The sequence below is a fragment of the Miscanthus floridulus genome, chromosome 18 (assembly GCF_019320115.1).
Source record: "Miscanthus floridulus cultivar M001 chromosome 18, ASM1932011v1, whole genome shotgun sequence".
NCBI lineage: Eukaryota > Viridiplantae > Streptophyta > Magnoliopsida > Poales > Poaceae > Miscanthus > Miscanthus floridulus.
This window is the reverse complement of record NC_089597.1, coordinates 129767580-129839400: the sequence shown is the minus strand read 5'-3', so window position 1 is coordinate 129839400 and position 71821 is coordinate 129767580. Positions and strand designations below refer to the sequence as shown.

The following is a 71821-nucleotide window of genomic DNA, read 5'->3' as shown; positions in this document are numbered from 1 at the left end:
CTTTTCACTTGACTAACAGTGAAGGTGTCACGACAACCCACACCTGGAATATTGATAGCCTCCGCAGATTCTACATCTAGGCAATGTACCAAAGGGCAACCTCCGCAAATAATAAGCGGAGCCCCCCCCCCCCATTCATTTACTTTTCAGTTCCTTTTTTTCTTTAACCCAAAAAAAATGTAAAAGAGCCTGTACTCTTTTCCTCACAGGGGAACTCCAAGCGGAGGTGAGGTTTTTAATGAGGTAGGCTCAATGTAAAAATCCTCTAGAAGTAGAAAGAGGTAATTCCCCAAAAGAATGCTTAAAAAGTCCAAAACCGAAAGTGGCCAGCTTTGGCGCCGCAATATTCGATGAACAAAAATAAGCACAGGTCCTTTCAAAGCGCCGGCCACATGCCTTGGCAATTTGAAACGACCTCTATGGCCAAATAGGCCTCCGACCTTGACAAAGACCTAACCAGATTCAGGCATCAAGGCAAAAACAACCTTGGCTAAACAGGCCTTCGACCTTGACAAAGACCTGTCCAAATTCAGGCATCAAGGCAGAAACCACCTTGGCCAAACAGGCCTCCGACCCATGACAAAGACCTGACCAGATTCAGGCAGCAAGGCAGAAACCACCTTGGCCAAATAGGCCTCCAACCTTGACGAAGACCTGAACAAATTCAGGCATCAAGGCAAAAACAACATCGGTCAAACAGGCCTCCGACCTTAACAAAAAACCACCCCAAGCATGAGGGGCAACACCATTATGGCGCTAGAACGAGGAAAAAGGTCTTCGCCATCGAAAACAGCAAAATGAGGAAAAGGTCTGACAAAACCCTGCCACTTAGGCACTAGGCCTATTTACTTCAAAAGATCTCAAAAGGGACGAATAATTCAAGCAAAATATAAGCCATTAAAGCCAAGATACGTTCCAACAAACAACGTACCAAAAATTTAACACCCAAAAGCCACCACCCCACTATAAAATGGGCTCCCCCACGCCCTTAAAACCTCAGTCAGCATAAGGCGCAAGGGGGGAAGAAGGCAGAGCACAAGCACAAGCCACAGCAATGGCCATGGAGGCAGGGGTCTCCTTAGATATCTAAGTCGGCCGTAGATATTGTACGAAAACTCGTAAAATCAGAGGCACCAGTAGATGGTCGGAGACAGTGGCAAAAGAGACAGGACCTATGGCACGATGATGAACAGCATAGGCCTACGGAAGAAGAGGGATATCACACGAAATCTCATAACATCCCCCTGATGCCGGAGACCTAACCTGCCATCTCCACAAATGAAACATGTCCCATGGGTGTGCAGCGTCGGAGGCCCATACCACCAGACAGCTAAAACACCCAGCTAAAGAAATACCTAAAGTCTTCGCCGTCTGCACATGCCACACCAAACCTCCTATCGGATCACACACCGATTCAGTAAGCCTCGCCAGGCGGACTTCAAGTACGCCTCCGCCGGCCAAAAAACTGCCAACACTTCTATCCTGGCCATCAAGCAAGCACAGAGAAGGGAAGAAGATGGGGCGGAGGTCCTAGCCACCACCTCTGTATCGCGCATGTTCGCCCAAGCAAAGGCCCATGGTGTGCAAGCTCGGGACTAGACGAGATATGCAAACTAGCACAACAGACATAAGCCCCCGCACAAACAATCAAAAAAGTGAACATGTTTTGTATTCCATAAAACGTCAAGTAGCATTCTTACAGGACACAAACTTACAATAAAATCCAAACTATTGTGGTGGAGGTCCGCGCCAAGCAAGCGCATGAGTAAACCCAGCGCGCTCGTCGTCTATGTCAAACTTAACTGACTCAAACATGTCGCGCACAACGCTACGGGGAAAGGCCGAACGCCAATACTCCCAAAGCTCTCCGCTCACATAAATACCGTCATTGTAGAGAGTCAAAGGCGCAACATTTTGCGCAGGCTCTCGATTCGGAACCTGCGCAAGGTTAAAATTTTTAACAAAATCATTCAGAACAAAAGAAACTTTATTTACAAGAGTCCAACTAGACCACAATATACAAGTCAAAACAGCTAAGTCCTAGAAAGAGCCTAGACCTCCAGCGTCTCGGCCACAGTAGAAGTCCCTAGAATGGAGCCCGCATCAACTATGGGCGGAGACGGCGCCTACGGCCTACGACCATCACCACCGCCGATTGTAGCGCCCACCGGAGCACTAGCGGTGGCGGAGGCGTCGCCCGCGGTCGCCGAGCGTGGAACTAGCGGAGGCCTGCCCGCAAGACTCTTCTGCGCATCCTGTAGCATAGGCTAAAATATCAGTGGCACAGGCAATGAAAGCCTTCACAGCTTCGCAAAAAGCAAGGAGAGAAAAATAGCGGCTACAAAGACTATAAATACCTTTGCCCTCTTTTCCTCCGCCAGTTTCTGGGCAGCAGGTCTCCCAAATGGAGCCCAAAAGTACCCAATGAAATTCTCAACGTTTTTCGCAAACCAAGAGAAGTCTCACCAAGCTCCTTCGGACCCGGCAGCGCTCCCTCCGAAATACTTTCGGTATGCGTACACCCGCCGCGCACCAAAAGCTTGGCGTAATTCGCTACTCCCGCCAGCGCCTCGTAGTCTGTGCAGCCATTGATCAGACTGGGGAGCTTCGCAAGGTGACACTTTAGCCAGGAGGCGAGGGCGTAGACGCTGTCTTCCTCCAGAGGAGCGGAGGTTTCGCCTCCGAACTCGGCGACGATGGCCCGGTAATGGCCAACGGTTGCAGCAAGGACCCCCTTGATCGAGTCCAAATGCCTCATCGTCAAAGATAGCTACTCCCCCACCGCAGCTGCGGATTCCTTCTCAGAGGCCAGCTCTCGCCGGAGACCCTTAGCCAACTCGTTCGCCCTGTGGGCCTACTCGATGGACAAAGCTTCTGCATCTCGGGCCTTGGCGAGATCGGCCCTCAAAGCCTCCTTCTCTTGTTCCTTCTCTGCCAGAGAAAGGCGGAGAGCTGCAAGGGAGTTGGCCAAACCCCCTTTTTCACCTTCCAGCCACTCGTTCTCCGCCTTGAGCACTTTAATCGCAGTATCTCGGTCGGAGACCTCACGAGTGCAGCGCTCTTCCATAACAACGGCCATGTGATACCCCTACGATCAGAAAGAAGAAGACCAAGGCGATCAATAATAGAAACAAAAACAAGTCTAAAGGCGAACATACACCAAAAAAGGCAAATCGCCAAAGACGCACCAAGCTCTGGTGTTCTAGATGAACACGAAGAAGTTGGAAGAAATCCATGTCCCTCAGACACTGTTTGAAGCGATCTGTTCAAAGAAGAACAAACAAACACAAAACCATAAGGTGAGAAAAGCAAATCTCACAATAAATACACCAACTGCCAGAGACCACCTCCTACATCTCCAAGAACCCCAAGATAGCACTCTTCCCAACCTGAGATAGAAGTATCGAAGGAGCCTGCGTAGCAAAAAAAAACTCAGGTCAGAGGGCCGATCAGAAATAGGCAATAACAATAGGCCAAAAGACGAGTAAGATAAAGACACTCTATACTCACTCAGACTCGGCGCCATCGGCCCCGGTTGCCCCGGACCAAACCTGACGCTGGCAGCGACCGCTCGCTCCTCCAGGGTGAGGAGTCCAGCCAAGACATCACCTGCAAAGCAACAAGTACACAGTATTAGCACTTGGTAGAATACAGAAACAAATAAACCTGGCAAAGACAGCGGACACACAAATGTGCGCCAAACAAACTTACTCATAAAAAGCCCAGGATGGGCCGTCTAACGAGCCCCCTGGGCTGAAGTCTCTGCCCTATCATGCGGCGAAGGCCCGAAAGGCCAGCTCTCCCCAGCCCATAGCCTGGCAGGCGGAGAGCTCGAAGAAGCCTGGGCCACCGAGGCCTGCTCAGCAAGCACGGCCTCCGGCTGCCCGACATCGGCCTCCGGCGTGGGGAGAGACACAGCAACAGCGGGAGGCGAAGGAGCGCGCAGCAAGATGACCTCCGCGCCCTCTTCAGAACTTGAATACAGCCCGCCAAAAATGTTACGCATAGGATTGGTGGCGCTGGCCTCCGGCTGTTCGGCGCTACTCGCAGCAACGTGCAAGGAGCACGCCGAAGCAGCGCTGGCCTCTAGCCGCTCAGCACCGCTCACAGCGCCGCATACAGAGCGCACCGGAGCTCCAAGAGAGCCGCTATCTCTGCTGCTCACGACCTGCACGTCCCTTGACAGGACGGAAGAGCTCTGAACGTCTTCACTGCCGGTGGAGGCAACGCTCGCACTACCGGCCGAAGACGCGGCCGGCGCGATCACCAAAGCACCGATCTTCTTCTTCTTTTTCTCAGGCACCTGAGCAACAGCAGTGCCCTTCCTCTTCTTGGACTTGGCCTCTGCCGTAACATTCTTTGCAGAGGCCTTCTTCTTGTTCTTGTCAATCAAAGCCAGGACCTCAGCGGGAACCTCGCGCTCTCGGTAGACGATCCCGAGCTTCTCAAAAACTCGATTGAGCCACGGCATGGTGCCTGCCATGGCTCTCCAAGACATGTACTCACGCTCAGAAATTTTGACAACTAACCCGATGATGGCCTCCTCAACGTTGGCAATGAAGCTGTCCTTCGTCACCCCCTCTCCCAAAGATCGGCCAAAGCGGGGGAAAGGAATCCTGGCCTCCGGCCCAAAAACGGGAACCTTCACCTTTTCCAGTCGAAAGGCTAGGTTGTCTCTGCCCAGTGGCCAGTAGTTGGAGGCCATAATCTCCTCCACCAGGTCGCGGCCCCTAGAGTAGCGGCACGCTACCGCAAAAGCCCGGTCGCAAGCCTTCCTCGCCGGAGACATCTCCTCTGGTGGATCCATGCACGTATGCGATGCCATCACCTCCATTCTTGAAGTCAATGGATACTCCATGACCTCCGCACCATCCTCGGTAGTGCCACGGACCCCGTAGGTCTTCACGTAGAACCACTGCTCAAGCCAGCCGCGGTCCCACTTGCCCTTCTAGCAAAAAGAAATCTCCAGGCGGTCTATGCCTTGGTTCCTCTTTGACATAAAGGTGCAACTACCATACTAGTAGGTCACCTCCACCTCCTTGCCCTCACACACCTCCTTCTTCTTCGGCTACTTCTGCAGCTCATAGTACGCGCAGAAGGTGTCCACATCCGGCTCGGCGCCATAAGAAACACACACCCAGCAAAATTTGCTGAGCATAAGGAAGGCCGTAGGGGTCAGATGGTGAACCTAGATGTTGAACGTCTCCAACACCCAGCGGAGGAAGGGGACGTAAGGAAGGCGGAGGCCACAGGTGAAAAAGTCCTGAAACACTACCGCATATCCCTCCTCCGGCTCTAGAACGGTCTGGCCGGGCGGAGGGATCTTTACCCTCGAAGAAGGAAAATACGATTCCTTCAACATCTCCACGACCGCCTCTTCAGTAATGGAGGAGGGGCCAAAATCCCATGACTTTATCGCCATGTCTCCAGAATCCGCAGCGACTAGGTCATCGACAGACGCAGAGACACTCCCCAAATCCTCCTCCACCAGCTTCTCAAATTCCAGCGTAGAGGCGGAGGCAATCATGCACTCCTCAAAATGTGCACTCCAGCCACCTGCCCTAACACCAAGAAGGTGGCGATAGGGTCCGAAGAAGGTGGGCTAGCGAGTATGGGCGAAGGCCAAAAAGAAAGCCACCACGGCGGCAACCTGGGAGGAAGGCGCAAGCGAAAAGAAGGAACACGCGAAGGCAGTTCAAGCGAAAGCAAAGAAAGCAGAGAGCGATTTCAGGCGTTGCAACGAAAACGAATGACTCGTGCGGGGGGGACCCCGCCACCAACACCGCCCATATATAGGCCATGGGCGGGTGGTTCAGCTCTCGACGTACAACGATCACCCCCGGATAGTGCGCCTGGCGCCCAACGGTAACCCCTGGATAAGTTGCAAGGTGCACAACGGCTAGATTTGTAGCCCAACGGCAACCTTAACAAGACCGGCGGCTGCGCCAGAGCGGGCCAGGGGGGAACCGGCGGGGATCGGTCGGAGACATGACCACGCGCAGTCTCCGCCCCCGCGGACATCCTTGCTTAAGTTGCTTTGAGCTCACGACATGCTCAGGCGGACCGTGGTCTCAAAAGGGGGGAACTGTTGTAACACGGCCTCTGAGAGTAGCGGAGACCTACGCGGTCAGCAGTTCGCAAAGATGTCTCCGACCGATCACCTAAGCGAAGGCCCAGCCACCACGTCTCCAGACCGTTAGGCGCGCAGGCACCTCCGGACGAAGAGGGCGGAGGCCGCCCCATTGATAGGCTAATCAAATGCCAACATCTAATATGTGTGTGCAGGTAAGCAGAGGAAGGCGCTCATGGACGGCACTGGCACTCCGGTTCGGCCTCCGCTCATATGGGCGGAGGCCCGAGCAGGAGCACGACTGAACCGGGCGTCGGAGGTCGGTGGCTTTCGGCGTCCCTGAGGCGGAGACCGACGATGGAGGGCCAAAGGCCCATCGACGAATCCTGAGGCCTGCTGGGCCGGTTGGTCGCGCAGGCCCAGTATCTGATAGCGGCGTGGCAAGATTACCCCCGAGACGAAGAGCAAGTACAGGAATATTCCCAGAATGTACTGTAGTAGTTGATGGGCACTGTTGTAAACACCGCAAATGCGGTAGTTGAGTCCTATAAATAGGGAACACTTGTAACAGTACGAAAAGGTTGGTGAATGTATTAATGAAACCACAGCATTACGCGTCACTCCCTTACACGCCCACTTGCCGTGCCAACCCTTCCAAAGCTTCCGCCCGATTACTGCACTCATCGGGCGGAGGCCCCCACCACTTCCTCACCATCTGAGACCGCAAGTCTCAACACTAATGACCACCTATGAGGTCACATATGTGGTCAATCGTTACTCACAATTGTTTATAATATAGATATATTGCTTAAAACCCCAATTTATCTATATTTATTTATTCTATAAGGCCGTGTTAGTTTGGGCCTCTACTGTTTCTTTGCCCATGTTCTGATTCTAAATTTATAATGGAAGCAATCAAACAATTCCATTTTTTAGAAACCCATTCCAAAAGTCTTTGGTCGAAACAAAATCTGCCTTTTGAAACGAACTTGTCAAAACTATACGCTTTTGCTTTATCATAATTATTAGAAAAAAGAAAATACACAGATTGATAAGACTATATATGGTTAATGATACTGACTTATACTAGTACTTCAAGGCCGTCCAAAGCAATTTTATACATTCTATAGATATAACATCTATTTATTTTTTCGGGCATTTGAAAGGGATGTAATTAAATCAGCTAACACACGTCTGTCATTTGAAAGGGATCTAATATAAATGTTTCCCTTTTGTTTGGACCAATGAGAGCCCATTATCCACCCGTGAGCCGAAATAAAGAAAGTCGACTGTACGAGTGATGCGTGAGCAGGTCACGTATGGCAGGTAGAAACTCACATGCTGCTATTGCTCCTTCAATCAAAAGATGAAAACAAGAAATATCACGTGCAATTAATCTTCCGTCACCTCACCTTAGATATTTTTTCCCCTTTTTATGAAAGGGAAATCCATCTCGATTTCTTTTCTTTTTTAAAAAGAGAGTAAAGTCCAATATCCTCCCTATTGTCATTGTTTTTTTTTAACTCAAACTTCAATACTATACAACATATACATCTTCATTTTCAAAATCAGATAAAATACCCTCCTCTTAACCATTTTAAAGTGGTTTTTTTAGTGTTTTTGGTGATGTGGCGGTGAGCCCCGTATGTCAGCTGGTCTCTCTTTCTTTGATACAAAAAGGCATAAGTATTTCATATGAAGTCAAATTAATACACACATTATATTAAAATTTTACAGATTCATATGCAGCCTGTTCGGGAGGCCGTATCGTATCGTGGATTATTTACTGCTGGCTGGTTTGATGTGAGAGAAAAACACTGTTCCCGGCTGGAAATTTATGATCGTTTACGAGCAAGCGAACAGGCTGATGATCTACAACTTTATAGTTAACAACTTTTTATCTGATATCTTCTCGAGGCTCAAATATTTGTGTTATCAGAGTTTGAAGTTCAATTTTTTCCAATGTTTCAAACGACTGATTATGTTGACATGGTCTATACTACAGTTTTAGCTCTAAATGTGTTCTATAACTTTGTACTTGAAAAGATTTTACTTGAAATTATTTAGATGTCCCCAATTTCTCATATTTTAAAATTTCTTTTTTTATTGATTTTCGAATGACCTCGAATATTGACATGGTCTATATCAAAGCGGAAATTAGGGATGAAAGCAGTATGGATATTTTTTTGACCGTATTCGAGACCGAATCCGTTTAGAGGGGTTCAAATCTGTCCGTATCCAAGTCCGGATATTCAACATCCAATACCGTATCCGTATCCGAATACTCAAATCTCATATTTATGATGTCGATATCCAATCGTATCATATCCGGCATGGTTGATACTATCCGTATTCGAATTTGAATCGGAATAGAAATATGAAAACAAATATAATATCAGTGATATCAGTTCGTATCCGATCTGTTTTGATCCCTAGCGGAAATGTTCTTCTCAGGGCGTCCGACGCTCTGGACACGCTCTTCCTCAGCTATGGAGCTCGAAGCCAAATACGGAGCCTGCTCCCGGCTTCTCCATAAAAAAATTACATGTCGATTCCCCAATCCTCCTTACCCTTCACGGCCTTCTTTCACTGCACACGTGCGTCTTCTGCGGCCGACTCCACCACGCCGCCCGCCGGCTACTCATGTTCCTAGCATGGGGACACTCGCTGCGGGTAGCGCCGTCGCTCGACGCTGTCCCTCCACCGCGGGGGACCGCACCCGCCCGCCCTGTCATCTGGAGCCGACAGCAGCTCGTCGGTGGTCGCACAGCCGTTCGCTGGGGTCGAGCAACCGCCCGCCCACTGGCATCCCCCCGCGCCACTCCGTGGCATCGAGCTCCGCACATGTATCGAGCTATGCGTCGACGAGCCTCCATTCGTCCAAACAACAAGCAGATGCTACGCTGAAAACGCATGTTGTAAGAGTATGTTTTATTAGATGTTTCAAAGGTATGTTTCGATATTGCAAAAGTAGATCGGGATGTTGCACATGTTGCAATGACTATACACGTATGTTTTAAGTGTATTTTCTAAATATTTTATCTGTTCTAGACATATGTTGCAAGTGTTTTATCTGGATGTTGCATATATATATGCATGTTGAAAGTATATGTTTCAAGTGTTTCAGGCGTTTCATACCTATGTTGCAAGTGTTTCATCTGGATGCTGCATATGTTTTCAATGGTTTTTAAGTGTTTTTAGCTGTTTTTTCAAGTGTTTCATACGCTTGTTTCAAGTGTTTCATCTGCTTCTTTTTGTATGTTGCAACTGTTGCATCTGGATGTTTTAAAAGTAGATCAGGTGTTGCACATGGGATACGCGTGGGAAGCAGCCGGTGATGGGCGGCGTTCGGGGCAGCGCGGGCTTGCTGCTGGGGCGCTCGCTCGCAAGCCCGATGCGCTGGGACGTTCGCTCGCTCGTTGTGCGGGCACCGCGTCCGGGCGCTAGCAGGTCTGATACCAAAGTTATAAATCTCAAAGTAATTTATAACTTTTGAGTTGAAAATTTTATATTTGAGATCGTTTTGAGCCAAATATTCATTTTAATTTCTTTGGCTATAAAATTCAATTTTTGATTTTTTTTCCAAACAATCTTGCAGACACGCTCTGCACTTTGTTGTTCTTAAAAATATCTAAAACTTTCTAGTTAATTTTTTTTATTTGAGATTACTGAAGAATCTAAATATTCAATAAAATATGGTATGATTAAGAAATATATGTGGGACCTACATGCCACATCAGCTAAGACCACCGGTCAAAACCACTCTAACAAGAACCTCTTCACGATGCTACTGTAGCTACTACACTGTTTTCTATCATTATAGTCGCATCATTCGTGAAGCTAATTTTCTCTCCCTCAAAACAACAAGGGGGCAAAGGAGAGACGGATGACGCCGGAGGGCCCACCGCATTGATTCGGCCCTTTCAGAGATTGGGAGGAGGATGAATGAATGCCTCGCCATCATCACTATGCATTTCCTGGCTGGCGCCATGTAGTATAGTGTGTTTTTTTTTTTAAAAAAAAGAGATGGGTAGATGAATTTAAGGTCTCATTTAGTTTCTCCTCTAAAATTTATTCTCTATCACATCAGATATTTAGACACATACATAGAGTATGAAATATAGACTAAAAAATAACTAATTGCACAGATTGCGACTAATTTGTGAGACGGATTTTTTAAGCCTAATTAGTTCATGGTGCTACAGTAAACATGTGCTAATGATATATTAATTAGGCTTAATAAATTCGTCTCGTGGATTACTGAGCACTTCTGTAATTTGTTTTATTATTACTATCCGAACACTCCCATGTCACACCCCAATGTGACACCCGATATGACGTTCCTAAACTTTACTCCCTGAATTTAAACACCACCTAAGTCAATATATATATATGTTTATGATTAGAGGAAGTGAGTTCAATCAATATGAAATTTAGCAAATGTCCTCGTCATACATGAAAAGGCATGGGTTTTTTTTTTCAGGAAAAGGCAGCATTATATTTTATAAACTTTAGCCAAATTTAAATTTAAAATTATTTTTTTAGGAGGGTCTAAGCCCCCTTGCCCCCCTGTCTCGGCCACTGCCGACACAAGATATCACACGTGTTAATGTACACTGTGCTGCAGGAGATCTCTCGTGGAACCACACGTGCAGCAGCATGTGGCGAATGGTCAGGGAACAATATCAAAATGATTTTGGCCTGTATCCATGGACGATGTTTTTTCAAAAAGCATGACGAAAATAGCTGATCTTTACTGCACCGGATTCATGATTCATATGACTAAATTTAATAGTGTTACGTGAATTACAAAATCAAAATATATATTTACAAATTCTATAGAGGAGTTAACCGTATTTAGCAGAAGCTGTGGGCCCGGTGGCCTTACAGCTTAGGTTTAAACTCTAGATCCGTCAACTGTCGGCATTGGTGTAACAAAAGAAATAAAAAGGCTGTACTTAAGTTTTACTCCCAACTGTGGAGTGAGAGTGATTTTCGTCCTAAACCACAAAATTGTGTATTGTCCTTTTTTCAACTTTTTAGGGATCAACTTTTTAGGCTCTGGTCACCCTCTATCTATTTTTGTGGATTCCGGTTCATCTCATACCTTCTTGAACTCTGTTTTGGCTCAGTCGCTTACCGGCATCGAGGACCTACCGTCCCCAGTTCAGGTGGTTTTTTTAATTTTAACCTTTTTTTGAATATAATTTTAAATCTAACACTGATGAATTTTTTTAAACTAACACTTTTGGCCGTGCCTATTGCCCTGGCGCGGCCAAATGTCTGTGTCGCGTCATGCATGGTGGCGCGGCACAGGGCTGACGTGGCGTGGGGCGGCCGGGGGGCCGCTGACGTGGCCGGTCCTGCCGCGCCACCCATCATGGCGCAGCAGGGCCAAATAAATATAGCGCGCGAGCCCCCCGCCCGCACGCACCCCTGCCCGCCCGCGCACGCCGCCAGCCAGCCGCTGCGCCCCGCCGCCGCCCAGCGCACGCCTCCAGCGCCCGCACGCGGCCGTGCCCGCCCACGCCGCGCCTGCCCGCGCCCTCGCCGGCCACTCCCGCCAGCCGCAGCCGCCCACGCCTCGCAGTACCCTCGCCGACCGCGCCACGAACGTCGGCGCGTCAAGGCCGCCCGCTCCTAAGGTACCTCTCTCTTGATTTAAAGTTATTTTGATTATTATTGTATTAGGATAATTAGTTTGTGATTTACGTAGGTAGTTTTTAGATTTTAGGTATTTATTATTTAGTTTGTGATTATTATTGTTTTAGGATATTTAGTTTGTGATTGATTAGGTATTTATTATTTTGTTTGTAGTTAGTTATTTAGTTAGGGATTGTAGCGAGCCGGTCGATGGATCGTAATTCATTCGAACGTTTCGATCGTGGGTTAATCCTACCGTGGCCGTAACGCTGAGCGTAACTCGCTCCCTCGCTTCTTGGTTGGTGTTTATTTTACGATCTCTAGCCCCTATCCACGTTCATAGCATATGACTATCGGGCTTTACCTCTTTTGCTCGATTGTTTATCCTAGCCTTGTGCCGATATATACATGTGCTTTCATATTACATTACAAGTAGTTCAAATTTTGCAATGCTACATAATGTTAATTTAAATTTTATTAATTTGAATACTCTAACGCTTTGTTTATCAATTTATAACAGGATGGCTCCTCCCACGCAACACCCGTTGTACCCCATTCTGGAGGTGGAGTACGACGACTAGCACCGAGCACACATCTTGAGTGACAACGACGCAGAGGTGTCCTTGCCTCCTTTGAGGCCCCGCACTCACACCAGGGCACATCAGTGGGACGAGCGTTATACGCTGTACATACGGCGTGCTGGCTTCCTCGAGCTTGTCCATGTTGTCAACCACGGTCTTCCGCCCCTTAACCCAGCACTACTTACTGCAGCTGTAGACAAGTGCGAGTGCATTCTTTGTACGTAAACTTTCTTGTAACAAATTGGAGGCAACTAACAGTCATTCTATTCTTATAACAAGTGGAGGTCTGAGACCCACACATTCCACCTACCTTGTGGTGAGATGACCTTGACGTTGCAGGACGTGAAGGCTATTTTAGGCCTTCGGTTGGGGGGACTTCTAGTGACAGGGATAATTGACAACGATCACTAGAGGGAGCTGGTGGCTCAGTTTACTGGTTTTCTTCCACCGGACGACGAGGCTTCCAAGAAAAATAAGTGAGAAATTCAAGCCTATTTAATACTTGCATTGCTTTCCTGCAGCAATCGGGTCTCATTTTCTTTGATCAATTACAGGAAAAGTTCCGGTGTTTCGTCGTCCTAGATCACAGAGCGCTTTGAGTACTTGGACCCGCAAGCTGAGGAGGCACAGATCGATAGGTTCGCTCGAGTGTGGCTCTGGCACTTTCTTGGTGCTTTCCTCTTTCCAGACGCCTCGGGCAACACCATCAGCTGGATCTTCCTTGACATACTTCGCCAGCCGTGGGAGAACATAGCGGGGTACAGCTAGGGCAGCGTAGTCCTAGCATGGACGTATCGACAGCTATGCGTTGCCTACCATCGCACCACAGGACATGCAAACCTTGGGGGTTGCTCCTACCTACTCTAGGTTTGGTGTTGGGAACGATTGCCCATTGGAAGGCCCCTTAATAATGGTTTACCGGTAAGTACTTCGGTTTATTATATTCTTCTAGGCAGTTAGATATGATGAGATTATTTGTTGCTAATTCGTTATCGTATTCAATGCAGCAATGGAACGGGCATGATACACTCCCTACAGCTCTGTATATCTAGACCGAAGCACAATTAGTTAGAGAGAATGCATGGCGTAAGTACAGGGAGTATACGAACGGTCTCGACGTCCTAACACAACACCAGGTTACGCTCTCTATACTATCATAGCAGTGTCTTCTTTGATGTACACTATATCACAACCTAACACAATTATGAAATTTCAGGTGTTTTGGTGTCCTTGGGATTCTCCGGAGCTCCAGGACTATCTGAGTCCTATCACTAGGGATGAGTCACATGAGTATCACTGCGACGTCCCTCTTATTTTCTTCCATGTGGTCAAGATTCACTTGCCCATCCGGGTCTGTAGACAGTTTGGAAGAATGACATGATGCCCACCACCGCTGTACTTCACCAATCAAGAATTGCACGAGTGCATTATCGATTAATAACAATGCTACAATTTAGAGGTGTGTTTGGTACAACTAACATCGTTTTGTTGCAGGTTTGACCACAGGAAGAGGTACAAGACCAAGGATTGGCGCGTGACACACAGCTCGTACATTCATTTGTGGCAGACCAGGGTACCACATGCGGTCCTTGAGGGTTCTCCACACGACCAGCACACCTTTGATGAGTACCTGCGGTGGCTTCATAGGTCTACGAGGACACATATCAAGCCTCCATACACTGACGTGGCGATTGACGAGGACTCAGAGGAAGATGTCATCGAAGATGTGTATGATGTCATCACTAGGGAGGACACACAGCTATAGAGAGCCCCGCTTCAAAGATACGTGGTAAGATACTTGAAAGGTCCTAATGGCTAGAGGGAGGGTGAATAGCCTAATAAAAATTTCTACAACAACACTTAACAAAAGGTTAGACAATTATGAGATGAAGCAAGTGTTGCGCTAGCCTACTCACAATGCAAGCCACCTACCACAATTCTAGTTTAGATAGTGTCGATTCACACAAGAGCTATGACACTACCCTATGTTAGTGTGCTCTCAAAAGCTAACTAAAGAGCCACACTAACCAAGCATGCAAGCTCTCACAACTAGCTACACTAAAGAGCTTGTCAACTAGTTTGCAATAAAGTAAAGAGAATAATCAAGATAGTTATACCACCGTGTAGATGAAGAACCAATCAATCACAAGGATGAATAACAATGAAGACCAATCATCTCAGAATCAAAGGATGAACACAATGATTTTTACCAAGGTTCACTTGCTTGCCGGCAAGCTACTCCTTGTTGTGGCGATTCACTCACTTAGAGGTTCACGCGCTAATTGGCTTCACACGCCAAACCCTCAATAGGGTGCCGCACAACCAACACAAGATGAGGATCACACAAGCCACGAGCAATTCACTAGAGTATCTTTTGGCGCTCCACCAGGGAAAGGTCAAGAACCCCTCACAATCACCACGATCAGAGCCGGAGACAATCACCACCCTCCGCTCAATGATCCTCACTGCTCCAAGCCGTCTAGGTGGCGGCAACCACCAAGAGTAACAAGCAAAATCCGCAGCGAAACACGAACACCAAGTGTCTCTAGATGCAAACACTCAAGCAATGCACTTGGATCACTCCCAATCTTTGGCTAGGCTCACAAGGTTGCTATGTCAATGAAAATGGCCAAAGATATGAGCCATAGCCGGCCATGGGGCTTAAATAGAAGCCCCCACAAAATAGAGCTGTTGTACCCCTTCACTGGGCACACTGCACTCTGACTGGATGCTCCGGTCCAACTGACCGGACCCTGGACTTAGTGTCTGGTCCACTGATGGACGCCATGTGTCACTAGCTTCAAACGTTGTTCATCAGTTTTCAACGGCTATAAAGCTGACCGGACACTCCAGCAAAACTGACCGGATGCTAGAGCCTCAGCGTCCGGTCGAGTACAGTAAGGGTCAAAAACTAGTTTTCCTCGACCGGACGCATCCGGTCCACCTCGACCGGACATAGCCCAGTGTCCGGTGGTAAACCCTAGCCTCTGTACCGCTAGTCAACACGACCGGACGCAGGCAGTCAGCATCCGGTGCTTTTGGATCTAGCGTCCGGTCACCTGACCGACACTGGCATCACCTCTGTTTTCACTTCTAACTTCTTCACCCTTGCTCCAATGTGCCAACCACCAAGTGTATCACCTTATGCACATGTGTTAGCATATTTTCACAAATATTATCAAGGGTGTTAGCACTCCACTATATCCTAAATGCATATGCAATGAGTTAGAGCATCTAGTGGCACTTTGATAACCGTATTCCAAAATGAGTTTCACCCCTCTTAATAGTACGGCTATCAAACCTAAATGTGATCACACTCTCTAAGTGTCTTGATCACTAAAACAAAATAGCTTCTACATATTATACCTTTGCCTTGAGCTTTTTGTTTTTCTCTTTCTTCTTTTCAAGTTTAAGCCCTTGATCAACGCCATGCCATCACCATTGTCATGCTATGATCTTCATTAGCTTCTCTACTTGAAGTGTGATACCTATCTCATGATCACTTGATAAACTAGGTTAGCACTTAGGGTTTCATCAATTCACCAAAACTAAACTAGAGCTTTCAATCTCCCCCTTTTTGGTAATTGATAACAACCCTTATACAAAGATATGAATTGAAATTCAATTGAATCCATATTGCTTGTCCAAGCATATTTACCATGTGTAAAAGGATATGGACAAGTTTCATGAACCCTAAATGGTAGCAATTGCTCCCCCTACATATGTGCTAAGAATTTGGATTGTAGCTTGCACATATGCTTAAATAGGAGATGTAGGAGTCAATGTCTACCATATGATGCTAAGGTATAAAAAATGGACCTTTGAAGCGTGATACCAATCGGAGTGCACCAATATACCATCCTTAGCACCATAGTTAGTTCTATATCACTTGGAAACATACTTTGAAAAGATATCACTTGTAAAGACTTACTTAGAAATGAAGGTTATCTAGTGATTTCATTTCACCATTCAATCTTACAACTAACATTCATCACACAAGTATGGATGTGTAAATTTAATACTTATGCCATGCAAGCAAACATATGAAATGCACATTCGAATGCACTATACAAGTTCATGAGCTTACTCACCCTACTTGTGTGCTCAAAATTTTAGTTGATTCCTTTTATTTTTCATATCTCTCCCTTATCTTTGTTTCTCTCTCTCCCCCTTGTTTCTCTTTCCCCCTTATCTTTGTTTCTCTCTTCCCCTTGTTTCTCTTTACCCCTTATCTTTGTTTTTCTCCCCCTTTATCATCAATGACCACAAAGGTTCTAAATGTAGATAGAATTACTTATAGGGTCGAGATTATCAATGTCAATCAATAGGGTGAGGGTTATTTTCCCAAATTTTGGTTCAATTCTAGATTATTTCCCAAAGATATTTAACTCGGTTTGATCCAAGGACAAGCTTCTTCACACCTCCAAATAAGGGTTATCTTGTACCATGTTGAGTTAAATACTTATAGCTCATTTTCTAGATTAAACACTAGGTTTACAAGCCCATAAACATGTCATATGCTATCACTAGATTAAATCAAGCATAGAAGCAATAGTGATATCATATAAACATCAAAATCATTTGATTTTTATGATTGAGCCTAATAAAATAGAACCATTTGAAAGGTCCTAATAAGATTGAAAATATGACTAGATGCACTAAACATGTCCTTAGCAAGGATGTATGCCATGTCAATCAACTTTTACCTTGGATTGCTTGAAGGAGAGGCATGTCATGTAAATGGGGGGTGCATCAACACATATTTGATAAATCCAATATGTCCAACTCATTCCTTAGCTTGCAAAACCTTTTCTCATCCAATGGCTTGGTGAATATATCGGCAAGTTGATCTTCGGTGCCTACACTCTCAATGCAAATATCTCCTTTTTGTTGGTGATCTCTTATGAAATGGTGGCAGACATCAATGTGCTTTGTTCTTGCATGTTGCACCGGATTGTTGGTTAGCTTGATTGCACTCTCATTGTCACATAGCAATGGCACTTTCTTGAACTTGATTTCAAGGTCACTCAAAGTGGCCTTCATCCAAAGTATTTGTGCACAACTACCGGCGGATATGTATTTGGCTTCGGTGGTTGATAATGCAACACTATTTTGCTTCTTTAATGACCATGAAACAAGTGATCTTCTCAACAATTGACATGTGCCTGAGGTACTCTTCCTTTCTACCTTGCATCCCATATAATCCAAGTCGGAGTAACCAACTAGCTCAAACTTTGCTCCTTTAGGATACCACAAACCAATATTTGGTGTATGCTTCAAGTACCTCAAAATTCTCTTTATAGCCTTCAAATGACTTTCTCTTGATGAGGCTTGAAATCTTGCACACATGCATACACTAAACATGAGATCTAGCCTTGATGCGGTCACATAGAGTAGGCTTTCAATCATAGACCGATACAACTTTTGATCTACCATATTTTCACTTACATCACTATCCAAGTTGCCATTGGTTTCCATTGGTGTGCTAATGACTTTGCTATCAATCATGCCAAACTTCTTGATCATGTCCTTGATGTACTTGCCTTGACTCACAAATGTACCATTCTTCAATTGCTTGATTTGAAGACTAAGGAAGTAACTCAACTCTCTAATTATGCACATCTCAAACTCATTAGCCATCATCTTTCCAAACTCATCACAAAATTCTTAATTGGTTGATCCAAATATGATGTTATCAACATAGATTTGCAATACAAATAGATCTTTTCCAATCTTCTTGATGAAAAGAGTAGTATCAACCTTACCCATGGTGAACCCTTTAGAGAGTAGGAAATCTCTCAATCTCTCATACCATGCTCTAGGTGCTTGCTTTAAGCCATACAAAGCCTTCTTCAACTTGTACACATGGTTGAGCTTCTTATCATCTTCAAAACCGGGAGGTTGCTCAACATATACTTCTTCATTGATGTAGCCATTTAGAAATGCACTCTTAACATCCATTTGATAGAGCTTGATGTTGTGAGCACAAGCATATGCTAGCAAGATTCTTATTGCTTTCAATCTAGCAACCAGGGCATATATTTCTCCAAAGTCAAGACCTTCAACTTATGTATATCCTTGTGCTACCAATCTTACTTTGTTCCTTACTACTATCCCATCTTGATCTTGCTTGTTTCTAAAGACCCATTTGGTTCCAATCACATTGTGTCCCTTTGGTCTTTCTACTATTTCCCATACTTGATTTTTTGTGAAGTTGTTTAGCTCTTCATGCATAGCATTGATCCAATCAACATCCTTCAAAGCTTCATCTATCTTTTTTGGTTCAATGGATAACACAAAAGAGAAGTGTTCACAAAATGATACCAATCTTGATCTTGTTTGTACACCTCTTGAGATATCACCAATTATAGTGTCCAAAGGATGATCTCTTGCAATACTTGTTGGTTGGAGGATTGGAACTTGATTGCTTGCACTTGCTTGATCATTGGGTTGAGATGATGTACTAGCCACTTGATCTTGATCAATGTTATGAGAGTCACTTGCACTAACTTGATTTGTATCATCTTGCACATTTGAGTTAGAGAGCACTTGCACTTGATCATCTTTATCATCAATCACTTGCCTAGGCCTCAATTCTCCAATATCAATGTTCTTTATGTCATTTGAAAGTTGAATGCCTCTAACATCTTCTAAGTTCTCATTCTCTTCTTGTGAACCCTTGGTTTCATTAAATTCAACATCATGAACTTCCTCAAGAGTATCACTATCCAAATTCCAAATTCTATATGCTTTGCTTGAGGTGGAATAGCCAAGTAGGAATCCTTCATCACATTTCTTGTCAAACTTGTCCAATCTAGTGCCTTTCTTCAAGATATAGCATTTGCAACCAAAGACCCGAAAATATGCAATGTTGGGCTTTATACCATTCAAGAGCTCATATGGTGTCTTCTCTTTTAATCGGTGACAATAGAGGCGGTTGCTACAATAGCAGGCCGTGTTGATAGCTTCGGCCCAAAAAGATTGACTCACATTATACTCACTAAGCATAGACCTTGCCATATCAATGAGTGTTCTATTCTTTCTCTCAACAAGGCCATTTGATTGAGGTGTGTACTTGGCCGAGAATTGATGTCTAATTCCAAATTCATCACACAACTCATCAATTCTAGTGTTTTTGAACTTACTACCATTGTCACTTCTAACTCTCTTGATGGTTGTTTCAAACTCATTGTGAATGCCTTTGACAAATGATTTGAATGTTGCAAATACATCACTTTTGTCCACTAGAAAAAATACCCATGTGTATCTAGTGTAGTCATCTACTATCACAAATCCATATTTATTTCTACCGATACTAGTGTATTGTGTTGGCCCAAACAAATCCATATGCAATAACTCAAATGCTTTACTAGTGCTCATCATGTTTTTCTTAGGATGGGTGTTTCCAACTTGTTTGCTAGCTTGACAAGAGCTACAAAGCTTATTCTTTTCAAACACATCTTTCAAGCCTTTAACTAAGTCATGCTTAATCAATCTATTCAATTGTTTCATTCCAACATGACCAAGCCTTCTATGCCATAACCAACCCATGCTAGACTTAGTGAACAAGCATGTAGATAATTTAGCTTCACTAGCATTGAAATCAACCAAGTATAGATTCTTATATCTAAAACCTTTGAAGATCAAATTAGAGCCATCTACACTTATGATTTCTACATCAACTACCCCAAATATGCATTTAAATCCAAGATCATATAATTGTGCCACAGATAGCAAATTGAAGTTCAAGCTCTCTACTAGCAACACATTGGATATGCTCAAGTCATTGGATATTGCAATCTTACCAAGCCCTTTGACTTTGCCTTTGCTATTGTCACCAAATGTGATACTATTATAACCATCATTGCCATTGGTGTTGATTGAGTTGAACATTCTTGCATCACCGGTCATGTGTTGAGTGCACCCACTATCAAGAACCCAATGCATTTCTCCAGCTTTGTAATTGACCTACAAAAGAAGATCAATTCTTTTTAGGTACCCAAACTTGTTTGGGTCCTTAAAGGTTAGTAACCAAGCTCTTTGGCACCCAAATGGATTTCTTCTTTGAGCTTATCCATGGTTTGCCAATGAACTTAGCCTTCACACCATTTGTACCCTTAACAAGCATATAGGAAGAATTAAGCTTAATGGAGGATACATTAGCATTTTTGCTTTTGTTGGCGCATTCATGCTCTCTATGACCAACTTGCTTGCAATTAGTGCAAAACCGTCCATTATTCTTCACAAAACTAGTCTTGTGAGAAGCAAAAGCCACTTTGCCTTTCTTGGGAGTATAGCCTAATCCCTCTTTGTAGAGAGAAGCTCTTTGGCTACCCAAGGCCATAAACAAGCGGTCCTCACCACCATAAGCCTTAGCTAAGGTGTGAGTGAGCTTAGTGACCTCCTTTTTGAGGTTTTCATTCTCAACCACTAGTGAGGCATCACAAGTAAGACCATCACTACTAGATGAGGTAGAAGTGGAAGTGCTACAAGAAGGGTTAGTAGTAGCAACGATGATAGGCATAGATAGTGATGTATCAATTAAATCACAAGTTACACCTACATCACAAGTTTCAACATGCTTCTTTTTATCTTGTTCATTAAGCAAAGTGGAATGAGCTTTTTCAAGCCTTCTTGACTCTTCTTTGTTCTTGGATGAAGACTTCTTCCTTCTAGCATGGTAGCCCTTCTTCACCATAAACTTGCCAAATCTCTTGATAAATAGAGCCATCTTCTCATCATCATCATCATCCCAAGATTCATCTTCTTCACTTGATGTTTCTTGCTTTGCTTTGCCCTTGGATGATGTGGCCTTAAATGCCACGCTCTTCTTCTTCTCATCCTTCTTCTCATCTTTCTTCTCCTTCTTTTCTTCCTTCTCATCATCATCTCTATATGTATCATCGGTCATGATGTCTCCCAACACTTGGTTTGGTGTCATGGTGTCCAAACCACTCCTTACTAGAATAGTGACCAATGTACCAAATCTTGAAGGCAAGCATCTCAAGAACTTGTGGGAGAAGTCCTTGTCCTTCACCTCTTCTTCAAGTGCTTTGAGATCATTGATAAGCACTTGAAGCCTATGGAACATCTCCGGCACACTCTCATCATCCTTCATCTTGAAGCTTGCAAACTTTTCTTTGAGGATATATGCCTTTGCACCCTTCATGGCTTGAGTGCCCTCAAATGATTCTTTCAACTTCTTCCAAGCTTCATGTGCTATCTCAATATTCTTGATTTGCTTAAATATTCTTTCATCAATTGCATCATGAATGGCACTTAGAGCAATGTCATTGTTTTGGAGAAGCACTTCTTCGGCGGCGGTGGGATTCTCTGGATCACCAATCTCAATTTTGGTTTCTACCACCTTCCACACCTTTCTATTGATTGACTTGATATGTGTGGTCATCTTTGACTTCCAATAAGGATAATTTGTGCCATCAAATTGGGGTGACTTTTTAGTGTTGTTGATTTGAGCCATTTTAACACCGAAGGTTGTTAAGCCTCAAATAACGGTGACCTCGACTCCGATACCACTTGAAAGATCTTAATGGCTAGAGGGGGGGGTGAATAGCCTAATAAAAATTTCTACAACAACACTTAATAAAAGGTTAGACAATTATGAGGCGAAGCAAGTGTTGTGCTAGCCTACTCACAATGCAAGCCACCTACCACAATTCTAGTTTAGATAGTGTCAATTCACACAAGAGCTATGACACTACCCTATGTTAGTGTGCTCTCAAAGGCTAACTAAAGAGCCACACCAACCAAGCATGCAAGCTCTCACAACTAGCTACACTAAAGAGCTTGTCAACTAGTTTGCGATAAAGTAAAGAGAGTGATCAAGATAGTTATACCGCCGTGTAGATGAAGAACCAATCAATCACAAGGATGAATAACAATGAAGACCAATCACCTTAGAATCAAAGGATGAACACAATGATTTTTACCGAGGTTCACTTGCTTGCCGGCAAGCTACTCCTTGTTGTGGCGATTCACTCACTTGGAGGTTCACGCGCTAATTGGCTTCACACGCCAAACCCTTAATAGGGTGCTGCACAACCAACATAAGATGAGGATCACACAAGCCACGAGTAATTCACTAGAGTATCTTTTGGCGCTCCACCAGGGAAAGGTCAAGAACTCCTCATAATCACCACGATCGGAGCCGGAGACAATCACCACCCTCTGCTCAATGATCCTCGCTGCTCAAAGCCGTCTAAGTGGCAGCAACCACCAAGAGTAACAAGTGAAATCTGCAGCGAAACACGAACACCAAGCGCCTCTAGATGCAAACACTCAAGCAATGCACTTGGATCACTCCCAATCTCACTATGATGATGAATCAATGATGGAGATGAGTGGGAGGACTTTGGCTAGGCTCATAAGGTTGCTATGTTAATGAAAATGGCCAAAGATATGAGCCATAGCCGGCCATGGGGCTTAAATAGAAGCCCCCACAAAATAGAGCCGTTGTACCCCTTCACTGGGCACATTGCGCTCTGACCGGACGCTCCGGTCCAATTGACCGGACCCAGCATCCGATCCACTGATGGACGCCACGTGTCACTAGCTTCAAACGCTGTTCATCAGTTTTCAACGACTATAAAGCTGACCGAATGCTCTGGCAAAACTGACCGGACGCTGGAGCCTCAGCGTCTGGTCGAGTACAGTAAGGGTCAAAAACTGGTTTTCCTCGACCGGACGCGTTCGGTCCACCTCGACCGGACACAGCTCAGCGTCCGGTGGTAAACCCTAGCCTCTGTACCGCCAGTCAATGCGACCGGACGCAGGCAGTCAGCGTCTGGTGCTTTTGGATCCAGCGTCCGGTCACCTGACCGACACTGGCATCACCTCTATTTTCACTTCTAACTTCTTCACCCTTGCTCTAATGTGTCAACCACCAAGTGTATCACCTTGTGCACATGTGTTAGCATATTTTCACAAATATTATCAAGGGTGTTAGCACTCCACTAGATCCTAAATGCATATGCAATGAGTTAGAGCATCTAGTGGCACTTTAATAACCGTATTCCGAAACAAGTTTCACCCCTCTTAATAGTACGGCTATCAAACCTAAATGTGATCACACTCTCTAAGTATCTTGATCACCAAAACAAAATAGCTCCTACATATTATACCTTTGTCTTGAGCTTTTTATTTTTCTCTTTCTTCTTTTCAAGTTTAAGCCCTTGATCAATGCCATGCCATCACTATTGTCATGCTATGATCTTCATTAGCTTCTCTACTTGAAGTGTGCTACCTATCTCATGATCACTTGATAAACTAGGTTAGCACTTAGGGTTTTATCAATTCACCAAAACCAAACTAGAGCCTATAATACTTGAATGGTACAATTTGTTATCCTTTTGGTATTAAGTATGTGTACTAAAACTGTCCAACCACGTTTCTGTACCCAGGCGACATAATTGTCAAGGCTGTCCAACAAAGCAGCGTTCTGACTTCACGAGTCTAGAGGGCAGGGGCCAGGCGTTCTCGTGGCTTTTGTGGAGATAAACATAAACTTGTCTGTTTTGAAAATATTTCTTTATTATATATGCGTTTGGCTAATGAACTAACTTTAACGTCTATTTATGCAGAAGGTGAAGAAGAGCTGCAAGAAGCTAGCTCAGAAGTTGAGCTACATAGACACCCCTTATGAGGAACCGCCACTCCCCACACGGTCGGGTGGCACGTCTTTAGCCTCTTTGAGGACACCAGCTGGCTCTTCTCAGGCGATGATGCAGGGTGCCACTTCTACGGTGCATACACTACCACATCTTAGTGCTAGGAAGGACCCTGTAGCCGAGGACGAGGAGGACGATGATGACAACGATGATGAACCCCTGGGCTTTTGCGGACTGCACGGCCAGTGGGACGAATGGCTGCAGGACGAGATCGGCATGTCTCAGCTAGGTGGTGCCCCATTTGGCACCCAAGGAGCCTCACAAGTACTAACAAAGATAGTTTGTTTCAGTACGTAGGCTCTATGAACTAACGATCATAAAGAATTATAACTAATCGTGCGTATCATATACCTATATGGTATGAGCCGTACGGACCGTCGACAAGACCATACCAACGTTGGCTACACTCCCAATGTGTTGCCAACAAATTCGAAGAGACAGAGGCATTCGAGGGATCCTTACACTCCTGGGTCTTAGTTTGTTTTGGTCAAACAAATATTGACATCCGAAACTTGTGGGGTTATTTGGTTATTTTATGTCAAACTTATGTCAAAACAATGAATATGTTATGTGGCAGCTTATCAACTTGCTTCTTGTTCGTTTCGTTGAGTCGTGGCAGCACTGTCGGCGAGATTAAGTACCCTGCGTTCGGGAATCGGCAGTCCCGACGTATCTGGACACCGGTGGCAATTTTTCGTAATTGATTAGTTAAAATGATGCATAACAGTATTATGAAAGACGAAAAACTAATCATTGGCTTATCAAATTCTCTATTCGGCCATGAAAAAACTCAACAATATACTGGCGCGACGTGTTTCGATTCTACCATCCAGGTAGCCCGGGCCAGCGGTGGGCGCAGCGGCAGGTGTGGGTGCTCGTGCGGTATGTTTGGTCTAGCCACGCCACGCAACACGGCACGGCACTGCCGCGCTAGGGTCGATGGCGCGGCAGTGCCGCGCCATGATGGGTGGCGCGGCAGGACCAGCCATGTCAGTGGCCCCCCGGCCACCCCACGCCACGTCAGCCCTGTGCCGCGCCACCATGCATAGCGCGGCACAGGCATTTGGCCACGCCAGGGCAATAGGCGCGGCCAAAAATGTTTAATTTTTTAAAAAAATCGTCAGTGTTAGATTTAAAATTATATTTAAAAAGGGTTAAAATTAAAAAAAATCTTTAGGTGCAGGTGGCTAATGGGGCCATTCTACAATGCACATCCTTCTTGCCCAGTGCTCATTGGTCAGTGCAGGGCTGCTCCTTTGTCACTGACCTTAAGTTGTTGCCTCTTTCCTCTTATGATATGATTCTAGGTCTTGATTGGCTGGCCAGTTTTAGCCCGATGCAAGTTCACTAGGCTCAAAAATGGATCTCCATTCCTTATGAGGGAGCTACAGCTATCTTGCTTGGAGATTCTACCGACCTTCCGGTGGGTTCTATCATTCAACTTTGTTTGGTACAGCCTTAGGGGTCTTCCCAGTCAGTCTCCTCATTGCATCCGGCTGTGTCTGCATTGCTAGATGAATATGCTCATCTCTTTGAGCCAGTTTCAGGAATGCCTCCTAGCTGGCACTGTGACCACTCCATTCCCTTGATCTCCGGGGCTCCACCAGTCTTTGTGTGGCCTTACCGGTATGCCCCTATTTTGAAAATAGAAATTGAGCGGCAATTGAAGGATATGCTTCAGCAAGGTATCATTCAGAAGAGCACCAGTTCCTTTGCCTCTCCGGTTATCTTGGTCAAGAAAAAGGACCAGTCCTGGAGGTTTTGCGTTGATTACCGTCAACTCAATGCAATCACCGTCAAGGGCAAATATCCTATTCCTATCATCGAAGAATTGCTGGACGAGTTGTCAGAGGCAGCCTATTTCACCACCTTGGATCTACAGTCCGGTTTTCACCAAATCCGCATGAAATCGGGGGATGAATTCAAAACTACCTTCCAAACATACTTTGGTCAGTTTGAATTTTGGGTTATGTCCTTCAGCCTCACCGGAGCACCTAGGACCTTCCAAGACGCCATGAATACAACACTTGCTCCCTGTCTCCGACAGTTTGTCTTGGTCTTCTTTGACGACGTCCTGGTCTACAACAAAACATGGGAGGCGCACCTCGTGCATGTGTGCACTGTCTTTGACTTGTTGTCTAAGGATCAATGGAAGCTCAAAATGTCTAAATGCTCCTTCGCTCAGACCACGCTTTCTTATCTCAGTCATGTCATTAGTCAGGCCGATGTAGGTACCGATCCATCCAAGTTAGAGTCCATTTCCTCTTGGCCAACTCCCAGTTTTGTCAAAGAACTTCGTTCCTTTCTTGGACTTGCCGACTATTACCAGCGCTTTGTTCGCGACTTTGGCATAATTTCTAAACCTCTGACCAATCTGCTCAAGAAACATGCCTTGTTCATTTGGACTCCTAATCATGACTTGGCCTTTCAGACCTTGAAAATTGCCCTCTGTCAAGCTCCAGTGCTGTCTCTTCCTAATTTTGCTAAACCCTTCTCCATTGAAACTGATGCTTCAGACTTGGGTGTCGGTGCAGTTCTCATGCAGGACGGTCACCCCCTGGCATTCTTCAGTAAAGCATTGGGCTCCAAGTCACGTGGCCTATCCACATATGAAAAAGAATTCATGGCCATCTTGCTTGCTGTACAACTGTGGCGTCCTTACTTGTAGTTTTAGAAGTTTGTAATTCTTACTGATCAGAAAAGCTTGACCCAGCTCACCGATCAACGACTGCACACTCACTGGCAACAAAGGGTTTTCTCCAAGTTGCTGGGCCTCCAATACCACATTGTATACCGCTCAGGTTCAGATAATAGAGCAGCGGATGCATTGTCTCGTCACCCTTCCCCTCCAGCTGTGTGTGCAGCCGTCACCTCTTTGGTTCCATCCTAGATTTTGGCAGTGCTGGCTAGTTATCGACAGGACACTTTTGCTACTTCCTTGCTGACCAAGTTGTCGGTGGACTCCGTGGCCCTACCTCATTATTCACTGCAGTCTGGCTTACTCCGTTACAAGGGCCGCGTCTAGGTTGGTGATGACCCGGCCTTCCAACAACACCTTATCTCCCAATTTCACTCTAGTTCCTGGGGCGGCCATTCGGGCATACCAGTCACATATATGAGGATCAAGCAATGTTTTACATGGAGAGGTCTGAAAACTATAGTCAAGAATTTTGTGCAGTCTTGTGCCATCTGTCAATAGTCCAAGTATGATCGAACCAGATCCCTAGGCCTCTTGCAGCCATTGCCGGTTCCTGATTCGGCGTGGCAAGTGATATCGATGGATTTCATCGAGGGACTTCCACAATCTCAATCCTTCAACTGTGTGCTGGTCATAGTCGATCTTCTCACCAAGTATGGCCATTTCATTCCCCTCCGTCACCCTTTCACTGCTATCATGGTTGCTAAGTCCTTCTTCCAACATGTTTATCGCTTACATGGCCTTCCCACCTCTATCATTTCGGACCGTGACCGTATCTTTACAAGTCACTTTTGGTTAGAACTATTCAAGCTTGCGGATGTCTCCCTTTGCCGTAGCACCGCCTATCACCCCCAGTCCGATGGTCAGACAGAGTCGCTTAACTAGTGCTTGGAGACTTATTTGCGGTGTTTTGTCCATGCCTGCCCCAACAAATGGAGTCAGTGGTTGCCATCTACGAAATTTTGGTATAATTCCTGTTACCAGTCAGCCATCAGTCGCTCACCCTTTGAGGCGCTCTATGGTTATCTTCCACGTTTCCTGGCTCTGGATGTTTCTGCTGCCTCACATCTGGACGTTATTGGTTGGGCTTTAGACCGTCAGTGGATGGACCAGCTTCTTTAGCACCACCTCAACTAGGCCAAGCAATGAATGAAGAAGCAGGCTGATCAACACCGGTCAGAGCGCAGTTTTGCAGAAGGTGATCTTGTCTACCTCAAGTTGCAACCGTATGTCCAATCTTCCCTAGCACCTCGCTCTCATCAGAAGCTTACTTTCCGCTTCTTCGGACCATTCCGGATTCTGGCTCGGGTCGGATCAGTGGCTTATAAGCTTCACTTGCCTGCTCACTCAGCGATTCACCCGGTTTTCCATGTATCCCAACTGAAGGAGGCTGTGGGTGCCGATCATCAGGTAATCCCCACCCTACCATCTGACTTTGCCATCCACTTGGCTCCAGAACAGGTTCTGCAGACGCGTATGGTCGTTCGTGGGTCTTCTTCTATACCCCAGGTGCTTGTCAAATGGAACAACCTACCGTCGGCACTGGCTACCTAAGAAGATTTTGAAGCTGTTCGCCACGAGTATCCACGCGCCACTGCTTGGGGGCAAGCAGTGTTCCAAGAGGGAGGGAATGTCAGCCACCATAGCAACATGGCCCAAGATGGAGCACCTGGAAGCCGGCCCGGAGGAAGAAGGCCCAGGAAGCCCAACCCGTGAGTAGTTGGCGACCAGTGGATTTGATCTGTTCAGCGCTTGCATGCGCGATTGAGGCCGAGCCTCTGTAACGATATAGCAACGAGTATCCCAGTTGGGGGGAATCACCGGTCATTTTGTAAACTCTGAACCCGTTCCTAAAACCGAGAACTCTTCCGTCGCATCCTCAGGTTCCTCCTCCTTCTTCTTCCTCCGATTCTTCTTCCAGTTCTTCCCATCCCCCACCTCCATCGCTCACATAATGCCAACGAGTTTGAAGCATGTGGTTCTAGTGTTTTAGTTGCACTCACATTCGGACATACCAGCTAGTGGAAAAGCTTGCGTTGGTAGGCTTAGATTCTCTTTAGCATGGCTTAGGCTTCTCGAAAAACGGTGATAGCAAAAAAAACAAAGCTTGCGTTGGTAGGCTTAGATTCTCTTTAGCATGGCTTAGGCTTCTCGAAAAACGGTGATAGCAAAAAAACACGTTTTTATGGATTTGATTTTTGTTTTTTAAAAATGGTTAGATCAGCTGGTTGGGTTCTTTGTGGTGGAACTTGTCCACACATGTTACATCCTGGTATAAATTCAGAAAAATACGAGCATCCACACAGGTTACGTCCTAGTATAAATCTAGAAAAATACGAATACTCATATATAGGTAAGGACTTTGAGCCCAGACAGCCCGACAGGCAGATTCCACCGCAAGGCACCTGATCCAACTGAGCTAGACTCAATTCGCGTTTGGCAGAGGTTTTGATTAAGCCGAGAAGCCAAACAAAAGGCCTTGATGGGCCCAGACGCTGCAGAAATTAGTTGGAACCTTCGGCCCATTTTTGGACAACGTCAGCCCAACAATAGGCCTATCAACCCACACGCTATCCTCTCCCTCAGCGCTCACGTCTCCCACCCGTCCACCCCGCCGGCAGCCCAATGGCAGCTGCAACGGCGCCACCGCCGGCGGTGGTTGCCACCACCCTCTCGGCCCTCATATGCCGCCAGAAGATCCGTAGCGGCGGCCCTAGAGATTTCTACGCGAGATGCGTCGCCTCCAGCGCGAGCGCGGAGCCGGCGGAGCCGGCGGAGAGCCGGAAGGGAGGCCACGGCGGGACGCGCCTGGAGGAGGCCGTGCCCGTCGGCGAGGGGCGTTCGCGGATAGACGCCTGGATTTCGTCGCGTCTCGGCGGCGGGGGTGTCAGCCGCGCGCGCGTGCAGGCCAGCATCCGCGCGGGGCTTGTCGCCGTCAATGGCCGCCCGATCTCCAAGGTGACACTGTTATGCTAACCTCTACCTCTAAGCTCTGTTTACTTCCTGCAAAGTTTGATACTTGTGTTAGCAGAACCGTGAAATAGTAGTACTGCTTATACAATATCGTAGTTAATTTGTAGCTTAAACTGCAACTCTGATTTTGGAGAGAATGCCGAATAATTCAGAAGGCAAATGAGGTCATGCAGCGCCAATTATATTAAGTATTAACGTCTAGTACTATTTAGTAGCACTGGTGCATAATGGATAATTCATGTTGGTAGTTGTAGTTTCTTGGCTTGGTTATACTTGCTCTTGTGTCTAAATCGAGTCTTAGGCTGCTCTGCTCTGCTTCACTTTGTGCATTATAGGTTTCACGTACTGTGAAGGGAGGGGACCTGGTCAGCTGCACGGTGTCGGAGCTTCAGCCGCTGAGGGCAGAGGCGGAGGACATCCCGCTAGACATTGTTTATGAGGATGACCATGTTCTTGTTGTCAACAAGCCGGCGCATATGGTTGTTCACCCGGCACCAGGAAATGCCAATGGCACATTAGTCAATGCTATACTTCATCACTGCAAGATCTCCACATTTACTTGCTTAGCACGCAGTTCAACTAGTGATGAATGCCCGGATTCTTCAGATGACGACATTGATGTATTTAATGTGGATCAATTTGCTACTGAAGACGTAAGCTCAGAAGTCCAGAATGCTCTTGTGCGTCCTGGTATTGTGCACAGGCTGGATAAGGGGACAAGTGGACTTCTTGTTGTTGCTAAGGTATTTAATTATGAGTTGTGACAAAACTGGCACTTCCAAATGTTTTATGAAATTTGCACATGCTTGTAGCAGTACATAACTACAGACTTATGCTGAACTCTCCATCTTTTCTTTTTCTTCCTTTTTTGGGACAGGATGAGCATTCTCATGCTCAATTAGCAGAACAGTTCAAGCTGCATACAATTCGTAGAGTATACATCAGTCTTACTTGTGGCGTGCCGAATCCAAATTCAGGCAGGATTGAGGCATCTATTGCACGTGATCCTAACAATAGGATTCGTATGATTGCTACTGCTGGATCAGGCCACAGATATGCACGGCATGCTGCTAGTAGGTGATCCATGCTTGCCACTTGTGCCATTTCTTTTGGTTCGTTATATGACGTTGCCTCCTCAATGCTATTTCACTTGAATTAAAAATATATCCTAGGTATAGTATAACGATCTTAATTATGTAGTTTAAAGCTATTTACCTTGTTCAGATATGCTTAATTACTGCAACAATTCTGTTTCAACACTTTAATTGCTACCACCCATGTAAGCAGGTAAGAATGAGGACGTAGAAGGGCCCATGTAACAGTCAAAGGTTGTAATGATGTCCAATTAGTTAATCTAGTCATGAAAATTCTAGTGGGTTACCACGGCCATGCGAAAAGTAACAAAAAAATTCATGTACAAAAGGCTGGCTGGATTCTAAAAGGGAACTCTCATGAAACTAAGTATTTTCCAAACCTCAACCTGATTTAAAAGTTTCATGGTTTCATATGTACTTTGGCTCATTTAGGGAACTTATTTAAAAAATTCATACAGGTACAAAGTAAGAGAGGTCTTTGCTGGTGGTGGATCTGCACTAGTGGAGTGGAGATTAGAGACAGGACGCACTCATCAGGTAATCATCCCATGATAGTTTATTTTTTTAGAAGAGAACCATCGCCACCTAAAGTTCTCCTAAAAGAAGGAAAAAGCTTTTGTGATCCTAGGCTCTTTACTAACGTGTATGTTATTTGGATTACATCTCTTCTTTATTCAAGAGTAGCACTAAGAAGCATTGTGATAGTTAAATTTTGATCTCAACGCATTTCTGTTATGAAGCTCAGGAAACTCTCTTAAATATGACTACTTCTGTACTGATCTTGAACTTAGTGCTTATCAGATCCGGGCGCATGCAAAGTATATAGGGATCCCTCTTCTTGGTGATGAAACTTATGGAGGTACCAAAAGCATGGCATTATCACTTTTGAGACCAAGGACTCCTTCGAAATATCACAGCGATCTTTCAAATCTGATATCTAAAGTAGACAGGCCATGTCTTCATGCTGCATTGCTTGGGTAGGTATTACACAGCATGTATCTTGTGTTTTCCAAGTTCGGAATGTGATTATCATTTTCTCCCCCCAGATTCAAGCATCCACATTCAGGAAAGATCCTTGAATTCTCATGCCCCCCACCAGATGATTTTTTGGAGGTGCTTGATGAATTACGGAAAGTTACATCAAGTGATGCCCAAAATGGTGATGGTGTTGTCTGATAATAATGTGGTGCCAACACAAAGTGAGACATGCAGTGATTTTTTAGCACACAGCAACGTCTGGTTTGAGGTCTATTTTATCAGAGCTGAGTACAGTAAGGTTGTCATTGATGGATTTTTTGCGGTTAACTGAAGAAGCCGCCCATGGACTTTCAACATTTCCAGTGAGAGATGAAACCAAGACTGGGGATGTTGAACAAAACATGAGAACTCTTGGAGATTTCTTTCAAGACCTAGAAACCGGGTTTAGCTCTGTATGTGTTTCATTTATTTAGGTTTCTATTTATTTGGTCACGATGGTAGCAAAGGACCAGGGATGTAGTTTTTAAAGCACTTAGGTGTGATGTTGGGTAATCTCAATTATGAAGTTTTGCAGTGTTGTGACTTACTGTGATTAGTTTCCATGATGTAAAATGTACAGGGCAAATAGTTTGCAAGATCTACTGAGTGGGTTGATATCTCGTCCTCCCAACATGGTGCTTCTTGGATTACAGTCATTGTTGCCTTATTGATACCAGACTAATGTTTGTCAGCAGCTCCTTTGTGATGTGCGTAGCTTTTTATTGTCTCATTGCTTTGCTACCTCACTATTGTCACTAATCAGGTTTCAATGGTGCATGGAAATGCTCTCTGATGCAAACGTACTGCAGTTCTGAAGTAGACATGTACTTCGTCTGGATTCCATATCGCAAGTGCCTTCATTTTCTCGTGCTTAAACATAGGAAATGATATCCTTGCGGTTGCCATATATGTGATCAAATCAGGACGATGACTTCTGACAAGAGTTTAGCCTGCCATTCCAAGCATTGTTTTAGATTAGTAATACGGTGTTAAAACTAACAGCGAGCACTGAAAGATTCTAAGCACATCTTGCAAGTTGCAACAGACGGATTCTTGTGATTCAGTTGCCACACATCTCTTCGCAGGCATGCAGGCAGTGAACAAAGGAGACCGCTGCCATAACATATGAACAGACAACAAAGCGAAGCAGAAGTGCGTTCGCGAAACAAAGAGAAGTAGAACTGCTGGGCAATATTGCAAGAATGACAGCAAGTTCTTACGCCTCCTCTAGTGTTTGACTGACAACCATCCGGTCTTTTTACACAAGCAAGATGCCTCAAACATATAGATAATGTGGCCTTCCTGTGTGAAAACCAAAGCTATAGAGATACGCTAGCTATGCCTAGCAATGAATCTGACAAAATTCAGGACAGTCACTTGTGCTTCTGGGCCTGTTTGGTTCGTCCAGTAGCTACTGAATTTAGTAGCTTTTAGTCACTTTAGTAACGTTTTAACCAAACACTATGACTAAAAGTTACTAAAAGGGTTTTAGTCCTCTCTAGTAACTCTGGAGTTACTAAAAATAACTAAATCATTTAGTATCTATTAAAGTTTAGTAGCTCGAACCAAATACGCTTAGATTTCTTTGGTGGGCTGCTGACAAGAGCGTCAACCTCTCCATCAGATTCGTCCTCTACAGACTCATCGGGGACGTCGTTCGGAGCATTATGCTTGGCGATGATGTACTCCTTGAGTATCACCATGCTCTTCTCCTTCATCGCAGCCAGCTAGTCCGACAGGAGTCCAGACTCGGGACCCACGGCAAACGATTCTGCTCCAAGAACCAGAGTAGCTTTCACTCTCGGACCGAGACTTGCAGCTGCAGAACCTGCTTCGCCCAACATTGCTGGTGTGGTGGCCTGCAGGCAGAAAACTGAACGCGAGGACTATGATAAGTATGACAGGTCAAATCCAATGGATGATCAGTAACAGGAGCGGCCGTCTCAAGTATATGAACAAAGCATAAAACTGTGCAGTTGCAAATAAAGTTGGATGCCTTATAACAAGTAACGTACACTAGAGGAGGTGAAATCAAGTCTTTTGACATATCCAAGTCCAAGGTGCTGCTGTGCTATGCATAGTTGAAACAGAAGAGGAACGCAGCTTGTCCCACGGGATCATCGGCTCAGGTGAGAGAATCACTTACCAGTTTTGTCAAGCATCCGCTAGTGTTGCCGAGCACCCACTAGTCGTGTCGACCACGAACAAGCGTTGTCCGTCCTCACATACTATAGCTTGAGCTAGAAGAAGAAGGGAGAACAGAGCATGCACGCACAATACAAGACACCAGCGTTGGACGAAGCCCTGTCTGTAAGATGACAAATCTAAGCTCTCTTTACTGAGTTGCCGTGGTAGTCTATTTATATAACTCTATCCATCTAGTCCTAATACAGCGCATATGCTGTAATAGTAACTAGATAACATACAGGCTGACTCTGCGCCGGCCACTGTATGTGCCTACAGTGCTGCAGGTGAGCCGTGCGGTGCCTGCACCTGCAGCGGCTACAGTATCACAGCAGGAGGCATTTTCGGCGACGCCTTCCCTTGCTGTGTTCACATAAGGTAACAGTAGATTAGCTAACAATGCATAGTAGTAACTGAACATTGCTGATGCAAAGGAAACTATACTGAGTCTATAGGGTCTAAACGCGGCATGTTTTTGCAGTCACAGCTCAATCTCCTGCACTATCAGATCACATTGGAAGTCTGGAACTGATGCTCCCGTCCCCTAGAATACAATAGAACAGAATACAGCACGATTGATGAGCAAACATGCAGCAGTAATATTGTAATAATACAACAGCTGCACTCGATTATTACATATACATACATTACATAATGCCATATCTTTTCCTGAACACAAGAAGTAAAGTGACATCCAAGATATCACTTCCTCCGTTTTTAAACAAATATTAGTAAAGCTAATCACTTAAATACAAAGTAGGAGTAATTAACTTGTCCTAAATGTGCTATAACTTAAAAAAAAAAGAGAAGAAGAAACAGGAGGGAGTGGGATAAGAAGTCGACCACGCATGCATAATATGATAATATCATATAGCATAATAATAGCATATGATGGATGGATCAATCGATCTCAAGTGCGACTGCGGAGTGAGGGAGGCTCTCGTTGCCGTCGTCGGAAAGTATTGCAGAGAAGGTCGGAGGCCTTGGAGGGTCAGGCAGAGGGTCGACTTCCACAGTGCCTTCGAGCATCTGCACCACCTTGCGCATCCTCGGCCTAGCCGACGGTTCCTTCTGCAAGCACCATACGCAGCCTGTTCGACTATATAATCGTGGATTATTACTGTTGCCTGGTTTGGTGTGAGAGAAAAATACTGTTCTGACTGGAAATTTACGATCGTTTACGACGCGATGGATGGCAACGCGCGTGAACCTCTCCACGCTCTCAATGGCTCCGTTCGTTTCACTGAAAAAACAAGCAAAAACATTATTTCAGTGAAAAAGACGGATTATAAAGAAGCGAACAGAGCCTTGGTAAGCTCTCCCCCTCCACCAACAAGGCCCTCCCCTGTTTGGAGTGGCTCCGGCTCCTGCTACTGTAGCATCACTGTAGAGGAGCCGTCGGAGCACCCAATTGGAGGCTTCTTTGGCTCCTCCTCTTTTCCCGTTCATCTGTGTCGGAGCCGAAGCCGTTTTTTTTCGCTGCTACAGTGTTCTACCGTGTTGCACAGTGCAGTGGGAGTCGGAGCCGCTGGGCAAGAAGCCCTGCCAAACAGGTTCTTAGTAAGCTCTCCGCCAAAGCTCTCATGGTGCTCTCATCCTGGTCGTTAGGCTGGAGCCGCTGCTGCAGCTCTGCTGCCCTCCTGCAGCATATCATCTCCAGCAGCATGACTCCAAAGCTGTACACATCCACCTTGCCCCCACCATCAAACCATTCGGGTGCGACATAAGGTTTCGTACCAGCAATCCCCCTGCTGGTGATAGTGTGGTGTGTCTTTCTGTCTCCAAGGAGCCTGGAAATCCCAAAATCTGTAATCTTCGGTGTATGTATACCATCGAACAGTATGTTCTCAGGCTTGATGTCGCAGTGGATTATCTGAGATTTGCACCCTTCGTGTAGGTACTCCAGCCCCCTGGCGATGCCTATTGCGGCCTCAGCGATGCAGCTCCAGCGCGATCTCTCTGATGATGGCCCCAACCGGTGAGGGTCGATTGCATCCTCTCCAGGTCCTCCTTCAGACGCTTTAACTCCCGTCTCACATGGCCAAAGGTTTGGCGCTCCCATCTTCCCAGATGATTGGCGACACCCTTCATCTTGAGTTGCAAATCCTTTGCTGTCACTGCTTCACGCTCTTGCTGCCATGACGGCAGGGAAAGACTCATGCTCTTCCCACATCACCTCATACCTGAACTGGCGGCGCTTCTTTCTGCATGTTATCCACCCTGCGCCAGGTCAGTAAAATTGGTCCATGATCAGATGCCGCTGCTACCAGATGCTGCACCGTAGCCATAGGGAAGCGCGCCAGCCAATCACCCGATACAAGCTGTGACAGAACCGACCAATTATACGAAATTAAGTAAGAAAATCATCCACCAGAGCAGACGATTGAGCAAACTTAAGCCCGTATAACCCGGTAGTCCGTGAAATCACGAAGGATTTCAAACCAACTCGTGTCCCAGCCGTGATCGTAATAAGTTTAGCGGTCACCATCACATATTACATAAAAGTTCACATAACAGATACATCAGAGTTTCAACATAGTTATTACAAACCAGTTCGAATAAAAAGTAGCGGAAGTCTTTTGTTCAAATCACACACACACACAGAGTTGAAATATAGTGCCAGCGGATGATCATCTCCAACAAAAGCATTAGATGAGACGTAAGGAATGACCATGCCCATGGTCCTAAGCATCACCCATCGCAGGATACAGGCAGTTGATACAGTAGCCATAGTACATCTGCCCATCTGCAACAAGTGGGAATAAAACCCTGAGTACGAGAAGGTACTCAGCCAGACTTACCCGACATAACCGAAAATAATGACACCAAGGATTATGAATGGCTTTATAGTAGGGTAGCTGACTCATTTGCAAAAAGAAGCATTTTTAGCATTTCAAGAACCTGTCTAAAAGCATTATTGCCAAGTTAATTATTATTAACCTGTCAACTAGGTTTGCACCTATGCTAGAGTAAACATGTGATTAAGCAGATAATGATAACCAATGATCATTAAACAACTTCCATACTGTCATATTCACTATAACCGTCCAAGTGTTCCATAACATTTACTACGATGAAGTAACTCAAGTCAAGTGCTCACTATCCAGGAGCGATGGCGATTCGAATCGATTCCTAACCAGCTGGTGATTTATTCCTTACACAAACCTCACTCACCCGCTAAAGTGAGATATTGATCACCGAGTCAACTTTCCAGGAATCTCGAGTTTGCCAGGAACCACATGTACCCGGGGGCCGACCGACTGCACTTTGGTCTTATCATCCCGCCCCCGTGTCCTACCACACCTGCTCCGGTACAGTGCGTTGCGGGCAATCTACTCGGCCCGAAAAATCTCCCAGCTTCGCGGTCGGAAGGTACTTTATCCGGCCAGCTAAATGTAAGGCATGCGTTCAACATGACTCGAGGCCCAACAACGGTCGGTCCTTAATCGACACAGACTGAAACACTACAGTCCAAAACTCTACAAGTCTCCGTCCGGTCTCAACTTCATTTAACACTTAGTTATACCATGACTTCATAGTCATCCAAGCAGATCCAGGTAACCACCTATAGCTCGCAGGTGACAGGAAATCACCCGACTTCTACCGGTCTAAGCCAGCTAAGCATTGACTCGACTGCGGATACCAGGGTAACAAGGATATAGTATAACAAAGGTAAACAAGGTATAATGCAGCAACGGTTGCAAACAACTCCTGAACGTAATGCATCAATTAAAGTAAAGCATTTGATTAATTAATTGCAAACCGGGAGAAAAATGCTCCGGGGCTTGCCTCTCTCGAAGGAGCTCGGACGGTGATCGGGGCACTCCGGAAGTTCCTCAACGTCCTCCTCGTCGACTTCTGGCACTTCCTGCTGCTGCACCTCTAGCTGCTCCTCGGGCTCCTCGGGTATGACGACTGGGTTCTCGGTTTGCGATCCTGTATGATGCAATGCGCGTAAGTGATTATGCAAACGGTGCATCGAAGGAGATGAATGTAATGGATATGTTGAAATGCAAGGTAGTCAACATCATCCAAGAACTATACTACAAGCACATATCATCTACTGCATTCTCTTCTACTACTAATATGTTAAGTTAACATACCTTATGAAATGCTTCAAAGATACACCAAAGCTTTACTAATTTCCTAATCACACTTAAAGCAACACTTGCTTAAACTCTAATTAATAATAGGTTTGAATAGCAACATATATTTTTGATGTTACTAAAAATCTGAGAAAATTACAGTAGCACAATACTACCCTAAACAGACTACCATAAAAATTTCATGGCATTTGGGTAAGTAAACTATCCTACACAAAAATGACAAGCTATGGCATAAAAATGAGCATGAAAATACTTTGTACTATGAAAAGTGTCAAACAACAGAATTAATATTTTTCCTAGGTTCTTCATAGCATATAATCACTGTACAAAAATCATCAGATGTATGTTTTATGCAACTTTGGCTTTTTAGCAAAAATAACAAAAATCAGCCCTAAAAGGGACTTGAACTACACTTCAGAATTTTCCCATAGCACATGCATGAAACCTATTTTACTTAGGAAGTACATGACATAAGAAGATGAACAAACTTGAAATCATATTTTCTTGAAGCCTATATATTTTTATACACATTTTTCAAGTTATCAGCAATTTACATGATTAAATAAAATCCTATAGAAAAGTATCTCAAAAATGACATGCAATAATTTTCCCAAGTAGATCTGGTGATAAGGAACCTAGAAAAATTTGTTTCAACAAATTTGGAGCAACTTTGAGTATCCAAATATTTTGTAAACCATTTCTGTTTTCAAATAAGAATGAATAAATTGAAAACAAATCATTTAAAACTCTACTGGGCCGGCCCGCGGAAATGAACTGGCCCACGGCCATCACCGGCCTGCGCGGCCCGAGCGCGGGGGAGAGGAGACGGCCCAACAGGGCGTCAACCCCCGGCCTGGCTCGGCCTGGCCAGCCGAGGCAGAGCGCCTCACCGGCGTTTGCACAGGCGCGGCGGCGTACTTGCGGCCGGCGCTTCCCGGCCACGGCAACCCACGGAAAAGCGCGCACAAGGGTCGCGGGGGCAGAGCGGTGCTGATGCGCGAGATAAGGGAGACCGAGGTGGAGCGGTTCACCGGCGCGGCATGAGCTCCGATGAGCTTGGCCATGGCCGAGCGGGGAAGAAAAACGGTCACCACGGCCTCTCACCTCGCCGACGGCAGCCACACACGGGCGCAACTAAGGGGGCTTGACGAGGCGGAGCTGCTGGCGCTAGGAATCGGAGAATGAGGCGAAGGAGGGGGAGCAATTCGCCGGCGGAGCGACCGCGGCGCTCGGTGGCGGAGCTCACGCGCGTGGAAGGAGCTGTTGCGGCTGGCTGAGTGCGGAGTGATGCACTCGGACAGCGAGGATGCGGAGCTGCGGTGGCGTGATATCGGCGCGGCGCGCGTGCTTGCGGGGGCCACCGGACGCCACCCGGCCGGCGTCACCGGCATGCGCTCGCCACGCGGCGCGGCGTACCTGACGCGGTCGGGCGCGGCGCGCGGGAGGAGAAGGCAGCGCGCGCGGTGGACTGGGCCACGGACGAGCCAGCTGGGCCGAGGCGAAGGCGGGGCGCGCGCGGCGCGGGAGGCTCGCTGGGCCGGCTTCGGCTGGCGGGCCAGAAACGAGGCGGCGGCCCGCTAAAACAGAAAACATTCTTTTCAATTTCCATTTTCAATAAATTTTCAAATAACAGTTTTCAAATATTATTTTGAGCAAGAAAATGACCTCCTTTGAAAATGTACCAAAAATGAAAGTTGCTTAGAATTCAATTCCCAACAACTTTTCTTTTATGACCAAAGTCCAATTCTATCTAGATTTTAAATTATAGAATCAAAGTTAAATTTTAACTCAAAACCCTAATTTTGGGAAATTACTTTGGAAGCAAAATTTTGAATTAATTTGAATACAAACCTTGCTCCAAAAATTGTGCTAAACAATTCTAGATGATTGACAACAGTAGCCAAACATGTTTTTCTAACCTAGCAAGAAAAATTCAGGGCAAAACAATTCTTAAACAGTTGTATGCAACATTCGGGTTTCATGCATGTTTCAGATGTTTCAAAGCAATGTTTCAATTGTTATTCACATGATTAAGCATGTATGATTTGGATGCTTGATGATGCATGATATGCGTGATTTGCAGTGCCTAAATGCAGGCATAACACCGGGGTGTTACACAAGCGCCTGGTCTAGCCGATACAAGATCTTTAGTCATCTTTCGTCTATGAGGGAGAACGACCTTCTCATGTAGTAGTAGAAAAGATCAATTCAAATGGCTCAGCGATCGGATTAGTGTTTAATTGGACTCTTTAGAACTGGTCATTATTGCCACCAACTGTGGTTGGGCTGTCAGTTTTCATCATATGTGGAGTCAATGTAAACAGCTGATAACTATTTTGCTGTGCTCTCATAACTAGTTTCTCATAACTAGCTGATATTTTTCATCTTTATTATAAACAGCTGATATTCTCCTATCATAACTAGTTTCTAATCAATTTTTGTGCTCTCATATCTTAACAGAAAAAACCATACTTAAAGAAGCTTCTGACGAGTCCTCCAGCAAACGAGGACTTGCTTGATGAACTGTTCAGAGGGTACACTGTGGATGGCACCACAGCCTTTGTGCCTGGTGTCGGGTACCGCGAGAAGGGGTACCCTAAGCAAGACCCAAAAAACAACTGCTTAGACTTCGTAAAGATCGAAACCAGCTAAACGCTGCCGGCCTCGGCCGATTCTCCGACTCGCCCGAGGCTCCAAGGGCCTCGGCCAATTCTCCGACTCGCCCGAGGCCCATCGCCACGGGCCTCGGCCGATTCTCCAATTCGCCCGAGGCCCCCTCACTACTGACCCCGAGCGATTCCCCGCCAAAGGCCTCGGCCGGGCCACCGACCCTCCGTCTCGCGCAAGGCAGGCTCGGCAGCACTCCGATGCCTCTTCCTTCTCCCGTCCCTCTGACAAAACGTCGTGTCGCATCAACTCAGCCAACTGCTGCCCCTGACGACAACGGCATGCTCGGCACAGTACAGCAGAATGGCCGATGGGACAGGAGGCAGGACTGGGCAGGGGTTACCCGCCACTATACTAACCACCATGCACATGGTTGACGCCCATGCCTCACTGTGCTGCCAACTCCTGCTCCGAGGACAACGCGGCGTGGGAAGCCACGTCTGGGCTACTGTGGCCTCGGAATCAGTACCCAGGACCAATAATTCCCTCCAGGGCCTCGGCAGTTTACTTTAGGGGCTCGACAGCCTGGGGACCCATGTCCGCCAACGCCCCCCGTGATGGCTTGGCCTCGGCACCTACAGAACCACGGCCCCCTACGACGTCATCACGCGATGACCTGCACGTCCCTCGGACTGGGCAGGGGTTACCCGTCACTGTGCTAACCACCATGCACATGGTTGACACCCATGCCTCATTGTGCTGCCAACTCCTGCTCCGAGGACAACGCGGCGTGGGAAGCCACGTCTGGGCTACTGTGGCCTCGGAATCAGTACCCAGGGCCAACAACTCCCCCGAGGCCTCGGCAGTTTGCTTCACGGGCTCGGCAGCCTGAGGGTCCATGACCACCGAGCCCCCCACGATGGCTCGGCCTCGGCATCTGCAGAGCCGCTGCCCACTACGACGTCATTACACGGTGACCAGCACGTCGCCCGCCATGTCCTGCATCAAGCTGTACTGGAGCCCCACGACGCACAAGATCGAGTATGACCGGCGCGTCACTTCTGCACGACAAGGACGGGGCCACTCCGTCGACCATGCCACAACAGTGGCCGGCTACAGGGCTCGGACACGCCACCCTTGTTTTTAGAACGCTATGTAGCAACATATGTAGGTTCCTGGTTCTCCCTTGGAGTATAAAAGGGAAGGACCGGGGCCATTTCTAGGGGGCGACGGAAAAAGAGGACGAACACACCGATAGAACTAGAAAGTTCCGCTACGCTGGTGGAGAACAACGCCTCAAGCAGCCCGCACCACCCTCGCCGAGACCTGGGGCTAGCCCCCTCTCTCACCTAGCTTGTAACCCCCTACTACGAGCACTCCGGTGCAAGGAATACAAGATCGATCTCTCGGACTGGACGTAGGGCCTCGATTGCCTAAACCAGTATAAACCTTGTGTCTCTTTGCATCACCATCCGGGATTAGGAGCACGCAGCACAAATTCACTCGTCGGGGTTGAGGGACCCCTGGTTCCAAAGCACCGACAGTTGGCGCGCCAGGTAGGGGCCGCTGCGTGTCAGCTTCGTCATCCTAGCAAGTTCCGGATGGCAGACCCCGTACGACCATTGCGTCTCGGCACCGTGGTTTGGTTCGGGAGCCTAGAGTTCATGTCTCTAGGGCATGAGTACGACATGGTGCTCCTCACTCCTCGAGCCCCACCGTCCGACGGTGAAGTCGCGCCCCGGCAGCCCAGGCGCAGGCGGCGCCCGGGCGGCCGTTCTCGCCACGCTCGCCAGGCGCGACGCGAGCGAGGCCACCCCGATGTCACGCGAGCCCAGGGCATCACGCCCCTCCTCGCCGATGCCCTACGACCAGCTGTTGGTACGGGGTCCCTGGCTGGGGACCTGTCTGGCCTGAGCATGGACGAAGGAAAATCGCCGGTGGCTCGCGGCGACGCCTAGTCGTCTAGCTCCGCTCTACCACTCCCTTAAGAGCCGACCCCGGCGGGGTAGTAGAATATGGAGACGGCACCGTCCCCATACCCCTTTGGGTTGAGAGATGCCGCCGCCTCTTACGCCTACGCATACGCTGCCACCCACGAGCACCCTGCGGAACGCCGCCAGCGCTTCGCTCTCGACCTGAGCACCCGCTCCGACCCCTCGGACGAGGAAGAGGCATGGCCCAGGGTGGATTTCTCCGAACTCCACAACCCTGGGGCTTTGCGCCAATTCTTGGCCGCAAGCGACTACTGCCTCGGCTACTCTGACTCTGACGACGAAGGGACTTACGATCCATCTCGTGAGTGCTTCCACGTCGGGCTCAGGATGCCAAGGGCGGGTGAAGAAGACGAAAGGACAGGCAACCATTCCCCGCCCCGGGCAGGGGCGGGCGACGCCACACCTCCGCGTCTCGAGGCCCCGGCAGCACGGAATGAGAATCCCGTTCGTGGGGGGCATCGACGCCCAGATCTGGAGCAGCTCCGCGAGCTTCGAGACAAGGTCGAACAAGACCGGCTCCTTCTGCAACAGCTTCGGAACACTCTCGAGCAGGAGCAGCAGGGGCGCGGTGAGGGCGGAGGAGCCTGAGGGAGGGCCCGCGACGTCCATCACCGCATCAACAACGACGAGGAGGGAGCGCCGCCCCCAATCTTTAATCGCGCTAGCCAGAATGTCGCAGCCGCTGCGATGCTGGTCCGATCGATGCCCGAGCCCTCCACCACCGAGGGGCGACGGGTCCGTGGGGAACTCCGCGATCTCCTCGAGACCGCAGCGGTGCAGCAGGCCGAAAGTTCCGCCTCCCGCCGGCACGGAGGCACCTCGGAGCAACCCACAGCGCAACCTCGCTGGGGCCAGGATGCCTCAGTCCGTCCCGAGGACGCTCGCGCGCCGACGGTCAACAGGGCCCCCTCAGTGCGTGACCGACTTAGGGACCGACGCGAGGCACAGGGCGACCACGAAGTAGTTGGCAGGCGACGGCGCCACGACGACGGAGCAGCACGGAGCTACCACCCACACCGAGGCGGTCGCTACGACAGCGGTGAGGACCGCAGTCCTTCCCCTGAGCCGCCAGGACCTCGGGTCTTCAGCAGGGCCATCCGTGTTGCTCCCTTCCCCGCCCGGTTCCGACAGCCGGCCAACCTCGCGAAATACAGCGGCGAGACCAACCCGGAACTCTGGCTCGCCGATTACCGCCTGGCCTGCCAGCTAGGTGGCGCGGACGATGACCTGCTCATCATCCGCAATCTCCCTCTGCTGTTGTCGGACTCGGCACGAGCCTGGCTCGAGCATCTCCCTCCCTCGCAAATCCACGACTGGCGCGACTTGGCCATCGAACTTGGAGTGCGACGCCTCGACGTACGGGGTGATTCGCAGCTCGTCGTCGATCAGGTGATGAAAGAGTCGAGCTGCCATGACCCCAAAATGAAGGTGTACTGCGCGATAGTACGACGCCTGGAGAGCAAGTTCGACGGTCTCGAGCTCAACCACGTTGCACGAAAGTTCAACGAGGCCGCGGACGAACTAGCAAAGATGGCATCGGCGCGGACCCCGGTTCCCCCGAATGTCTTCGCCAGAGACCTCCACAAACCATCCGTCGACTACGCCCCGGCGACGAAAGAGGGCCCGTCAGCCGAGCCCACCACAGGGCCCGAGGCCCCCTCTGCCACTGAGACCTCGCCCGCCGGGCCCGAGGCCATGGCGATTGACGCAGAGCCTCCCGAGGCCGACCAAGGGACGGACTGGCGAGTCCCTTTCCTTGATCGCCTCGTTCGAGGAGAGCTTCCTGCTGACAGAGCCGAAGCCCGGCGGCTTGCGCGACGCGCCAAGACTTACGTCATCTGCGACGGCGAGTTGTATAGGCGTAGCCCATCTGGTATTCTCCAACGATGCATCACCACCGAGGCTGGCCAATCCTTGCTTTGCGACTTGCATGCGGGAGTCTGCGGGCACCACGCGGCGCCTCGCGCGCTCGTGGGTAACGCCTTCCGCCAAGGTTTCTATTGGCCGACGGCGGTGGCAGACGCCACGAGGCTAGTACGCTCCTACGAGGGATGCCAGTACTACGCTCGACAAACGCACCTCCCGGCCCAAGCCCTCCAAACCATCCCCATCACATGGCCATTCGCCGTATGGGGGCTAGACATGGTTGGGCCTCTGCAGAAGGCACCCGGGGGCTATACCCATCTGCTGGTAGCTATCGACAAATTCTCCAAATGGATCGAGGCTCGTCCGATCGCTCAGATCAAATCCGAGCAAGCGGTGCTGTTCTTTACGGATATCATACACAGGTTCGGGGTTCCTAACACCATCATCACTGACAATGGGACACAATTCACCGGTCGCAAATTCCTAACTTTCTGCGACGACCACCACATCCGGGTGGCCTGGTCAGCCGTAGGGCACCCAAGGACGAATGGCCAAGTAGAGCGTGCCAACGGCATGATCCTACAAGGCCTTAAGCCAAGAATATTCAATCAGTTGCAGAAGTTTGGCAAGAAATGGCTTGCCGAACTCCCGTCAGTCATCTGGAGCCTAAGGAATACCCCGAGCCGAGCCACGGGATTCACACCGTTCTTCCTGGTCTATGGAGCCGAGGCCATCCTCCCCACTGACTTGGAATACGGTTCCCCGAGACTACAGGCGTACAACGAGCAAAGCAACCACACTGCCCGCGAAGACGCCCTCGACCAACTAGAGGAAGCCCGAGACGTCGCGCTACTACACTCAGCCAGGTACCAGCAAGCCCTATGACGCTACCAAGCCCGGCGCGTCCGAAGCCGAGACCTGAAGATGGGCGACCTGGTGCTGAGACTGAGGCAGAGCAACAAGGGCCGCCACAAGCTGACCCCACCCTGGGAAGGGCCGTACATCGTCGCTCAAGTGCTGAAGCCCGGGACCTACAAGTTAGCCAACGAGAAGGGCGAAGTCTTCACCAACGCTTGGAACATAGAACAGCTACGTTGTTTCTACCCTTAAAATTCCAAACGTTGTTTACATTGTTCCTCGAAATGCAATAAAGAAGCGTTCTTAGTTGTTATAATTTTTCGAGAAACCCCCCTTATAGACAAGCCGATTGTATAAAACCCAAGGACCATACGATCGTCCCAAAGGTGAAAAGGCCGGCCGAGCCGTGAGAACGACCCACGCCTCCGGGCTACGGCAGCTCCCTCACCACCTCTTCACCCAAAGGATAGCGTAGGCTCCGAGGAAGTTCTATGCAGAGAGCCTGTCTATTAACAGGGGCTCAACGTCACAATAGCGCTATAAGGGAGACTCGGCTCTGCCTCAGCAAAGCCGGGCCTCCCTCGGGGGCTAGAAAGGGGGAACCACCTAAGTCTCGAACACCATTGTTAACGGTCTTTCAAAAATTTTCTGCGCCAAACTCTCTCGCGCTCCGACGGGACCCTCACAAGAAACCCAAGGACCAAAAGTTTGTTTGGAGGCCAAAGGGCCGGTCGAGACGTGAGAACGGCCTACGCCTCTGGGCTACGGCAGCTCCCTCACCACCCTCCGCCGAAGGACGGCTTAGGTCCCGAGGGTTTTCTTTGCGGGTTCCCAAGATCGAGACAGAGGGCACAGGCTCGGAAATAGAACAGAAAACGATTAAAAGACGCACGTACGCAAGTACTTTACAGGCCTCGACGGCCACAAAGACGTCACGGTATGAGGTAAGAAGGGGAAGGGCGAGGTTCTTTGCGTATTTATGCAGGGACAAGACGAAACCGCCGGGCGACGAAATCGGGGAAGTTTCCCCCAGAAGATCCGGCGCGGTTATCCAGATCCGGTTTCACCGCCCACGCGCCCACTCCCTCCTCATTAAATCGTGCGTGCAGACATGTCCCGTCGGCTGACCCCACGTCACGTCCAACCGCAGCAGCAGCAGGCGCCGTTCCGCCTCCCCAAAAAAGTCGCCTCAAAAGACGCGCCTGCCCTTGTTAGCCGTAGGGAGAGAAATGCCCCCCGATTCCTTTCAGGCAAAGGAACTGGGCACCGAGCCCGCTACGGTCCAGGGGTTCGAAGGCTGGGCCCTTTGGGGTTTCAACAGCCGCCCTAGGGCAACAGAGTCAGGGGCGACTACGGGCGAGCCTATGCGAGGCCGAGGCCCAAGCAAGCGAAACGCTTGGGATGCCCTGTGTCGTGTTCGAGACCGGTAGGGAGGTCTCCGAATGGGATCCCACCGTAGGGAGGCACCGAGCCACCGAGGCCCAGCGAACGGCCTCGGCACCCACTAGAGAAACCCTCCGGTACTCTTGGAGCGCGTCTCCGGACCGCTAGCCGACCCCCAGCGAACGGGGTACGGGCCTCCACTCGGACTTACCCGATAACAGCTCACCGGAAATGTCGTCGCTCGCACCCACCGAGGGTAGCACGGCATCTTCCACCCCTCCTTCCGAGCGAAAAGGAAGCGCGAGGGTCGAATGAAAAGTAAGGAGAATCCCTGACGGCCCTCTTGCCCCGCGCAGAGGCTAGGGGACCCTTCCTGCAAAACATTGCCGAGGCCCAGCGGCTTAGACTCGCACACAAGGGGGCTCGGCAAAACAAACCCTCCTTCCGAGCAAAAAGGAAGCGCGAGGGTCGTTCAAAAAGCCAGAAGAACTCCTGACGGTCCTCTCGCCCTGTGCAGAGGCTAGGGAGCTCCTTCTGCAAAAGACGCCGAGACCCCGCGACCTAGCCTCGCACCCGAGGGGGGCTCGGCAGACAAACCCTCACGCGCGAGGGGCGAACCAAAAGCCAGGGGGACCTCTGACCGCTCTCTCGCTCCGTGCGAGAGACTCGGGGGTTCCTCCTGCAACTTTGCCGAGACCCAGCGGCTCAAGCTCGCACACGAGTGGGCTCGGCAAATAGCCCCCCCGTCCGAACGAAAAGGACGTGCGGGGGACGAACAAAAAACTCGCTCCGTGCAGAGGCTCGAGGGCTCTTCCTGCACCCAAGATAAAGACAAAGCGACCCAAGCCCGTTACGGTCCAGGGGTTCGAAGACTGGGCCCCCAGGGGTTTCGACAGCCGCCCCAATATAAAGGAGTCAGGGACGACCACGGGCGAGCCTGTACAGGCGCGCCCCAGGTCGTGTCCAAGACCGGCGGGGAGGTCTCTGAATGGGATCCCACCGTAGGGAGGCACCGAGCCACCGAGGCCCAGCGAACGGCCTCGGCACCCACTAGAAAAGCCTGCCGGTATTCTTGGAGCGCGTCTCCGGACCGCTAGCCGACCCCCAGCGAACGGGGTACGGGCCTCCACTCGGACTTACCCGATAACAGCTCACCGGAAATGCCATCGCTCGCACCCACCGAGGGTAGCATGGCATCTTCCACCCCTCCTTCCGAGCGAAAAGGAAGCACGAGGGTCGTACAAAAAGTCGGGAGAACCCCTGACGGCCCTCTCGCTCCAGGCGGAGGCTAAGGGGCTCTTTCCGCGACATCGTCGAGGCCCCGCGATCCGAACTCGCGCCCACGGGCCCGGCAAACACGACGAAAACACCTCACTCGAAAGAGAAAAAAGCCCCTGAAGAAGTGAAATCACTCCTCCAAGGCCTCGGGGGCTACACCCGGCGGGTGCGCTCGCGCGCACCCACCGAAACCTCGAATACAAAACACCATCCCGACAGGAACTACCAAGAGCCAATTCTCGTCGGAACCTCAGGGGGAGTGCCTCCACTCCCCCCAAGGCTTGGGGGCTACTGTCAGGTACCGCGAGAAGGGGTACCCTAAGCAAGACCCAAAAAACAACTGCTTAGACTTCGTAAAGATCGAAACCAGCTAAACGCTGCCGGCCTCGGCCGATTCTCCGACTCGCCCGAGGCCCATCGCCACGGGCCTCGGCCGATTCTCCGATTCGCCCGAGGCCCCCTCACTACTGACCCCGAGCGATTCCCCGCCAAAGGCCTCGGCCGGGCCACCGACCCTCCGTCTCGCGCAAGGCAGGCTCGGCAGCACTCCGATGCCTCTTCCTTCTCCCGTCCCTCTGACAAAACGTCGTGTCGCATCAACTCAGCCAACTGCTGCCCCTGACGACAACAGCATGCTCGGCACAGTACAGCAGAATGGCCGATGGGACAGGAGGCAGGACTGGGCAGGGGTTACCCGCCACTGTACTAACCACCATGCACATGGTTGACGCCCATGCCTCACTGTGCTGCCAACTCCTGCTCCGAGGACAACGCGGCGTGGGAAGCCACGTCTGGGCTACTGTGGCCTCGGAATCAGTACCCAGGACCAATAATTCCCTCCAGGGCCTCGGCAGTTTGCTTCAGGGGCTCGACAGCCTGGGGACCCATGTCCGCCAACGCCCCCCGCGATGGCTTGGCCTCGGCACCTACAGAACCACGGCCCCCTACGACGTCATCACGCGATGACCTGCACGTCCCTCGGACTGGGCAGGGGTTACCCGTCACTGTGCTAACCACCATGCACATGGTTGACACCCATGCCTCATTGTGCTGCCAACTCCTGCTCCGAGGACAACGCGGCGTGGGAAGCCACGTCTGGGCTACTGTGGCCTCGGAATCAGTACCCAGGGCCAACAACTCCCCTGAGGCCTCGGCAGTTTGCTTCACGGGCTCGGCAGCCTGAGGGTCCATGACCGCCGAGCCCCCCACGATGGCTCGGCCTCGGCATCTGCAGAGCCGCTGCCCACTACGACGTCATTACACGGTGACCAGCACGTCGCCCGCCATGTCCTGCATTAAGCTGTACTGGAGCCCCACGACGCACAAGATCGAGTATGACCGGCGCGTCACTTCTGCACGACAAGGACGGGGCCACTCCGTCGACCATGCCACAACAGTGGCCGGCTACAGGGCTCGGACACGCCACCCCTGTTTTTAGAACGCTATGTAGCAACATATGTAGGTTCCTAGTTCTCCCTTGGAGTATAAAAGGGAAGGACCGGGGCCATTTCTAGGGGGCGACGGAAAAAGAGGACGAACACACCGATAGAACTAGACACTTCCGCTACGCTGGTGGAGAACAACGCCTCAAGCAGCCCGCACCACCCTCGTCGAGACCTGGGGCTAGCCCCCTCTCTCACCTAGCTTGTAACCCCCTACTACGAGCACTCCGGTGCAAGGAATACAAGATCGATCTCTCGGACTGGACGTAGGGCCTCGATTGCCTGAACCAGTATAAACCTTGTGTCTCTTTGCATCACCATCCGGGATTAGGAGCACGCAGCACAAATTCACTCGTCAGGGTTGAGGGACCCCTGGTTCCAAAGCACCGACACCTGGTGATGATTATGGTGACAATGAGGGGCAAGATGCAAGGACAGAAGATGATGAAGAAGAAGAGTTTGCACAAACACCTACAAGTAGAAGCAGACAGAGGAGTCAGAGGGGCAAGAGGGCATTGAACAGCACTACAAGCACTTTGACCAGCCCAGTGAAGAGGAGCAAGAGCCCAATGGTGAAGATTGTGAAGGACATAGCCAGTACCTTCAAAGAATCTGTCGCAGCCAACACTAAGCAAATCCAGAAACGTGCAAATGACAAGGCTGCATTTTCTGTCAAGAGGTGTCAGGAGCTGGCATTTGAGTGTGGCGTTGAGAAAACCGTTGACTCTGTCTATGCTATGTCCAAGATGTTCGAAACAGAGTACCAAAGGAAGTTCTTCTGTGGCCAGTTAACTCCTGAGCTTAGGTTGGGTTACTTCAAGAAATGGTGCAGAGACAAGAATTTGGAGTAGTTAGGATCTTTTTGGTCCATGTGTGTTGAACCTATCATATATGTGTGAACTATTATATGTGCATGTGAACTATTATCTGTGTGGTGTAATGATACTTTATGCTATGTGTTGAACCTATTTAAATTAATCTATGAGTTGTGATGTCAAGTGTTGAAGTATTAATTTATTGAATTAATTTGCTTACCCTGGTTCAAGTTTTATGCTATGTGCTGATAGTTTGTTACATGTGTTGAAGCAGGAAGTTGATCATGACCCCATGATTGAGGAAGAAGAAGATGATGGAGGTAGCTCAAGTGAGGATGAAATTATATCCATGTGCTGCAACAATTTGGTGCAGTAACAAAATTTGATTCTGCAGTTGGTACCTATCTTGGGTATGTACTCTGATAACTACTTCCTGAAACTACCTAAGAGGGTAAATGGAGATTCTGGTTTGGATTTGGTGCATGAGACACTAGCCCGAGAAACCCAATGTTACAACATGTTTAGGGTTGAGAGACGTTTATTTTACAGGTTGCATAATACTTTGGTCCAGAGGTATGGGTTGAAGTCCACTAAAAAATGACATCTGTAGAGGCTCTTGCTATGTTTTTATGGATTGTTGGTGCACCACAATCAGTTAGACAGGCTGATAATCGTTTTAGGAGGTCTCTGGAGACAGTAAGCAGGACATTTAACATAGTTTTGAGGTGCCTCCTTAGGTTAGCACATAACAACATTAAACCCAAGGACCCAACATTTTCAGAAGTGCACCCAAACTTAGAAAATCCAGCATTCTGGCCACACTTCAACGAGTGCATAGGAGCTATAGATGGGACACATGTGAAGGTTGTGGTGGATAAGAGTAAGAGAGTTCCATACTTGAACAGGCACAATGAGACCAGTCAGAATGTGCTTGCTGTTTGTGATTTCGACATGAGATTTACCTTTGTCTTGTCGGGATGGCCTGGTTCAGCACATGACATGAGAGTTTTCAAAGATGCCATAACTACTCATCATCACAAATTTCCACATCCACCGCCAGGTTTGCTACTTGAACTTTCTTGCAAAAATTTTTATCCAATTACACTTGTTCATCTAAGTCTCATTGTGTGCCTTTGAAAATATGTAGGGAAGTATTATGTGGTTGATGCGGGGTACCCAAACCGGCCGGGCTACCTTTCACCATACAGATGTACAAGGTACCATGTGGAGCAATGGCTAAACGGCCCGCCGCCACAAGGTATGAAAGAAACCTTCAACCATGCACATGCCAAAGTTAGGAATGTCAGAGAGCGAACTTTTGGAGTGTTGAAGATGAAGTTTAGGATTTTGTTGAACATGCCAAGATTTCCAGAGGAGAAGCAAACTAGAATTATTGTTGCTTGTATGGCTCTTCATAATTTTATTCGAGAGAGCAGAATTATGGATAGAGAATTTAATGCCTGTGATGCGGATGAAAATTATAACCCAATGTCTAGTTCTTCGGCATCAGCATGGCCAGAAGATGAACCTCTTGTTGAAGATGTGAACATGAATGCCTTCCGTGATGAATTAGCTCATGCTTTGTTTCATGGAGTGTAATTTTTTTTGTTTAACTTGATTGAGGACTTGTAAGTTTGAGTGACACATCTCATATGTATGGAGAAATTAAAATTTATTGTGATTTGGATGCTTGATTTGTACAAATAATGTATTTGTATCATCCGTGTGCGGGAGGAGGCCACACAAGAGCCTGCCACACCAAATCCGGCTGAAAGATGGTTTAAATGAGTCAAATGATTAGAAAAGTACATTTATTGTTAATCTAACTCTTGCATCCAAACATCTCTTAGGCTAGAGTTAGTTCTGGGCTAGTCTAGAGCTAGAAACTAGCTCTAACCTCTAGCCGAGCTAGAGTATCCAAACATGACCAGTGAAAAACGCCGGCGGAGTCGAACCCTAGGGCGGGCGTGCGGTTGTCGCTGCGGCCGCTCCTAGTCAGCAACTCCTATTGAACCAATAACTTCAAATCATTTTACAGCCCAGGAGCAGCAAACACGGCTTGCAGGGTCTAGCACGCAGGCCACAAAAACTACGTTTCAAGCTAGATGGGCCTACTGAACAAGTCAAAAACAGACTCCCCCAACCCCCTAGCTCCATCTGCTGTGATTGTTCTTCAAGGTATCAGAGGATTACTAGTTCATGAGTTTTAAACGAGAGAAAAGAAGACCATATACTGATTCAAAAAAAAAAGGATCAGTTGCTTGGTCACCACTCAGCCAGCTCATCCAGACATCGTTTGGATCATCGGCACACCCCTGCCCATACAGACTAGAGACTAGTCAGATCCATAGATAGGCCCATATATTCCATAGCTATGCATATAGCTGAATTCAGACTTCGGAGTTCAGAAGAGCACATGGACAGAGTTTAGGACAAGAAAATATGAACAGATGACAGAGAGACAGAACTGCTGGGCAAAATTGCATGATATAATGGTATGAACAGCAAGTGCTTACACCTGCATATTGTAATTGTGGCTCATTATAATCTGGTCTTACACAAGCAAGACGTGTGTGCCAAAGAACAATCTGGTCTTCCTGTGTCAAAAGCATAACTGGAGATACATACGCTAGCTGTGCCTAACAACGAATCTGACCAAGTTCAGGACGGTCACTTCTGCTTCTTAGATTTCTTCGGTGGGTTGTTGACAAGCGCCTCACCCTCGCCGTCAGACTCGCCCTCAACCGACTCATCAGGGACATCGTTTGGAGCATTGTGCTTGGCGATGTATTCCTTGAGGATCGCCATGCTCTTCTCCTTCATTGCGGCCAGCTGCTCCGACAGGATACCGGACTCGGGGCTGATAGCAAACGATTCAGATCCAAGAACCAGGTTTGCTTTTACTCTTGAACCAAGACTCGACGTCGCAGCACCTGGCTGGCCGTCCATCGCTGTGTTGTGTTCTGCAGGCAAAAAGATTGGGAAGGAAAGGAAGGCAAAAACAGTGTTAACTGGAGGTTAAAGTGAATGAAATGAATCGTCATTCGCAACAGGAGCGATGTATCAAGGACAAGCAGGAACAAAGCGTAAACACACACGAAAGGCAGATGTCTTATATTAACATGAAATCTAGACAAGGAGGCGCAATGAAGTCATCGATGTGAAATTGTAGCTCTCACAGGCTTTAGCAAGTTGCTATGCGTCGCTAAAACTTGACAAGGGTAGGCAGGTCCAGAATTTTGAGGCTGGATATTTGAATTGCGAAGGGCCATCTTTTATTTTCACAACCTTAATATCTGGCTTTTTTATTTTTGGAAACGGTCGAGATGTGCCGAACTTGTATTGATGATATCAATATAGTTGTATTGTATAATATACAGCAGATATAACACATACTAATGCATTCTTCCATAGATGCTTAGAACTGAGTATAACTTGAAAATTGTTTATAACATATAAAAAGTACCAATTGTTCAGCGTATTAAAGTTCCAACATGCGAAATAAGTAGACCATGTGATAAACAGCCTAAGTAATGATCAGTGCTGGTGGTTCTATTTCACTACTTGCAATCATTAATATATTAAATGGAAAATTGGTAAGACAACTGAACAAATTTTGACTTACATATTGAATTTCACAGTTCAGTAGCCCCTCGGTCTGTCGGTCAGTGGCCCTGCACGCTGCAGTGGCAGCTCGCGCGACGGGCCACGGCGGGCGCGGTGCGGCCACCGCCTCGCGCCGACGGCCGACGCGCCGCCCGCCGGAATCCGCTGTCCGCCGACAGCCGCCGCTTAGGGTTTGTGGAAAAAACGAGAGGGAGAACAGAGGAGCGCTGCGTCCGATGTCCCGATGCTCGGGTGTGAATCGTGCGACTGTTCCTGATGGAGTGATGGCTGGTTGAAGTTAAGTTGGGCCAAGCCTTGTTGGGCCGTCCATTAGAGAGGGAAAGGATATATGTTTTTTCGGCTGGATTCATTACAAAAGTATTTATTTTGGGCTTCAGTTATTGGGCTTCCACGTAGAGCTTCATGGCAATTACCGAGCGGAAGAAAACTGAGGTCACGATACGTACATGGTCATTTTACTTATGTAATTTTGTGGTGACTTTAATAGATCTGCTATATGGTTATTGGTTAATTGCCATGTGTGTTTTGCTCATGGTCATGGTCGTTTGATGATGTCTCTACGCTAGACGGCCGGATGGAGGTGCAGCCGTGCAGTAAGCAGGCAAGGAGTGGACGCCCGGCCGGCCGGCCGGTGGATAAGCATAAGCATGGAATGGTGGTGTTGTGGCCTGTGGGCTAGCATCCACCCAGCAGGCCATGATTCGGTCCTCCGCTCAGCTTGCTTTGGAACATGTTCGCGGCACCACTGCACAAACGCACTCCACGGTAAATTCGTTTCAGGTTTTGAGTAGTGGAACGTATCATCAGCACGAGTGCAGATGCAGAGGCCTAACAAAGTGAAAGTGTTTGCCAGCAGAGCAGCAAGAGACATCATTTTGGGAAGGAGCTAACACCTGCATCTATTCTCGTCTCTCCCACGCCCACGGGCAGCTCCAATAAATCAACCGGTCGGCCAATTTCCCCTTCCTCCACGCAGCTAGCACTGAAAGTGTGCCTGCAGCTTTGCAAATTCGCAATGGATGGACGACGCTTTTCTTCCATTTGTTTAAACAACAACGAAGCTCCATCCAAAGCTACATTTGTCACTTATGCGATTCGATTCTTCTTTTTATATCCCCCACCAGAACTGCCATTGTTTAGTGCTTGACTTGTGCCAAAGGCCAAAGCAAAGAGACTTGAGAGCAACAAAAGGTGCCCAGGCTTTGCTGCAACAAACAGACAAACAAAGTAGCTGCAGCCATGCCATGCATTCAGGTTAGTCGTAGCGGCACATGGATGGCAATGAGAGAGAGGTAGCCTTTCTGTCCATCGCCCGCGGATCATCATGCTCAAAGAGGATCATTATTTGTTAGTAGTATACTCCTATTAATTAAAGGGGAACTGTAATGGAGGGCAGGAGGAAGTGGGAGACGAATGTTCTTTCAGGTTAATATTCGTCTTAATGCGGTATCTAAGATTCTGTTAACATTTGGTCAATTTACGACTTATATTAATCCATAAATACGACTTAAACAATAGTAACAGTACCACTAACTATACTATAACACCATCACTACTGCAGATAGTATTTAACAGTGCAGCAACCAAGTACGCTAAAAATGCTAACAGAATAGCATATGAACAATAGCGCACAGTGGGAATAGATTTATACCCTAGGGTGGGACTGCCGGTACCCGCGGACAGTGAGCCACCATCTTCTCCGTCGTTGGTGTTGGTGTGGCCACCAGTCCTCGTGTCCACCATGTTGCAGAGGAGGCGCGCCGGGAGACTTCTGCAGGTGCGGTGTCGAAGCAGTAGCACGGGAAGCTCCTGCAGGTGTGGTGTCGGAGCAGTAGAACGAGACTCTCCCGTCAGGAAGCAGAAGCCCCCGAACAGGAAACTGCAGACGGGGTAGCAGTCGCACCGGGAAGCCGGCGCTCCCCAAAAACTTGATTCCCCGGCTACCCGTGCAGGTACGCTTGACGGGGGAAGTTCCGGAGGCCTGCTACCGAAGCTCCCTGTGCGCTCCGGTCGGAGATACAAACGAACAGCTCAGCGCTCAGATGTTGCGGAGAGGAGGAAGAGGAAGAGTCGGGTCTCACGCGCCGGAATAGGGGCGCCCCCCCTCCCATTATAGCCGCGCAATTCCCCATCTGTCCGTTAGGCCCTGTCGGAGGAATGAACCTGGACAGGGTGGTTGGGCGTTGGGAGTTGACTGCGGCGGCTAGGGTTTCGGTTGGGCCAAGCGACAAAACCAGGCCAAACCAAACCAGGCCACGGCCCACGGCCCACGCCCGGCCCGACGCGAGCGGGCGGCACGGCTCGGCGGCGGCGCGCGCGTGTGGCCTCCCGGTTTTCTCTCTCAACTTGTCTATGTGAGAGTACTAAGACTCACTATTTAAGTTGATAACCTTTTTAGTGAATTTCTCATATGGTACTAATCACTTTTCCACTTAACAATAATTATGGGCCTTTGAAGTTTATTTGATTAATTAGAATAAATAATGGGCCTGGCCCAAATTAATCTAACAATCCCCACTAAACTTCAGAAGTCCACTGTTAATGTCTTCAGTTCTGAGCTTGTTTGATATACCAGTGTTTCGATGAAGACTGTTAAGTTGAACATCCATCTAGAAAAGGAGTTTACACTCATTTACAACTGACCAATGGACTATGCCTTGAATTGACAGTTTTGTGCAAAGTGAGGCTCACTCGATTCCTTTACTGATACTAGGCTGCCTGTAGCATCCCCTCTGGTTGGAGCATATAAGTCATACTCCTGGCCTATTCATGAGTATCTAGAGATCACCCAAATCTCATAGATTGCGACTAGCAATCGAACTCACATAGGTGTGTTCCTTTAAGATGCCCTGTAGGCCGACATCTTTGCTTCTCATTAAGCCACTCGGATCACATTGAGGTATTTACCAACCTGCCATACAAATAGGAAGAGAAGTGCATTACTCAAGAAATTGACCTTTATTAAAAAGGGTCTCTTCCCTCAGTCTACCCATAGCTTGTTTCACCATCCTAATTCACGGGATCTCCGATCACATAGGACAGGTTGCCACCACGATAGAACTTCATGTGGGTCTCAGTCCCATCTCACTCGATGCACTATCTATCACATTACGCGATAGTCCCTTAGTAAATTGATCTGCCAGATTTTTAGACGTATGGATATAGTCTAATGCTATTACTCCAGAGTTTCTCAATTTTCTGACAGATTTTAACCGCCGCTTTACATGCCATGTTGTCCTTTGAACTGTTTATCTTGACAATTACTGTTTGGTTATCACAGTTCATAGAAATTGCGGGCACATGTTTTTCGACCACCGGCAAATCCATAAGGAGCTCACGGAGCCATTCAGCCTCAACAGTAGCGGTATCAAGTGCTGCAAGTTCTGCTTCCATTGTTGACCTTGTTAAGATGGTCTGCTTGCAAGACTTCCAGGAAACAGCGCCACCTCCAAGTGTGAATGTATATCCACTTGTGGCTTTTAACTCATCAGCATCAGATATCCAATTTGCATCACAATAGCCCTCGAGTACCTTCGGGTACCCAGTATAGTGAATGCCAAAGCTCGACGTTCCCTTTAGATAGCGCAATATTCTTTCAAGAGCACACCAGTGATCATCTTCCGGATTTGAAACAAACCGGCTTAATTTGCTCATAGCAAATGAGATGTCAGGCCTCGTTGCACTAGCCAAGTACATTAGCGAGCCGATGATTTGGGAGTATCTCAACTGATCCCTCATTATTCTTCGGTTCTTTCTCAGGATCACGCTTGGATCATAGGGAGTGGACACGGGCTTGCAATCACTATAACCAAAGCGACTCAGTATCTTTTCCACATAGTGAGTTTGTACAAGTGTTACCCCACCATTTTCTCCCCTTAGTAGTTTGATATTTAGTATCACATCAGCCACTCCCAAATCTTTCATGTCAAAGCTCTTTGACAGAAAGTCCTTGACTTCCTCAATCACATTGAGGCTTGTCCCAAAGATTAGTATGTCATCCACATACAAGCACAGGATTACTCCTTCTCCCCCACCATAGCGGTAGTACACACATTTGTCGGCTTCATTCACAACAAGGCCAGCAGATGTCATAGTTTTATCAAATTTTTTATGCCATTGCTTAGGTGCTTATTTTAGGCCATACAAAGACTTCAATAATTTACACACCTTTCCTTCTTGACCTTCTACTACGAAGCCATCAGGCTGATCCATGTAGATCTCCTCATCTAGCTCCCCATTTAGGAAAGCCGTCTTAACATCCATCTGATGAACGAAAAGACCATGAGACGTAGCCAGGGCAAGCAGTACTCGGATTGTGGTCAATTGGGCCACTGGTGAATAAGTATCAAAGAAGTCCTCGCCTTCTTTCTGGGTATAACCCTTAGCCACAAGCCTTGCCTTATACTTTTCAATCATACCATCAGGCCTAAGCTTTTTCTTGAACACCCATTTACATCCTACAGGCTTGCACCCGTAAGGATGATCAACAATCTCCCAAGTTCCATTGGTCATAATTGAATCTATCTCACTTCGCACTGCTTCCTTCCAGTAGTCAGCGTCGAGAGAGGAAAATGCCTCAGCAATGGTGCTTGGAGTGTCATTGAAGGGTCGAGATGGCGACTAGAGGGGGGGTGAATAGTCTTTTCTAAAATTAATCGCGTCGGTTAACCGATACAAATGCAGAATTAAAACTATCGGTCTAGCCAAGACTATACCCCACTATATATGTTCACTAGCACTTTGCAAAGATAACAATTATGCAACAAAGGTGCCGGGCTAGTTAGAGCTCTCCTAAACAATTCTAGGAGCAAGGTTACACAAACCTATGCCACTAGTATTTTAAGCAACAAGGGAGCTCCTACACATGCTAGTAAGCAAAAGCTCAAAGCTAACGATGCTCACTAGCAATGCTCAATAACAAGGCAACCAATGCCTAATTAGAGAGCGCAAATACTTAGCTACACAAACTAAGCAATGTGACTAACAAGGTTACTAAAACCAAATTAGCCACGCAAGGGAGCTACTTCTATGCTACATAAGCAAGAAGGTAATTAGCAAGCTACACAAGCTATCTAATTACAAGAGCAACTACACAAGCTTAATATGTATAAAAGTAAATGCAAGCTTGTATAATGGGGATACAAACCAACGAGAAGAACAAGGTTGACACGATGATTTTTCTCCTGAGGTTCACGTGTTTGCCAACACGCTAGTCCCCGTTGTGTCGACCGCTCACTTGGTGGTTCGGCGGCTAATTAGCATCACCCGCTAAGCCCGCACATCGGACACCGCAAGAACCTACCCCTTGAGTGAGGGTAGCTTAATAACACGCTTTACTAGAGTTGCTCTTCGTGGCTCCCGCGGGCGCGAGCACAATGCCCCTCACAAGCACTTCTCCGGAGCACCGCACAAGCTTCTTGTGCGCTTCGACGGAGACCACCACCAAGCCGTCTAGGAGGTGGCAACCTCCAAGAGTAACAAGCACCACCGGCTTGCAACTCGATCACCTAGTGCCACTCGATGCAACCTCACGATGCAATCGCACTAGAATCGCTCACTCACACAATCGAATGATCACTATCAAGTATATGTGTGATGGAGGGCCCCTAAGCACTCACAAGCATGGACACTAAGTCCCTCAAGGTGCTCCACACCAGCCATGGCCGAGGGCCACTTCTATTTATAGCCCTAAGGGCTAAACTAGCTGTTACCCCTTCACTGAGCAACGGTCGAGCCGACCGGACGCTCCGGTCGTGTTGACCGGACGCTGGACCTCAGCGTCCGGTCGCTCGCAGACGACCACGTGTCCCGGTTCCAACGGTCACTTGACTTGACCGGACGCAGCAGCTTCAACTGACCGGACGCTGGACCCTCAGCGTCCGGTCGTTTCCAGTAAGCTCCCGAGCATGACCAGACGCGTCCGGTCGAACGCGATCGGACGCAGCCAGCGTCTGGTCACACTCTAGCTTCTGCGTCACCATACGTCAGCCAGACCGAACGCAGCCTGCCAGCGTCCGGTGCATACAGATCCAGCGTCCAGTCAGTTGACCGACGCCAGCATCTTCACGACCAACTCGTTTTTACTTCTAACTTCTTCACCCTTGCTCCAATGTGCTAACCACCAAGAATTTGCATCCGACGCAATAGAAAATAGGTATTCCATTTTCCCGAAACCCAAACCCATCTTAACCCTGCAAACACCACCTCCTTTGTAAATGTGCCAACACCACCAAGTGTACACCACCATGTGTATGTGTGTTAGCATTTTCACAATTATTTCCCAAAGGATGTTAGCCACTCAACTTGCCACGTCACTCGATCCTAGCGACAATGCAAAGTTAGATCACTCGAGTGGCACTAGATGACCGATATGCAAACAAGTTTGCCCCTCTTGATAGTACGGCTATCTATTCTAAACCCGGTCATAAACTTCTCTACACACCTATGACCGGTGAAATGAAATGCCCTAGGTTATACCTTTGCCTTGCGCATTCCATTCCATCTCCTTCAATATCGATGCAACACATGCACCAACACGATCAACAATGATATGATCCACTTCATATCATCACATGATCATATTGGTTCATTGATCTTGACTCTACTTGCTCTTCACCGTTGCCATCATCCATCGGTGCCAAGTCTTGCTCAAGCTTCACCACCACGCGGTCCATCACTCCAAAGCCTTCGACTTGCCCTTCATGCTTGCAACCGGTCCATCAAGCCAAGTCTTGTCTTGATTTTCTCTACCTTGATCACATGACTCAATGTCATGTCTCATGTGCATTTAAGCTCCTTCATCATCACATGTGTGAGCTTTGCAACATCTCCAAGCCATTTTCACCTTCATGGCATATGTTGCTCACACACATGTACCTGTGGACTAATCATCTATGTATCTCACATAAACACAATTAGTCCGCCTAAGTTGTCACTCAATTACCAAAACCAAACAAGGACCTTTCAGTCATCCATGAGGTATATAGTGAAATCATCACCAAAAGACTTTACAGTCCTCTGTCTCTTACTCTTTCGAGTAGCTCCACTATTATCCTCCTCAGGATTCTCAACACATGTTTGTTCAAGATGTTCTGTTGGCACCACGGGGGAATCAACAAGTTTTTGACTAGATGTGCTAGGTTCATTTCCTCTCATAGGAAATTCATTCTCAAAGAATGTAGCATCTCTGGACTCAATCACTGCACCAACACGCATGTCAGGTACTCCAGAGCTTACAACTAGGAATCTATAGCCGATGCTGTGTAAAGCGTAACCGAGGAACACACAATCTATAGTTTTTGGTCCAAGTTTGCGCTTTTTAATGATTGGCACATTCACCTTGGCCAAGCATCCCCAAGTGCGTAGGTATGAGAGAGTCAACCTTTTCTTTTCCCATTCCTCGAATGGTGTTACTTCTTTATTCTTTGTAGGAACTCTATTCAGGACATGACATGCCATCAATATAGCCTCACCCCACCATTCGTTCGAAAGTCCCGCAGTGTCTAACATGGCGTTAACCAAATCAGTTAGAGTGCGATTCTTTCGTTCGGCAATCCCATTGGATTGGGGGGAGTATGGAGGCGTCCTCTCATGAATAATTCCATGTTCCTTGCAGAATGAATCAAACTCATGTGAAAAGTATTCTCCCCCACGATCAGACCTCAACCGTTTGATTTTTCTTTCTAATTGGTTCTCTACTTTAGCTTTATAGATTTTAAAATAATGCATTGCTTCATCCTTTGTTTTTAGCAAGTACACATAGCAAAATCTAGTGCTATCATCAATAATAGTCATGAAATATTTCTTTCCTCCTTTGGTCAACACACCATTCATCTCGCACAGATCAGAATGAATGAGATCTAGTGGTGCCAAATTTCTCGCCTCTTTCACAGCCTTGTGAGGCTTGCGAGGTTGCTTCGCTAGAACACAAGCATGGCACTTAGACCCTTTGACCAGATCGATTTTAGGGATTAATTTTAAACTAGCTAAGCGTGTCATACAACCAACATTGATGTGAAAGAGTCGGGAATGCCAAACATTAGACTCATCATCATTTCTCACATGGTTCACAATTTTATCACAAGAATCCATCAAAGAGAAGCGGAATAAGCCTCCGCTTTCATAGCCTTTTCCAACAAAGGTTCCATACTTGGATACAACACATTTATTGGACTCAAATACAAGTCTAAAGCCATCTCTACATAATAGAGATCCATTAACGAGACTCTTCTTGATGGAGGGGACATGCTGCACGTTCTTTAGCTGCACGATCTTTCCCGAAGTAAACTTCAGATTGATCGTACCAACACCAAGTATAGCAGCATGCGTACTGTTTCCCATCAGCAAGGAGCAACCTCTTTGTTCCTGATAAGAAGAAAATAAAGAAATATCAGAACAAACATGAATGTTAGCACCCGTGTCAACCCACCACTCAGGCGAGAGACAAACTAAAAAAACTGTAGGTAGATGATTACCGTACCCAGATCCTCCAGATTCGCTAACAACCATGTTTGCGGACTTCTTCTGTTTGTCCTTGCGGTCAGGGCACTCTTTTGCCCAATGGTCAGATGCACCGCAGACAAAGCAAAGGCCCTTTTCTTTTTCCTTGCCCTTCTTAAAAGTTGCAGCTTTAGGCTTGACTGCAGGCTTGTTTTTCTTCTTCCTCTGTGCGGTATGAAAGTTCTTCTTTTGCACCAGATTGGCGCTAGAACTTTCCTCATGCGCTTTCTTGCCATGAGTGTCCTTTGCCCTAGCATTCTCCTCCACACCAAGAGTAGCAATAAGATCAGTCACACTGAACACTTGCCTCCTGTGCTTTAGAGTAGTGGCAAAGCTCGACCAAGTAGGTGGCAGCTTAGCGATGATACCACCGGCCATAAACTTGTCAGCCAACTCACACTCATTGTTCTGGAGTTCCTTTGCCAGCATCTGTATCTCATGAGCCTGTTCTACTACAAATCGGTCATCGACCATCTTGTAGTCATAGAACTTCTCCATGATGTACAACTCAGTGCTAGCATCGACAACACCGAACTTGGCCTTAAGTGCATCCCACATGTCCTTGCCAGTGTCCATATCCATGTACACTTGCACCATGCTTTCAGCTAATATGCTGATGAGACCCCCATTGAACAAGTTATCTGCCTCATTGAACTTAATCTCCTCATCGTGAGAGAAAGGAGGTTCAATGCGCTTTCCCTTGATCACATGCTCACAACGCATACTAGTGAACCACAGCTTGGAGCGGACACGCCACACTTTATAGTTGGATCCATCATCTTTCAATGGTGGTGGTTTTAGTGACGCAGCAAAACTAGCAGCCGAAAATGACCTATCAAGTTTTTGGATTGTTGAACATTTGGTCAATTTATGACTTATATTAATCCATAAATACGACTTAAACAATAGTAACAGTACCACTAACCATACTATAACACCACAACTACTGCATATAGTATTTAACAGTGCAGCAACCAAGTACGCTAAAAATGCTAACAGAATAGCATATGAACAATAGCGCACAGTGGGAATAGATTTATACCCTAGGGTGGGACTGCCGGTACCCGCGGACAGTGAGCCACCATCTTCTCCGTCGTTGGTGTTGGTGCGGCCACCAGTCCTTCTCGTGTCCACCATGTTGCAGAGGAGGTCGCGCCGGGAGACTCCTGCACAGTGGCACAGGAAGCTCCGAGGAGGTCGCGCCGGGAGACTCCTGCAGGTGCGGTGTCGAAGCAGTAGCACGGGAAGCTCCTGCAGGTGCGGTGTCGGAGCAGTAGAACGAGACTCTCCCGTCAGGAAGCAGAAGCCCCCAAACAGGAAACTGCAGACGGGGTTGCAGTCGCACCGGGAAGCGGGCGCTCCCCAAAAACTTGATTCCCCGCCTACCCGTGCAGGTACGCTTGACGGGGGAAGTTCCGGAGACCTGCTACCGAAGCTCCCTGTGCGCGCAGGGAACTCCGATCGGAGATGCAAACGAACAGCTCAGCGCTCAGATGTTGCGGAGAGGAGGAAGAGGAAGAGTCGGGTCTCGCGCGCCGGAATAGGGGCCCCCCTCCCATTATAGCCGCGCAGTTCCCCATCTGTCCGTTAGGCCCTGTCGGGGGAATGAACCTGGACAGGGTGGTTGGGCGTTGGGAGTTGGCTGCGGCGGCTAGGGTTTCGGTTGAGCCAAGCGACAAAACTAGGCCAAACCAAACCAAACCAGGCCACGGCCCAGCCCGACGCGTCGCGCGCGTGTGGCCTCCCGGTTCTCCCTCTCAACTTCCGCGCGCGTGTGGCCTCCCGGTTCTCCCTCTCAACTTGTCTATGTGAGAGTCCTAAGACTCACTATTTAAGTTGATAACCTTTTTAGTGAATTTCCCATATGGTACTAATCACTTTTTCACTTAACAATAATTATGGACCTTTAAAGTTTATTTGATTAATTAAAATAAATAATGTGCCTGGCCCAAATTAATCTAGCAGATTCTAGGGCAGAAGCAGTAGTATTTTCTTTTCGAGATGCAAAATGCTTTGCTGCTTCAGCTATATGTATGTATATATATTATTTGCTTGCTTGCATGTCGTGATTAAACCTAACCTGACTGTGAGTGAGTGAGTGAGATCGATTCGTAGCCTGTTCGTTTGGCTGTGGCTTGTCGTAAACAATCGTAAATTTCTAGCCAGAACAGTATTTTTCTCTCACATAAACCAATCAGCAATACTTCTTTATGAATCAGCAATGATACGAACCAGCCAACCGAACAGACTGTCGATCCATGGACGAGTGCGCGCATTATTATTGTAGTAGTAGTAGTAACAAGCTGCCTCTCTTTTGAACGTTCAACTGCTAATATGCAGGTGACAGTGACACGCACGGCACGGGTGTGGATTCTTGTAGTAGTTTCTAATTCCCATTACTCTCTGCCTGAAATTTGGTAGGCTATATATAGCATTGTCCGGCCTGGCTCGCATTCCTCCACTACTAGACAAATCCGATATTGTTCCCTATTTGCTAGTTGGTACTAGGCACGAATGGAGATTGGAATGTAAGAGTGAAAGTACTAACATTTATGATTAATGATGCCAATTGAGTACTATTCAATTAATTATGAAGTATATTTTCGGAGTAAATAAAGTTGGAGACATAACTGTTAATATTAGGACTTGTTTGGCCGGGCTCCCGGCAGCTCCGGCTCCAGCTGACACCCAACGATGAGCACTGTAGCACCACTGTAGCAGCAGAGCTGTTTTTCACTCCTCACCTTTTTCCTCTCACTGTAGCGCGGATACCGTTCATGGAGCCAGTGAAGCTCCAATTCCTGGCTCCTCCGGCTCCGGTTCTGACATGCTACAGTGCGTGAACAGTGTAGGAGCCGAAGCCTCTGAGAGCCCGGCCAAACAAGTCCTTATTCATCGTAAACTTGATCAAAATTAAGCTAGTTTAAATTATACAAATCCTGTAGTTGTATCCTTTTATGAAGTAGGAAATAGTATAGTAGTGTGTGGTATCTTTAAGAAATGCAGAATAAGAGGCCGTTTGGATACGAGAATCGTTTCGGATTCTTAGGCACCGTTCGCTTCGCTGAAAAAATAAGCCGAAACACTGTTCCGGTTGTTTTTTTTAGAGAAAAATACTGTTTCGGCTAAAAAAATAAGTTGAAAAAGATGGATTATAAGAAAAGCAAACAGGCCTTACATGGAACCAATATGCGCCAAACAATCAAACGATGAAACATTTCAGCCTTACAGAAATGTTTCTCCTTTGCCTACGTACGTCTATGGCAGGAGGCAGGAGACCCACTCCGTGTCCCTGCACCCTGCCGTAGTAGCCGGCCGTAGCACACATGCATGCTGCGTGCATGGAGGTGGCGAACTGGCGGTGGCCGCCTGCCCGGGGCTGTTCCTGCTGCTGCAGCGGCGCTGCTGGTGCCTGGTACTCTGGTAGGAGTGGATGGATGGGAAAAGAAGACCTTTCATCGCTCTATCCCGGGTACCGTTAGTTCCCTCCCAATGCCAAATTTTTTCAAGATTCTCCGTCACATCGAATCTTTGGACGCATGCATAAAGTATTAAATATAAATAAAAAATAAAATTAATTACACAGTTTAGACGAAACCCACGAGACGAATCTTTTAAACCTAATTAGACTATGATTGGACACTAATGATCAAATAACAAGGAAAACTGCTACCGTATCATTTTATCAAATTTTTCCACCTCTAAACAGGCCCCTGTGCAGAGGCAGGCAGGGCACGGCTACCAAGGCAGATCTGTTGGAACCAACGGAGAGTGGACATGGAGGAGGGCGGGGGGGGGGGGGGCGCAGGAAGGAGAAAGAAAAAAAGTCTACAGGAGCTAAAGCAGGCAGCAGGCAGCGCCATCCCCTGCTTCGTCAAACTGTGCAGACGCCCATGTGCTCGCCAGAATGGCAGCAACTGATCGAGAGCATCCTGCTACGTCTTCCCTTCCCTTGTTCTTGCTAAGCAGCAGTTTCAGAAATACAGGAATACAGTAGAATAGAAATGCATACTATAAAGGAATGAAAAATACAGCAATTTACGGAGATACAGGAAAATTAGAAAGCAAAGGTCACGAGGTTTGAGTGGATTTTTTCCCCTACGATCCGAAAGGCCTGAATGTGAACGTTGAAATCCAAATCAAATCTGTGACTGTGAGGTGTGTGCTAGATGCATCATCAGCACTGGTGCAGCACCAGGCAGACTGGCAGTGGTAGTGTAGTGCTGCTCCAGTACGAACGGATATCAACGGAGCAACGACAGAATATATTTTCATAAATAAATCTTGGTTAAGACATAAATGTTAATACTAATTACTATAAATTTGATCAACGATTCTCATAATTACATTCTTTTTGGGACGTACGGAGTACATGCATGCAGATATGCAGCAGTCGCGCCCTTGCCGGTTCGTGGTCACGTTTGAGCCGATGCATGCACCCTTGCCTGCAGATATCCTTCATTGATCCTGCTACCTCGTCCTCCCTTTCCCATGTTCTTATTCAGCAGCATGATCCAGCACGGGTGGCACACTAGCACTGTCCTCGTGTTTGAGCTCCAGTATAAAATCTAAGGCCCTTTGGAGTGTACGGTAAGATTTTAGAAATACATGCATGATATATTGATATTAGGAATAGAATAGGAATGCATATATACAAAATGGAGGAATGAAAAATACAGAAATCTGTAGGACATGAGATTTGAGTGTGAGATCAAACGTGAAGAAAAGTCCCCTATGTTTTTGTTTTGCTTCACACAATTCCTGAGAACCAAAGGAAGTTACAGAAACTCAAACTTGAAGAAAAGTTCCCTATATTTGTACTATGTTGTTTTCCTACGATCCAAAAATCTGTGGCTGTGAGGTGGGCTGGGCTAGATGCATCACCACAGCAAGAGACTCGTACCAGTGTACAGTACCGTGGCACTAGTGATACTACTGCAACAGTACATGCATGCAGATATGCAGCCAGACCTGTGCGTGGTCACGTTTGAGAGAGGCCGACCAGGGTAGAGGACTGTCAGGAAGTGGGACCAGTCACGAGGCACCAGCCATTTTTTTTCTCTTCTAGTCTAGTCGTCACACGCGACACGAGAGAAAGAGATGCGGTAGCGACAGCACAAAGGCCATCGGAAATTTCCTTCTGATGATCTGATCCTTTCTGGAAAAGAAAAGAATGGAAATTTGCTGCCAATTCTGGGAATTCTCACATCCTCCTTTGGCACAGCCAGACGCCCAGACATTATGGTGTGACCTCAACCTGTTCCTGTTCCTGCTCCTGCATCTAGTTTTAGGACTTTCTTCGAGTGTAGTAGGAGTTACTTCATCCGTCAAATCTTTTTTTGCAAATATAGGACCCGTGCTGGTCAAGTTTGATTAAGTTTGGCTAAGTTTATAGTAAATATTATTGGCATTTACGTCTCCAAATAAATTTATTATGAAAATATATTTTATAACTAATCTAATGATACTAGTTTTGTATTATGAATATTAGTACTTTTTTATATAACTTTAGTCAAAGTACAAACCGTTTAACTTCTTGAAAAACGAAAATTGTATTCTTCTTTGGACGAAGTGAGGATATAAGAAATCGGATCATTTCACGGACAAAACATAGGGAAATTTTTTTTCCACGCTTGTAGTATCACTAGTGGATTGCGGGCGAGGGTAAACGATTCCAGATTGCTTCATGGTGGTGACAATAGCATGTAATGGTGGCAAGCATGATAGTCTTGATAGATTAAGTACAATGCAGGAAGCATAACTTTGATACGTCTTCTACCTGCATGCCCAGTTGGAATTGCTGCTGGATTGCATCTCTGATACTTTGATGGCCGATTGCATCGGTGGCTGACAGTGGAAGACTTGCTATCACTGCATTGTCAAAGACATTTGAGTTCTTGCTGTGGAGGTCTGTCCCGTTGATTATTGTCAGGTTTGGGTAATGGTAATTAGGCATCCTGTCGGTTGTGGCCTGTATATTTTTCAATTGAAGTTAAGGATTAATTTCAGCCACAGGTAAGGTGATGTATAAAAAAAATCATGTCAATATACAGGACCTAGTTGTGACCATAGAATTAAGAACGGAATCATTCATCAGTGTACTATTCTTACATTTAGTACCCTTTTTTGTGTAAAAGGAATCCTGACTATATTAACAACAGTTTATAAAGCTGTGAATCAGCACTGGCATACTGCTAGCTACTTTCGTTGGTTTAAATGGCACTGTCACATGTCAACACTAAGCATTACTAATTGTTTGCATGGATATGTCACTTTGTTTTTGTTTTCGTGATTCCTGAGTACGAAAGGATCAATGGTCCAAAATTTGAGCTGCCATTCAATGGATTGGCAAGCAGTGGGAGGGAGTAGGAGTATAGAGTTTTGCCGGATCTCACCTGCTGCTGTTGTGGATGGGCTGGTGGCTGTGCTATTAATTGAGTGGACTGTGAGTGAGAGGCAAAGTTTAAAAGAAGGGTAACAAAACGAGAGAAAAAACAGGAAAACATAGGTAAAAATTAACAAACTCATATTTGCTAAAAAGCAGTATGATGGACTGCGGACTTTAATGTAGCTGTCTCACCTGGTTCCATGATCCTTGTGATTCCATAGGTGTCAGAGGCCAAGTAGTGCAATTTTGCTGTTGCCTATATCTGGATGAGTGGGTTGATTAGCAGGAACTGGGTACAAAAATAATATGTTAGCTTAAATATTTGCTAAACAACACCTGTTGATTAAGAGCCACAGTGATCAAGCAGGTAATGGATAAACGGAGTTGTATTAATTTAGAGGGATTAGCTCTTAATACAGATTGAAGATAGGAATTAATCATCAACATAGTATTCGTAGGTTTAGTGCCCCTTTTTGTGGAAAAGGTATCCTACTGAAGATAGGAATCGATCTCTGACGAGAAAGCGAAAATTCATGAGAAGCACAAATAGTGAGTGGCTGAATTCATTGACCAATATGCGACCATTTTTCTTTTGGTTAGGGTGCAACCTAAGGATTTAGGTGATTGTGGAGCCATTAACAATATAGATGCTGAAATGCACAGGGACAATGATTGAGACAATTGGAAACTACACTGTTGTAAAAAAAAATCTTCCTAATATAATTCATTCAATGCTATTGAGGTCTAATCTGTACTCTGAAAGTAGGCTGGAATTCGATATTGCAAAACTTCATTTAGAAGGAGTCAACTAAAAATGTTAATTTAACATGTACCACCTATGTGTACTGTAATAATAAAAAACAAAAATCAATGGATACAAATGAGAGCTACTTTGGTCCATCGGTGTGGATGTGAATTTTGAACCTGCCTGATTCTCTGTTCTCAGAGAACAAAGAAATAGCATTATTAAGTATTCGTACATGTACAATAGGAAATTAAGGAACTCATCTACATTTTTAAGTTATGAGTTTATGACCATGAAAGGAAGTACCTCTGAGATGGAAATTTTGCGACAACAGCTGGATCCTTCTAACTTTCACATAGCTTCTTTTGAGTTTCTGCACAAAACTAGAACTATTCTTATGTTAGCATTGGAGAAATAATCATATCAAGCTTTGGTAATTTTAAGCAGCTAAAAAATGTAGTTATGGAGACACTGGTATTACATAATCCTAGAAACTATATTAGGCTGTAAAATAGACTGTAGAATCAGGGAAGATAGATATTTTCATTCTTTTGATTTTCATCATGTAAGGTAGTGTTCCGAGTTTTTTTCCCTGTGTCATACAACACTTTTCAGACTTTGTAATGAATTTTCTCAGCTGTCATAGTGGTCGAAGCTGCACAGTGTTATGCCTATTATCTAAACAAAACAACAAACAGTTGACTCCACTATCATTAGTTGAACTACGTATCAACTATCAAATTAAACCAATAGTTTCATGAGAAGCAAAAACAGTATTTACCACAGGCAGAGGTGCGCATGAAGATGTGCTTCAATTTCTATTAGCACCAAGTCCATCATTGATGATTGAAACCTATCTGAGTTTGTCAAACTTGGTGGCCCTTTCAGACAACTTCGCTAACTAAGGTTCCTGAGGTACTTATCCATTACTGCATACACAACAGTAATAAAAAGTGAACCCATGACCATTGGTCCTCCAATGTTCAAACTATGATATGAACAATTGATGTGATCATGCAAAGGAAATACTACTGGAGGTCTAAAACTATCAGAATAACTTCATGAGGCTTCTGGTGCTATAAAAAAGGTTCCTTTGTAGATGGTTAAATAATATGTGAATTGCCGATGCACCCACACAGTCTTCTTTTCTTTAGAGGAGGTCCAGTATTGGTGCATATTCAAAATGGTTTATGAACCTGTCCCATATACATTGTTTTGTTAGCTGGAAAAGCTTCAGAACCAGGTTTAGTCAGTAATATTAAAGTATCAGAAACCAATCACTGAGCCAATTTTCTCAAAATAACTGCTATATTCAAAACCCTTTGCCTTTGCTAGTTAGATGCTGCCAATATGTTTTCCTAAAGTCTGCATGAGAAAACCAACAGAACAGGCACTTTGGAAGCCAAATAATCGATAATTCAAATGTGGAAAAACAACCAAGCTTCAGATGGCAAGTAGCGCTCAATGAGAGGGACCACAGATTTGAACAATAGTATTTTCCCAGCCTAGGAGAGCAGCAGCACAAAAAGCATCAGGTATAAAAAAACAGTAGAAAGAAGACAGCAACAACCTGCAGCAGTAGAAATGGAAAGACTGTGGCCCAAATATATCTAAATTTTATGCACATTGTTTTTTTGGCTTTACAGAATAAAATATTCTAATTAACTGTCAGTATAATCTAGATAAAAAAACTATGGAATAGAAATGGAAAGACTGTGGCCCAAATATATCTAAATTTTATGCACATTGTTTTTTTGGCTCTACGGAATATAATTATTGCTTCTGCTGGGTTTCAACTCTAGTCTACCCTAACTTGTTTGGGACTTAAAGGCTTTGTTGTTGTTGTTGTTGTTGTTGTTGTTGTTGTTGTTGTTGTACAGAATATAATATTCTAATTAACTGTCAGTATAATCTAGTAGTTATCAATTTAACTGGAAATTGGATAGCATAGGCATTAAGAAAATATCGTAAACATCTAGTATCTGTGTTAAGAAAGACTGCGGCCCATCTTGGTTTTGTCTACAATGAGCTATTTCAGTAACCTGCACATAGGAATCTTATTGTGACATAGTAAATTTTCATCTCTAATTAAGCAATGTGTAAGTAAATAATACAAGAACACAAGCAATAGCTACAGTACAAAAACAGAAGCATTAACAATGTGGAAGAACATCATATACTGATGCGGCTCTGTGGCAGAACCTCCTAAGTTATAGGGCCCACATACACCTGTCATTGTCCAACGACCTTTGACATCTATGCATAT

At 47.1% G+C, this 71821-nt stretch overlaps 3 protein-coding genes and 1 pseudogene across 4 annotated transcripts; 3 read left to right on the top strand and 1 right to left on the bottom strand.

Annotated features, from left to right (window-relative positions):
* The first annotated feature begins 29282 nt into the window (after positions 1-29282).
* LOC136521674 (RNA pseudouridine synthase 2, chloroplastic-like) lies at positions 29283-32454 on the top strand. 2 transcript variants are annotated; one of them, XM_066515431.1, is made up of 6 exons: positions 29283-29637; positions 29988-30395; positions 30530-30729; positions 31205-31283; positions 31548-31723; positions 31793-32454. In XM_066515431.1, exons 1-6 carry the CDS (start codon positions 29305-29307, stop codon positions 31920-31922), a joined length of 1326 nt encoding a protein of 441 aa, XP_066371528.1. In that variant the 5' UTR covers positions 29283-29304; the 3' UTR covers positions 31923-32454. The 2 variants fall into 2 exon arrangements, with proteins under 2 accessions (XP_066371528.1, XP_066371529.1); XM_066515432.1 differs by lacking the exon at positions 31793-32454 and having other exon boundaries at positions 31538-31717.
* A 6886-nt stretch (positions 32455-39340) lies between these two features.
* Positions 39341-50332, top strand: LOC136524667 (uncharacterized). The gene is made up of 3 exons (XM_066517945.1): positions 39341-39607; positions 40514-40622; positions 49866-50332. The coding sequence occupies exons 1-3, from the start codon at positions 39341-39343 to the stop codon at positions 50330-50332; spliced, it is 843 nt and encodes a 280-aa protein (XP_066374042.1).
* Positions 50333-50588: 256 nt separating this feature from the next.
* On the top strand, positions 50589-51561 carry LOC136522096 (uncharacterized; annotated as a pseudogene).
* A 1176-nt stretch (positions 51562-52737) lies between these two features.
* LOC136522098 (uncharacterized) lies at positions 52738-54153 on the bottom strand. Its single transcript, XM_066515882.1, has 2 exons — positions 53922-54153; positions 52738-53259 (listed from the first exon to the last, which is right to left on the bottom strand). Exon 2 carries the CDS (start codon positions 53243-53245, stop codon positions 52967-52969), a length of 279 nt encoding a protein of 92 aa, XP_066371979.1. The 5' UTR covers positions 53246-53259; positions 53922-54153; the 3' UTR covers positions 52738-52966.
* Positions 54154-71821: the final 17668 nt, after the last annotated feature.

What these genes read in the sequence shown, in the direction of transcription:
- LOC136521674 (XM_066515431.1), top strand. Translation starts at nt 29,305, where the DNA reads ATGGCAGCTGCAACGGCGCCACCGCCGGCGGTGGTTGCCACCACCCTC. An exon ending in GACTTCTTGTTGTTGCTAAG is followed by an intron (nt 30,396 to 30,529) that starts GTATTTAATTAT and finishes TTTTTGGGACAG; the next exon opens with GATGAGCATTCTCATGCTCA. An exon ending in AGACAGGACGCACTCATCAG is followed by an intron (nt 31,284 to 31,547) that starts GTAATCATCCCA and finishes AGTGCTTATCAG; the next exon opens with ATCCGGGCGCATGCAAAGTA.
- LOC136524667 (XM_066517945.1), top strand. Translation starts at nt 39,341, where the DNA reads ATGCACTCGGACAGCGAGGATGCGGAGCTGCGGTGGCGTGATATCGGC. An exon ending in GGGCCGGCTTCGGCTGGCGG is followed by an intron (nt 39,608 to 40,513) that starts GCCAGAAACGAG and finishes ATATCTTAACAG; the next exon opens with AAAAAACCATACTTAAAGAA. An exon ending in CACCACAGCCTTTGTGCCTG is followed by an intron (nt 40,623 to 49,865) that starts GTGTCGGGTACC and finishes CTGGTTCCAAAG; the next exon opens with CACCGACACCTGGTGATGAT.
- LOC136522098 (XM_066515882.1), bottom strand. Translation starts at nt 53,245, where the DNA reads ATGGACGGCCAGCCAGGTGCTGCGACGTCGAGTCTTGGTTCAAGAGTA.